This window comes from Rhineura floridana, chromosome 11 (assembly GCF_030035675.1).
Source record: "Rhineura floridana isolate rRhiFlo1 chromosome 11, rRhiFlo1.hap2, whole genome shotgun sequence".
Lineage (NCBI taxonomy): Eukaryota > Metazoa > Chordata > Lepidosauria > Squamata > Rhineuridae > Rhineura > Rhineura floridana.
This window is the reverse complement of record NC_084490.1, coordinates 14,803,657-14,866,151: the sequence shown is the minus strand read 5'-3', so window position 1 is coordinate 14,866,151 and position 62,495 is coordinate 14,803,657. Positions and strand designations below refer to the sequence as shown.

The window sequence follows — 62,495 nt, the reverse complement described above, 5'->3', positions numbered from 1 at the left end:
TAAACTGAAAATATATGATGTTTAGCCACCTTTTTTCTTTTACAGGCTTTGGGAGATGGTTCATCTGTGTGTTGTGGCTTCCTGTTGCCTTGGACTACAAATACTTCATGATAGTGATTATGATAATTAAGGGCGCAAAAATTGCCCTTTCCAAGATACTTGATTATCAGCAGAGTTAGAAAACATGTTTAGCATTTTCAGTGGGTCAGTGTTGATTTGTGGTGTATATTGGGTACTGAATGTCACTCTCTGAATGGGTGTTGCCTGACATCCTTGGGTAAGAATAAGGAGGGGAAAAGAGCCCAGAGTCGGACTGCTCAGATTCCCATCTATGTGTCTTCAGGAACTAAAATTTCAAATTGAATAGCACTTTACTTTTGCCCCCTTTGGTATATATAATATAACTGGACTTGGGAGGGGTAAAATAATCAGGATCATAATAGTGATATCCTATGTTCTTTTGATATTTTGCAACTGGTCAATAGCATACTATATTAAAAGATTCTGGCATCTTGAATGATAGATTATACAGCCACAAGAGTGGCTGTATACTATAGTCAGCATGGATTATTCGCATTCTGCAATGTTAAATTGAAAAATGGCGTTCCCGCTTTAAGGGGGCCTGTTTGCTGCCACCCATATTGAATAGAAGGCTCGGGAAGGTTCCCGAGGAAAGCAAAGGAGGTCAGGTGGTATCTTTAGGGTCAATTAGGAGACAGGGATCAGTCGGTATATAAGACCGCTCCTCCCTGGAAGACCTGCCTTTTTTGCCTTGCTGCACCCGCCCTCCCTCCCTTGTCAATATGGGCCTTGCTAGTCGCTAATGGGGCTGAGTAGGAATTTTTTTGGGGGGGATCCTGATTTCAGAATCCCTTTGGTTTTGCCTACTCCATACTGCTTGGTTTGATTTGATTGGCTTTCTGGGAGTGGTTTGGGTTGTTCTGCTTGGGCTGGCGTGGAATTCGGGCAGGTGAGGTATTTGGGAAAAAAGTAAGGAGGCTGAGGCATTTTGGTAAAGGGCACTCCCTAGGGAACCATCAGTGTTTAATGTCTGGTGCGGATCTGGGGAGTGTCCCAGTGGGACCAGCTTGCGCATCATGGTGAATGCCTGTATGGTGGAGCCAGGATGTGGAAGTTGGAACCACATACCTGACTCCAATAGCAAGGAGGGATGACTTTTCCCACATCCGTGGTGGGAGAGTTACAGCCCAAGGTGACTGACCTATTTTAAGATTGAGGGAGTATTGCCTACTAGTTAGTCTGCACCTCACCTGCCCGAAGGAGTTAAATTGGATTAATACAATTGAATTGGATTTTGACTTAATATTTGTTATATTTTAATAAATATAACATTATACCATATCTGTGTCTCGAGTCTTCTTTGTTGTTGTGGCAAAAAAACATGCTATTCTGATCCTTCCCATAAGCTCATTTCAAAACAAAACCTTACAAAACCTATAGTCCTGAACTCAGAAATGCTTGTTTAACAACCCTCTGTATTTTCATGGTGATACATAGAACAGTCAGAGCCAATCAGAAGTTCAAAGTGTAAAAAGAGAGAGAAAAACCAGACCCCTTTTGGACATTTTTCTGTCACAGTTCTCATAATCTGTTGAAATTAATTGAAAATCAGCCATGTTCACAGAGTACCTGCAAACCTATAACTGACCTTGCCCCATACTCTGACCTTCATCTTCTGTAGTTTAAAAGTTTTTTTAAAAAAACTGCCTTGCTGATTTTTAATTAATTTAAGAAATTTTGGCTTGAACTCAATGATAATGTCAGGCATGCTCAGTAAGAACCATCTGTCAGTGTTCTAAAAGCCAGATTCCCAGCTGCTGGGCTTGCCTAATCAGGGGGCCACACCCACACTAGACTTTGATTTCATGTGAGACAGTCATGGCTTCCCTCTGAGAATCCTGGGAAGTGTAGTTTATGAAGGGGACTGAGAGGAGACTCCTTTTCCCCTGACAGAGCTCCAGTGGCAGAGTGGTTTAGCAGTCATCCGCTCTGATTGAAGCTCTGTGAGTGGAACAGGGCATCTCCTAGCAACTCTCAGCACCCTTCACTAACTACACTTCCCAGGATTTTTTGGGAGAAGCCATGACTGCCTAAATTGAAATAACAGTGTGGTGTGGATGTGTCCTCCTCCCCCGCCTCTTCCCAGATCAGTTTCACCTATCCTAAGCATGATTGCACAGCAGTAAATTCCACTGAACTCAAAAAGCATGCAAATGATCAAACCTGCCCTCCCTCCTACTCCCTCCTATCCCCTCCCTTTTCCCTCTTCCCTCTCTCTTCTTTCACCTCTCCCTTCCCTTCCCAATCCCCTTCTAATCCCCTCCTTCCCCCTCCTCCTCCCCCTCCTCTGCCCTTCCCCTCCTTCTCTCCCATGGTCAATTCTACCTATTCTAGGACTACAACCTGGGAGACCAGGGTTCAAATCCCCACACAGCCATGAAGTTCACTGGGTGACCTTGGACCAGTCACTGCCTCTCAGCCTCAGAGGAAGGCAACGGTAAACCACCTCTGAATACCGCTTACCATGAAAACCCTATTCACAGGGTCCCCATAAGTCGGAATCGACTTGAAGACAGTCCATTTAATTTTCAAGCATGATTGCATGGGAGTAAGTCCCATTCAACTCAATAAGTATGCAAATGATCAAACCGGCCCTCCCATCCTCCTCCCTCCCATCCCCTCCTTTTTGCCCCTTCCCTCCCCCTCCCAATCCCCTCCTTCCCCATCCCCTCCTTCCCCATCCCACTCCTTCTGCTCCCCTTGCCCCCTTCTTCCTTTCCTATATTCTCCCCTCCCCTTCCTGCTGTCCCACGGTCAGTTTTACCTATCCTAGTCATGATTGCACAGGAGTAAATCCCATTGAACTCGATAAGCATGCAAATGATCAAATCTGCCTTTCCCCTCCTTCCCCTCTCCTTTCTGTTTCTCCTCCCTTTTTCCTCTCCTCCCTTCTTCCCTGCCCACTCCAGGCTTCACATGGTCAGTTTTACCTATCCTAACCATGAATGCATGGGAATAAATCCCACTGAACTCAGTAAACATGCAAATGATCAAACATACCCTCCTCCTCTAGCCTGCTCCCCTCCCCCTCCTCTCCTCCCCATCCCCTGTGGTCAGTTTCACCTGTCCTAAGCATGATAGCAGGGGAGTAGATCCCATTGAACTCAATAAGCATGCAAATGATCAATCCATTCTCAGCAAACTTGGACAGGATCCAATTTCTTACCTCCCGTACTAAAAAGCAGGGAAATTCACTAATAGGCAAAAACCCTTGTGGTTTAAGAATGTATCTATAGCCACAGATATTTCTAGCAATCTTTAAAAAACAAGGAAACTGGGTAGCTATAGTGAATACACCAGGAGACCAGGAGACCTGACCTCCTCTCTGAGATATTGTACTGCCCTACAAATTTGTCAAAATGCAAACACAATTTGGGTTGGTGTTTCACAGTCCAATCCATTTCCTGTGTAGCTTGGAAGAATTTGGTAACATGTGTCTCTGAGCATATGGTGAGTGGTGGCAATACCTGCCATCTCCAAAGATGGAGAATTACATTTTTTTATGGCTGATGATGTTCTTTGTACTTTGCTTCATTCCTGTGTTACCATTGTTTCTACAGAGAATCTAATCTAGAAAATTTTATTGGTCTCCTTATTCATCCTAGAAATCTGTGTCAAATTTATTTTTATTAATTTCAAAGCCTTTTTATTCGTCAGTGTCATATGATGATGAAGGTAGCCTTTTGGTGCATTCACTATAGCTGCCCAATTTCCCACCTTTTTAACGTTTGATAAAAATATCCGTGGACTATAGATATGTTCTTAAACCACAAGGTTTTTTGCCTATTAGTAAATATAAGTAAAAAATAATACACATTTTATATGCATTTTTGAGAAATTTATTATTTAATATATATATTGTTTGAATGTAAAAACCTTTAAGCACTTTACAAAACATTAAAATTATCAATAAAACAGTTAAACAAATAATTAAATACATATTTGAAGCAATTAAAACCGCTACTAAAAAGATTTATACCTATCAGCATCTATGTGTCTAGATAGGCTTGCCTAAACAAAAAAGTTTGAAGCAGAAATGCATCATAAAATTCAAAGAAGGGTACATTATGAAGAATGGGTGTATTTTGGTTTGGAATTGATTTGGAATGCTTGAATAAAATAGGTCCACATTAATATGAAAACCAAATGAATTTCTCCACCATCCCTACAGATGTGGCCACACAACTGGATGGTTATAACAAATAAATGAAAGCAGCCAACTAGTGCAATCAACTGATGCCACCCCTGACTTGTGGCTAGCTAAAGAACCCAACAAACACAATTCACACATAGCCCTGAAGAGGGTAACTATCCAACAGGGCAGATGAGCAGGTTGTCATGCCAGAGCTGGTTGGGGGTGGGGCCATCTTGAACAGGTGTCCTTAGCTCCTCCCCCTTACAGTTGCATGTTTTATGTTGTTGATGTGGGCAGAACTTGGAAAAGTTACTTTTTTGAACTACAACTCCCATCAGTCCAATCCAGTGGCCATGCTGGCTGGGGCTCATGGTAGTTGTAGTTGAAAAAAGTAACTTTTCCAAGCTCTGGATATGGGGATACATCCCATGTGTTTTCAGTTCCATGTTAAAGGGAGGACACAATGAACTGTGGTTATATGGGCAGAGACAATTATTAATTTTACCTTTATTTTCATTGCCTTAGATTTTAACTGATTGTCCTGGTTTAAATTGCTCTCCTTATCTTTTTATCTTGTTTTTTTGTCTTTCCACTGTTTTTAATGGAAGAGGCAAGGACTACTCTACATACAACTTGGTTCTGTTCCATTAAAAACTTTGCAGACATTCTATTATTACAACTACTGGGTATCAGATTGGATATAGGGTCCCTGCTTCAGAAGGAACTGAAAGAAAACAAAGATCATTTTTCACCTTCATTTTGTTTTCATCTGTATTTTAAGCTACTAACAATATATAATGAAGGACAGTGGAAGTTGGTCCATTAGGATGAATAGGGTGCTGCCCCAGCATCCTAATTCTGCTTTCAGCCAGCCCCCACCTGCCTGCTTTCTTACTTACATCCAGGGGGTGGGACTGCCTGTCAGCTGCATCCTCCTTAGTCTCAACTTTGCCCCTTGTAGAACTCAGCAGGGAGGAGGACAGAGACAAACCTAGAATGAGTTAGTTCCACCTGTCATTGGCTCTGGCTCCACCTACTGTTAGCCTCTGTGTCTTCCAGCTCACCCATCCCAATGGGCAGCAGCCACCACTGCTGAAGGAAATTACGTTTAGGGATGCTTATGGAATCAGTTCCATATTTCCAGTCTTTTTTTAAAAATCAGACATTGGCAGTCTAGAACCGGGGGGGGAGGGGACTTATGCAACATCTAACTCCAGTTCAGAGAGCTTCTGTGGGTACCAATCTGGGCCAAAGTTAAGCCAAGCAAAAGGTCTAGGGAAGTAATTATAATGGAAGTCAATGAGGAGGACATATTCGCTGATAGGGATATTGATGAGAGCTGGCTTTTTTTTCTGTTCATGCACACAGCTCCAGGCTGAGTTGATGTTCTGCCACCCCAGTGGCTCCCAAATGGCAAAGGGATGCTGCAGAGCTTTCTGCTGGCTCCTCCTCTGCCAGCACCCCTGAGTTGGATTGCTCTGCCCGATGCAGAATATCTCAGACATCACCATGCATTTACGCAAGATGCTCAAGGAGCTTGGACAAATAACACCCAAATGCTGCTGAATATCAACAAGTTGTAGGAATTGACACAGTTCCATTAAATCTGGCATCTTTCTAACACAGAAAAAGCTAGTGAGGCTGAAGTTGGTCACATGCCCCATGAAGCTCAGGACACTGTAAAACATAATTTCTGACCCAAACTTCATTTCACTATGACCTGACTCATCTCTTGAGTGCATATTAAATACAAGGAGTGGTGAGGACAGGTTGACAGCCACGCAACATAGGTGCCAGTTTGAAATAAAAAAAAATATTGTGTGATAAGCAATGCTATCAGCTTCTGTCACAGTCATTTGATCATCCTTTCTTCTGGTGTTGGTGAACCTTGAAAAAGACACAAGGCACAGTGATGGCTTTGGCTAACAGACACTAAGCTTTTGGCTAACAGACATGAAGCATATTAAGTGATGTTTCCCAGACAAGAGTATAAACAGCTCATTTTGAGCTCCCAATTGTTCCTTTGAAACTGTGAAAGTATTCCCACCAGGTCTGATGTCACATTGACACCAGGTGTGGGGTGAGTAGGAGTGGTTTGGGGAAAATGGCCTGGTGGGACAATTTGGATGTCAGGTGAGCCAAGTTTGGCCTGCAGACTGAAAGTTCCCAAGACCTCATTTAAATCCTTGAAATAGACTAGGCAACAGTGGGAATAAAAGAGGAAATAATTTACAAGGAGGAAGTCACTTAAATGCCAAATTTTTTTTCCTTATGAGCTGATCCCTGGTGTTTAGCTCAGGCCTCAGTATAATAATGTAGAATTTAGGGAGGAAGATGCAACCCAGCAATCCAGCACTAGAGGCCAAGATGGAGAAGATCTCCACAGCCACCATGTATTTCCCTTTGGTGCTCAGGTAGGTTGGGACAAAGGATAACCAAACACTGCAAAACATCAACATGCTGAAGGTGATCAGTTTTGCTTCATTAAAAGTATCAGGCAGCTTCCTGGCAAAAAAGGCCACAATGAAGCTGATAATGGCCAGAAGCCCCATGTACCCCAGGACAGTATAAAACATCAGGGCTGATCCCTCATTGCATTGCATAACAATCTGGTCAGTCTGGGAGTGCATGTCAAACTCTGGGAAGGGTGGCGATGTTGCCAGCCATACTACACAGATGCCAGTTTGAATAAGAGTACAGAGGATGATGACTGACACTGTCAATGTCTTCCCTACCCATTTCCTTATCCTGTTTCCTGGCTTGGTGGCCATGAAGGCCAGAACCACAGTGATAGTTTTAGCCAACACACAAGAAACAGCAAGGGAGAAGATGATGCCAAACACTGCTTGACGGAGAAGGCAGGTCACCTTTCCAGGCCGTCCAGTGAATAAGAAGGAGCAAAGAAAACAAAGCAAGAGGGAAGTGAGGAGGGTGCATGTGATGTTCCAGTTGTTGGCCTTGACAATAGGAGTATTCTGATGTTGAATGAAGATCCACATTACCACCAGGGTGATCAGAGAAAGCAAAAGAGCAAATGAAACCAAAATCATTCCTAAGGGATCGCCATATGATAGATAGACAATAAGTTTGGGGATGCAGTGATTCTGGTTCTTATTTGGATGCTGATCTTCAGGGCACTTGTTGCAGTTGACTGCATCTAAAAATTATAATCTCAATAATTAAAAAAATACATTTACCCTCTTAGCATATATGGCATCAACCATTCCTTGGAATGAAATACAGCTGAAAGCATAACTTTCTTGGGGAAGAAGAATTCCATCTCCTTCTTTCACTTGGGAAGAATTGTTATGATAATCATAATGTGGAACTTTGTGGTAAGATAAAGAGATGACAATGACATGGGATAATTTGGTTAATTTGTTTTTCATATCTAGGAGCATCAACACGTTGGTCTTGAAAACTCCTTTAATATATTCATAAAAATAAGAAGTTGAAAAGAGAATCCTTTAAGATTAAGAACTGATATAATTATTAAAAGATTTAAAAGTGAATGGAAAGGTGTTCAACCAATACCAAAAAGGCCACAGTGATGGCACCAGGGGAGCCTGCCTGGGAAGGCTAATAGAAGGCTAATACATAACCCGGGGGCTACTACTGCATAGGCCCTCTCTCTGGTGGATGCCCACCTCCATTCATTCAGCAGAGCAGGGTCACTGAACAAGATCTTAAGTATCACAGAGGTACATATGGGAAGAGGTGGTCTTCCACATAGGCTGGCCTCATGCCCATGAGTTCCCCCACACATACACTTTGAATTGGGCTTGTAAGTGAACAAAGCACAGGTTTAAATTGGTCAAATCTCCTGTCCAATATAATAAGCTTGCACCCCTGTCATCATTATTCATTTTAGTTATGAATTGCTTCCTTTGAGGCATCTTGATGTGATTTACAGCTGCATTTCTGCAGTTTCTGTATAATTTTAAATGCACGTGCAGTGCTGCAAGGTTACCAGAGTTTGGGTAATTATAGCCAAGCCATTTTCAAGTAGGAATGAACTCAGCTGGCTTATCAGCCAAATCTAGTAAAAAGCATTTTGAAGCACACAGCTCACTTGAGACTCTAATGACAATGTTTTGTTAATAAGCACTTCCCAACTGCAAAAGATCATTTTAGGGGAATGCAACCCCACCTAGAATTGGCTGTGCATCACAGCCTTGGGTAGATGAACGATCAATCCACAGTATCTCCATCACGTCTGGATTCATTCTCAATTTGTTTGCCTTAATCCAGTCCTATTATTGTTGTTGTTGTTGTTGTTGTTGTTATCATCATCATCATCATTATTTATTATTATTATTATTATTATTATTATTATTTATACCCTGCCCTTTTTCTAAAACTGGAACTCAGGGCAGCTTACAACTAAAAATGGGTACATATAATTTGGACATATAAAAATCTACATTTAAAATAGAATTAAACTCATTACAGCATTAAAACAATTAAACATCACCTAAAAATACCTAAAACTGATTTAAAAATAATGTAATCAAACAGTAAAACAATACGGGATACCTCTAGAAGTCCTGTCTTAAACAACTTCTACTCCAAAAGCCTGCTGGAATAAATAAGTCTTCACCTGTCGATGAAAGGCCAGTAAAGCGGGGGCCATTCTTGCCTCCCTCGGAAGGGAGTTCCAAACCCTAGGGGCAGCTGCTGAAAAGGCCCTATCTCGCATCCCCACCAATCACACTTGTGATGGTGGTGGGACTGGGAGGAGGGCCTCTCCCGAAGATCTCAGGGCCCGAGTAAGCTCATATAGGGAGATACGGTCTGACAACTAGCCTGGCCCTAAGCCGTGTAGGGCTTTATAGGTCAAAACCAGCATTTTGAATTGTGCCCGGAAACAAACTGGCAGCCAGTGGAGCTTTTGCAACAAGGGAGTTGTATGATCCCTGTAGCCAGCCCCAGTTAGTATCCTAGCTGTCGCTAGTTGTACTAATTGAAGTTTCCGAACAGTCTTCAAAGGCAGCCCCACATAGAGCACTAATCTAAACGGGATGTAACTAAGGCATGTATCACCGTAGCCAGATCAGGCGTCTCCAGGAACGTCTCCAATGCCATGCCCAAGAACTGGTTCAGGGCTCATGCAGCCTCACCTACTTCTGATGAAAAATAGCTAAATCTGGGTATCATTCTCATGCTGGCAATACTTCACACCAAATCTCTGAATGACCACTCTCAGCCATTTCATTAAGATGCACAACAACATTGCAGAGAGAACAGAACCTGTTGGAGCCCCAAAACAAGACTGTCAAGGGGTCCAGCAGTAAATGGTCATCCAAGCAGGGGAGGAAAAAATACCAAGCACTGTCTCTCACAACCAACCAGAACAGCATATCCAGAAGGATACCATGGCTGATTGTTTATCAAAGACTGCTGAGAGGTCCAGAAAAATCAACCGTTCTTTTCTTAATGAAAGTAATCTCAGGGTGCAAATCCTCCTATCTCATGAGCCACAGGTTGCTCTGTTTTTATCCATTACAAGGGAGGTCCACACCCAAAGGAGGATGCCCATCCTCACAAGCCATCCTGTTGCAGGTATGGAAACTTCCCTTGCTTTTGTTGCTCTGCCATCAGTGCTTTGACAGCAGTAACAGTTAAAAAATTGTTTGCCAGGGGCACTGTTTAGGACCAGCATAGCTTAAAGATTTCATATCAATCATACTTTCTGGAAAAAAATCTCATCATAGGATCCATTCCATATGACGTAGGAATCAGGCCTTTTGCATGGTAACACCTTTGAGACTCCATTCAGTTATAAGTAATACTGGCATTGTAGTACCTACTGAAGACAGGCCTTTTAAGTGAACATTTTTCTCCATGCGTAATGGATTTTACATTGTTTTTATATATGTTTTTTTCTTCCAGTTGCTTTGACATGCTTTAAGAGAAGCAATTCACAAATGAAACGTGTTAGAAATTATATTAGGGGAAAATTCTCTACACCTTGCAGTTTAATATAAATGTGTGAACAGATTCCATGAAAATAATTATTTTGAAAGTACTATGAAAGCTCTTTCTAACATCTACACATCAAAGTCTCAGTGCAATGCTGTGGGCAGTAAGTGATGAATATGCATGTGTAAAACAATCCTTTCAGAAAATTTAGTTTACAAACATCTGGACTACCATTCCCATGTAACTGTGCAATCTCTATGTACCTGTCAGGTTTGAAATCATTCCTTCGGAGCATTGAGGACAATCATAACAACAAATCTGTTCCCCCTCACGCACAATCTTGCTATGTCCAGGGTTGCAACTCTCAACGCATGTGGATTGGGGTAGAATCTATTAACACCCAGAAAGAAACGATGTAAGCAGCAGAATGTTGGAAGGGAACCTTTGGCCGGGAGCTTAATTATGCTCCTCCTTCAGCCTGCTATACCCTTTTCCACAAGCAGTGTCCACACCTCCCACTTATATGTCCATGAATGACATCAGATGTGTCTAATAAAGATTTTCTGCAAAGGAACAATCAAGAGCCTTAAAAAGGGCTCCCATTTGTTCCTTAGTAAATTGGGCTTTTATGCAAAGCCTTTCAAATTTGGCACCAAATACAAGCCCTACCTAGATTGGTTCCAATGAGAGCTCCCAAGTGGAGCTATGGGGCTTGAAGTAATCATCAGTAAGTGGATAAACAGTAACTTCAAAGAAAACAAAGAAATGCCACAAACAAGTATAAACAAATAAGGAAACATACAATGACTGGATGTCATTTTCTTAATCTTTTCATAGAAAATATGAAATGTCTAAACATCCAGGAACTTACAGTTCTGGAAATTATATTCATCCCCACCTGTTTAAACTTTTGATTCCATACAATAGCACTTTCATTGATGGTGAACTGCTTTTCTTCAGGAGCCCATTGGCCCATCCTTCCAACACGGACTCTACAGATGGACTTATTGGGGAACATGATTGTGTTGATGATATCATATCCAGTTGCTAGCTCTCCATTTTTATCAAAAAATATCTCTTCACCTGCACTATTGTTGAAGTAGATGTGTTTCAGAAAGAAGTGAAGCTAGATGGAAGAAAGAAAGAACACGAACTGAGGCCAGTGCTAGAAAAGGGCTGTGATTTTCCTGGAATTTGCTATATTGTCCTGTTGACATGCAACCCATTTTTGCCAGTCTAATAGAATACTCCAATTGGTGTTTCTTACTCATGTATGATAGATGTAATTTTGAATGAAATATTTACCATCTTGCAGATATGTTAGGAAGACAAAATTCAACATAGTTATGATTTCCAGTGACAAACTAGAATTTTTAATTGGACTCCTAACTTCAGAAATTTGAAACATAGGTATTAAACAGCAGTTTTTCCCCTTCAAAATTCATATTAAGATCAAAGTTAATATAAATCTAGAATGATGTTGCAGTGTCTAAACGTCTGTCATGAGATCATAAGAAAAAAGCACTGATGTATTATGCCAAAAGTCCATCTAGTCCAGAATTCTGTTCTCACAGTGGCCAACCAGATGCCTATCAGAAGCCCACAAGCAAAACCTGAGTGCAACAGCAACTCTCCCCTCTTCTGATTCCCAGCAAATGGTATCCAGAAACATGCTCCCTCAGACACAGGATATAGAATGGGTGTGCATTGGCTCTATGTGTATCCCAAATGATGAGGTGAATCGGGTTAAACTGGGGAAGGTGCCCCAGTCAGGTAACTCTGTAGGGTTGGCTGTCCAAAAAACACACACAAGGTATGACCTTCATTTTCCCCTAAGAAACAAAACCAAGCTAACTGAGGAAATGTCCAGAGCTCAAGTGGGGAACAGATGGAGAAGGGGATATATTTCTCTTTCATTTTGTGGGATAGGTCTAGCTTTTAATCTTAATGAATTATTTTCCCAGGGTACACCAATCACAGAACTGTAGGCTGGAGATTAAAAACTTATTTTATCCAAGCCTTCCCCTATATAAGTCAAAGGAAAGGCTGTATATCCCCAAATCCATGGTGCTAAGAAGTCCATTCTGATGGCAATGACTTTTGGGTTAACATGCTTGTTACAGAGAGAGGTTTGGACTGCATGAAAACAGTGGCAGAAATGCTGGATTGGATCCATTAGCCCTGCCCACCCCCACCATCAAGGTAAACTCCAGCAATGCCAGTGTTGGGGGGGGGCTTTTCATTTCTTTGTTTCACCATTCTAGCAACTACTTCTTATGGGCTGGCCCCATGTCTAATGTATGTAAATTTTCCATCTAAGAGTCTTTATAATGCATTTATCAATCCTAATATATAGAATATTACGCATCCAGGTATGCAGGCCCCCTCATATGATATGCAGGAAAGCCACAGAACGTTTAAACTTGTGAAACTTTTTCATTCTCTCTCCATCTACTTCTGGGCAGTCAGCCAACTTACTTTTGCTTGTATACATAAAGGTGATAACAGCTTCTATGAGCTCCTTATATGGTATGGACTACACCTGACTATAACTGACTATTTTATCAGCTACTTGAGATTATCTTATCAGTATCTACCATCAGTGATGGATTGTAAATGATGCAACTCAGGACATACCACTATTCAGCAATATCATAGCCTTGATGAACTCCAATATAAGGAGAGGGTTGTGCCCAGTCAGGGTCTAGTCTCCCTGGAGACTTGGCTGAAAACAAAGTAAAGCCTGATATGTAATCCTGAACTATAACAAATGAGAGACATATTGGCTAAGGCCACTGTAAGCATTATGTATGCACTTATGTATTTGTAACCCATCAGGACTTTGATCCTGACTTATATGATTCTGATGTACTGGTTGAGACCAGCTACTGTATATGTATAACTTGTATAACTAAGAAATGAATGCATAAAGAATAAATATTTTAAGAAATATTATGAAGACAATGTGCTGTTGAACTCCCATTTATTTTGTGATGTCTGCTAAGTCCTAAGGATGTATTGGGCGGGAACTCCAACCTTAGCCTGCTTGTTCAGATGAACTGCTGTCAGAGACTGTGCAAGCTTAGGCAAGCATGATGTCTGACATATAATGACTCTGAATAGCCAGTGGGCAACAGGAAGAATGTAGGAACCCTCTGTCTTGTTCATTCACATGAGAGAGGCCATTCTGACAGTTTCATACTGATAGCATTCCATGTGTCTAACCTAGCTGTATTTGAGTAAGCCTGTGGGAGAAAATCTGGGCATCAGCTTTTAAACATCAACTGTTTTCAGGAGAGTTATGCTTTATTGCCCCCTTTCATAATTTTCTCCCATGTTTTCTGAACGAGATGCTCTCCACCTGCCCCTGGCATGTCATTACCAGGCACCTTAAGCTTCTCCCGTATCCAGAAAAGAAAAAGATTACTTCTACCATACTATCTGTGAATGATAGTTTCTGATTCACAAGAAATGCGCCTTTCGTTGGTCTTCTCCCTTCTCCTGCACTCCAGAACAAAAGACTGTATTCTAAATGTGAAAACCTTCCTTGGGTTGATATGCATGTGGATTCAGGTAACTGAACCAGGTAATAGATCAAAGAGACAAGGAAAGATGGAAATAAAAATCTAAAGAGTTGTTTTTTGCTACAGCCCTTCAGCCCAAAATGACTGGTGTTCAGGAAGACACTGATTATTTGAGTGCAACCAATCTGGGTTCAGGCCTCATTTCATGACATTTATCAAGATAGGACCCTATTAGTCTTACTCAATCTTTCAACAGTTTTTGATACCACTGATAAGAATTTTAGCCAAAAGCATGTGGAAAACACCAGATTGGGGATTACTGGTGTAGAACATTTCAAATTTCTTTAAGAAACAGCCAATTTTAAGCCACTGGGGTGATTAAAAACATGCTAAATATTATTATTTTAAACCAATTTCAAAAACCTGCTGTACTCCACTTTTAAAAGTCCCATAAATCCAGACAGTGAGAAACATTTAGGTGCATACATTACAATAATGACAGATAGGATAATCTTACCTGCCACGGGTGAACATCAAGATATTTCCGTGTGGTTATATCTCCCATTGCCCTATGCTTAGATCTTGATGACAGCATGGCATGGAGAGCATGTGCAACAGCATAAACAGCATTGTAGATACTATAACTCTGACCAGACATCCCCATTTCAAACACAGTTGTAGGGAGGCTCCTCAACTTCTCTTCCCCAGTACAATTTCCTGTTCCTGGCATATGAAGATAATATTTGGGGAAAGAGCACATAAATGCACTGGACCAGAAATTATGAATGAAGTAAAGCGGAGATTGATTTGGATTTAAAGTCTCAAGGAACTCTTTGTATTCTGCCACATCATTAGTGTGGAGTATGAAAGACAAAGTGCCATTGAAGGATTTTGGTGTGAACACAGTATTATGAAATACAGATGCAAAATCCCAGTGAGCTGTTATGACCCAAACCCTCTCTGCTGGATTCATTTCAACATTTTCATGTATTGACAGAACCATTCGTAAGCCCTCCATTGACCGTGAATTCCCATGAACAAGAATCATGTTGGCTTTTATTGATGTGAGAACTGAACTTATTCTTTCCAATTTCTTATTCATGTGCAATGCTTCATCCCAGGTCTTCTTCAGTGTTGGAATAATTTCCTTAAAAGCAATACAAATATTGCTCTGCAGCAGCCAAGAAATGAGAGTCCTCAATAACATTTCTCCATTGTCATCATCCGAAACTATAAGACCAATCCAGGTCCATCCAAAATGCTGAAGCAGCTGGACAATTCCAGCATATTGAAGCCTTTCATTTGGGATCATCCGATAGACAGAAGGGAACTGTTTTTTATCACTCAGTGCAAGGTCAAAGGAGCCATAACTGAGCTAAGAACAATGATAATGATCTGTTTTAGACCTAACACCAATCTTTGATTGTCCCCCCCCCCTTATAATTACTTCCTTCAAAAGTCTGGAAGGATTGAAGGTTGAGTTCATTGTATATTTAATCCTCAAATCAATACTGCACTCACTGTAAACCAGGAGTGGGCAACCTCCAGCCCAAGAGCCTGCTGGATCAGGCCAAGGGCCCATCTAGTCCAGCATCCTGTTCTCACAATGGCCAACCAGATCCCTATGGGAAACCTGCAAACAGTATCTGACCACAGCAGCACTCTCCCCTCCTGTGGTTTCCAGCAACTGGTATTTGGAATCATATTCTCTCCAACTATGGAGGGACAGCATAGCCATCATGGCATGTATCCATTAATAACCTTATCCTCCATGCATTTGTCTAATCCTATTTAAAGCCATCCAGACTGATGGCTATCACTGCCTCTTGTGAAAGTCCATATTTTAACTATGCACCATGTAGGTGTGAATTCCATAGTTTAACCATACACTGTTTTTCTGTCCTGAAAGTTCAGCTTCAGTGGATGTCCACGAATTCTAGTGTTATGTGAAATGGAGAAAATCTTTTCTCTATCCACTTTTTCCATGCCATGCATAATTTTACACAATTCTATCATGTTGCCTCTTATTCACCTTTTCTCTAAACTGAAAAGCCCCAAATGCTACAACCTTTCCTTATAGGGGAGTTGCTCCACTCGCTTGATCATTTTTGGTTCCTCTTTTCTGAACCGTTTGCTTTTGCATTTTCCCCACACCTCACCACCCACCCATCAGCTCATATCACTGTCTGAACCTCTGGTTTTTGGATGCTTGAAGGTGAGGGTGGGAAGGTGTGCTTTCAATATGGCTGGTAAAATGGGGTTTCCTCCATCATTTTAGCAGGGGATTCCATGCAAACCTTCATGGTGTCCTCTGTTAAAGTGATGGGGGGAAATCCTCCTTTTGAGCAGGGGATTTTGTTACACACCCCTTCTTGAATCTGCATAAGGTACATTTTCCCCATCATTTTAGGAGGGGATTCCATGCAAAGCTCCCCTTTCAGGAGAGGTTTCTGATGCAGACACACCCTGCATCATGGGGGAACAGGAATAAACTGGTGAGGGAGTGGTGACATGTCCAATTACACTTGATGTTATGTCACACCACATCCAATTGTGTGAATGGAATTAATGTGACATGGTGGTATATCACTCAAAAAGCCACATTTCCATAAAACAGCAGGTGAAACTGAGATGATCATACTTTGGACACATAATGAGAAGACATGATTCACTACAACAACAACAACAACAATTTATTTGCATTTAGCCATAGGCCATAGCACAACAAATTTCCAGAAAATAGAATAAAATAATAAAAATAGACAATATAATATAATATACAATTATATTAACAAGCCTAAACTGTAGAACAGTGTAAGGTTCATTGATGATGGGTCTTACCATGAAGAGCTCTAATATGTTTAGCCGCGAGAGCAAAGTTGGCTACCGCCATGGTAACTGTACTATAATTATCTGCCAACAAGTTGGCTATTATGATATCAGGAGGAAGGTCAGCTCGAGGATTAATAAAGGGAGATAAGAATTTTTGTCTGGGAACATTATATAAAGAACATTTTAGAATATAATGGCCAAGATCCTCAATCTCCTTGTTTCCACAAATGCAATAGCGTTCAGTTCTCGGCACCCCATTGTATCTGCCCTCCAAGAGAGCTGTTTTCATAGTTTGAAATCTGATTTCAGTGTAAACTTTCCGTATCTTCGGGTTAGTAAGAATGGTAAAATAGGAAGCGATTACATGATTTGGTTTAAAGGAAGGGAACCATCTCGAAAAAGGAGATGTTACTATGTAAAGCCTATCTTGTACCTCGTGAAAATTAAAAATCCAATTGCTCAAATCCTTTGGGGAACATAAGAACATAAGAACATAAGAAGAGCCTGCTGGATCAGGCCAGTGGCCCATCTAGTCCAGCATCCTGTTCTCACAGTGGCCAACCAGGTGCCTGGGGGAAGCCCGCAAGCAAGGAAAGTGTTAGAAGATTACTGGGAGACAGGTTATATGTATATATGCATACACACCTGTGCCATCTTGTAGATATTTAAGATGTGGGGCATCTGCTTGGAGTTATGAGGTGTGAGCCCACCAATGATGGCCATTAGCTTGAATGTCTTGTCACAGATGTAGTTAAGGGAATTCGTCTTCCTTTGGAAAAGAACACGCATAGTGGCAAAACAGTTTCCTATTTCATTTTGAACATTGAAAGCGAAGGTGGAAGACAGAGTGCTATTGGGTAAGAGGTGGGTGTTCTTGTTGATCTCATTCATTGCAAATGTAAGAACAAGCACTTGGTGGTAGTAATTTGGCAGAAGGCTGCAATGATATTTCAATGTAGGTTTAGGACAGTTGCATATCAATGGAAAAACAATGGACTTATTAGCTATTAGAAGCTACTCATAATACCAGACACAAATTATGTAGTAGAGAATATCTTTATAACTCTTAACTTTTAAAATGTTGACACTTCATTATGCTCCTTTGTCATCTTTCACTTTTGAAAGCTCTTTCAAAAAGCTATGTGTATTTTGAAGACTGTTCTTTTTTAACTGCATCTGAAACTGATGCAATCTTCTTTGATGTGTTACTATGTCTCTATATGTCTGCCTATTTAATTTATAAATTTCTGGCCCTCGGGATATTATAGATTCATCTGTAGCCCACTGTGATGAGTTCGCCGAGCACTTCCAAGATAAGATCGCATGCATTCGCCGGGACTTAGACTCCAATATTATAGCAGTTGGACCTAATGAAGTATCCAGATCACGGTCTTGTCCTCATTTATTGGATGAGTTTCAGTCTGTGCAGCTTGAGGATGTTGACAGGATCCTTGGACTGGTGCGGGCGACAACGTCTTTACTGGATCCTTGCCCCTCTTGGCTGGTGAAAGCTGGCAGGACCGGAACCGCCGGCTGGGCCAAGGAGGTAATAAATGCCTCTTTAAGAGAGGGAGTGGTCCCTGACTGCCTAAAAGCGGCGGTAGTGAGACTGCTCCTGAAGAAACCCTCCTTGGACCCATACAACTTGAACAACTATAGACCTGTGGCGAATGTTCCGTTCCTGGGCAAGATCCTGGAGCGGGTGGTTGCCGGCCAGCTCCAGGGGCTCTTGGATGACACTGATTATCTTGATCCATTTCAATCCAGTTTTAGGCCCGGTTTTGGCACTGAAACAGCCTTGGTCGCCCTGTATGATGACCTCTGTCGGGAGAGGGACAGGGGGAGTGTGACTGTTGATTCTCCTTGACCTCTCAGCTGCTTTTGATACCATCGACCATGGTATCCTTCTGGGAAGACTCACGGAGTTGGGAGTTGGGGATACTGCTTGGCAGTGGCTCCGCTCCTACTTGGTGGGTCGTCACCAGAAAGTAGTGCTTGGGGAACACTGCTCGACACCCTGGACTCTCCATTGTGGAGTCCCACAGGGATCGGTACTGTCCCCCATGCTTTTTAACTATATGAAGCCGCTGGGTGCTGTCATCAGGAGTTTTGGAGTGCATTGTCACCAGTACGCTGATGACACGCAACTTTATTTCTCCTTTTCATCCTCTTCAGGTGAGGCTGTTAACATGCTAAACTGTTGCCTGGCCGCGATAATGGACTGGATGGGGGCTAACAAACTGAAGCTCAATCCTGACAAGACCGAGACGCTGTTGGTGAGTGCCTTCACTGCCCAGATGGAGGATGTTCATCCTGTTCTTGATGGGGTTACACTCCCCTTGAAGGAACAGGTTCGTAGCTTGGGAGTTCTTTTCGATCCTTCCTTGTCTCTCGAGACCCAGGTGGCCTCGGTGGCACGGAATGCTTTCTACCATCTTCGACTGGTAGCCCAGCTACGTCCCTATCTGGACAGTGACGACCTCGCCACAGTTGTTCACACTCTGGTAACTTCTAGGCTGGACTACTGCAATGCGCTCTACGTTGGGCTGCCCTTGAAGATAGTTCAGAAACTACAGATAGTCCAGAATGCAGCAGCCAGATTACTGACGCGGGCCAGAAGGTCTGCTCATATAACACCTGTTCTGGCTCATCTGCACTGGCTTCCTATTTGTTTCCGGGCTAAATTCAAAGTGCTGGTTTTGACCTATAAAGCCCTACACGGCATGGGACCGCAATACCTGGTGGAACACCTCTCCCAATATGAACCTACCCGTACACTGCGCTCAACATCTAAGGCCCTCCTCCAGGTGCCATCCCATCGAGAAGCCCGGAGGGTTGTGACTAGAACTAGGGCCTTTTTGGTAGTGGCCCCCAAACTGTGGAATAGTCTCCCTGATGAGGTACGCCTGGCGCTGACGCTGCTATCCTTTCGGCACCAGGTGAAAATGTTTTTATACTCCCAGGCATTTGAAAGTGTATTTTAAATTGTATTTTATAGTGTATTTTATTAGTATTTTCATTATTGTTGTATTTTGACGTTGTTGGTTCTTTGTTATTGTTTGTTTTGATCTTTGATTTTGTTATACTTATTGTATTTATATATTGTGCTTGTTTTATCTCTTATGTACACCGCCCAGAGAGCCTTTTTGGCTTAGGGCAGTATATAAATAAAATAAATAAATAAATAAATAAATAAATAAGTGGGTGAATACTTTCCTCCACTTTCTCTCACCAGTTTTATCCATTTTAAGCTCTTTCTTCATGCCTCATGCTAAGTGAGATAGAAAACCAGTGACTGGGCTATGATTTTCTCTACAATGAAAATATTTCAACCAACATGGCAAGCAGAATATGTTCTAGCCATATCCTCAATATGTGTTGTTGTTGTTATTGTTTACATTAAGGCATTTTCTGTCATCTGGGTCTCTCCTTCCTGGCTGAACTTTTTGAAATGGGACATAATGAATACTAAACCTAAATTTCAAGAAGATTGGTAGGAATTTATCTATGGAAAGCCCTGTGATACAGGGGCTAGGTTGTTTTAATTTATGTTTGGAAGGCTCAGACTTTGGTACTAGCCAGATGGACATAAAACTGTTACAATAAGCAAACTTGCATGTTCCCTTGTAAAAAGGGAGATGTTCCCTCTAAGGGATATTTGGGGAATATCCCTATGTACCTGTATACCATGACGTAATTTCCTAATGGGTGGGGTTGGTTACCTGGCTTCCTCCTCCTTTGTCTGGTTGTATTGTAGATTCTTGCATATTCTCCATTAACTTGAGGAGAGAAAAGCATCCACATGCTTCTCTTCCAAGATGACCATTACCATGGACTAAGACTTCTACTTTTTTATCTAAGCTAGAGCCTATGTTTCCTGAACATATGAAAGGTCTTGAGTAAACATTCTTTATCCCTTTTTACCTAAGAAGATTGTCTCTGTTGTTATTTGTGTCTGAGGGAAGGGTGGGCTGGTTTATTTTCATTCTGCTGCTTGCATTTATACCTCAGCTAAGAAATAGGACTATGAAACTGTGCCTATTTCATTTTTTAATACCAAACAAAAACTATGTTTATTTTCAAGAGAAATAAGTTTGTCAGGGCTTCATCTCATCCAGGAAGAAGGGTGGGCTTCAAATTGTCTGTTATGCTGCTCAGTATCAAGAAAAAACTGGGAAACATATGTCTCAGCACTATCTGGAGAAAGAATCTTATGAAGGTTTTCATGTATCCAAACACAATAAGAATCACTTTAATCAATGGAGAATAGCAGTCATCTTACTATGAGAATATTGGTTGGTTCTCTTGTGACTCCTACTTCTTCACATTGTTCTACCAGGCACAATAATATACAGTATATATAGAGAATAATGAATATTGAATAATGGATAATAAGGCATATTCAAACTAAGCTATTCAAAAGGAATTTTAATTCAAGAGTATATTGACTTTTGTCATATTTTTAAAAAAGCCATTTACTTACTAGACACTCATTTTCGGATCTGGAGATGTATCATATGGGATCTCATTAAAATCATGGGTTAGAAGGGAGAGAAATTCACCAATGGCAATGTTCTGTGGAATGCCAAAGTCATTTTGAACCTTTGGCTGTATACCAAATCCAGTGTTCACATTCCTGCTGACAATCTGAGGCAGCTGCAGCAGCAAAAGGAGAAGCAGCAATGATGTCCATCTGGCTACCAGCAAATCTCGTGCCCAGCTGGATACATTCATTGTGGCAGATACATTGAACAGGAACAGCTTCAACATCACCCTGGAAACCACACAGAGGTTCAGCAAAACTTGTAGTTTCACTGATTTCAGAAAGAGCTATTCCAAAAAAAAAAATGTATGTAAAAAAATGTTTTGAAACTTGCCTTTATAGGTGAAGATGACTATTTCACTCACTCATTTTAGTTTTTTCTGTCTTTCTGATAGCCATGGGATCCCACAACAATTACATGAGAACAGTGATTATGATAATTACAAGGAATATCATTACATTTTCTAAGAGCCTCAACTTGCAGCAAAGTTTAGAAAAAACTTACTTCGCTTCTTCATATCCAGTGCCTGTTAATTAAATTCTCAGTGCTGGGAATCAGGGCGTGTTGGGTATTACAGAAGGATAGGAGTGCTTCTGTAAGTAAAGTGAATACCAAAAACAAGGTTCTGTCATTATAAGCCTCTAAATTCTATAGCTTATAGTTTCTGTTGCACTAGAAACATGAAGCTTGGCACATGTGACCTGATGAGATGGTCGGAAGTTGATCTGAAAAGTTGATCTAAATTTAATTTAGGCTCTTCCATGCTATTCCCCAAAAAGAGTTTCCATTCTGAGCAGATGCTTAGCCAATCAATGGCTTGATAAAGCTTTGGATTGGCCAGGCCTAGAGAAATGGGGGAAGAGAGAGAGATTTCAAGTTTCTTGAAGTCCAGAATGTGTAGTTGATGCTGGATATGTTTAACTCACAAAGAGTATAAGCCACTCCTAACCTGATGTCTCCAGATGTTTTGATTTCAAAAAATCCTTTGAAAGTAGCATAAATATCTTTTAAATATTTTTTAAAATAAATATTTTTAACCTGGCTCCCATTAGATTGCTCTACTAAAATAAAGATCCTGAATCGAGTCAGTTGAAAGAAGGCGGGCCCCTATGTCACAATAGAGGTGTACATGAGAAGCCTACCTGCCATGGGTAAATATTCGAATGGTTCCATGTGGATCCATATCCTAATACCTTTTGCTTAGATCTTGATGAGAACATGGCATGGAGAGCATGTGCTACAGCATAAACAACATTGTAGATGCTGTAGCTCTGACCCGACATTCCCATTTTAAAAACAGTTCCAGGGAGGCTCCTCAACTTCTCTTCCCCAGTGCATTTTCCTGTATCTGGTACATAAATGTTATATGTTGGGAATCAGCACCCAAAAACACTGACCCAGAAATAGCGGATGAAGTAAAGCATCAGTTGATTAGGATTTAAAGTCTCAAGGAACTCTTCATATTTTGGCACATTATTAGTATGCAGTGCAAAAGACAAGGTACCATTGAAAGATTTTGGTGTGAATATATCGCTATGGTTTACAGATGTAAAATCCCACTGAGCTGTTATAATCCAAACTCTCTCTAATGGTTTCATTTCAACCTTCTCAGATCTTGACAGAACCATTAGTAAGACCTCCATAGACCCTGAATTCCCATGAACAAGGATCACATTGATTTTGGCTGAAGAAAGAATATAACAGATACTGTTCAACATCATATGGATTTGCACTGTCATTCTTCAGTACTCCAGTATTGGGATTATTTCCTTAAAATCAGTACAAATATTGTTCTGGAGCAGGCAAGGAAGGAAAGTCCTCAGCAACATTTCTCCACTGTTGTCATCTGAAAGAATAAGGCCAATCCAGGTCCATCCAAAACGCTGAAGCAGCTGAACAATCCCAGCATACTGAGAACGTTCATTTGGGATCATCCGACAGACAGAACTGTGTTTTATCACTCAGTGCAGGGTCAAAGGAGCCATAACTGAACTAAGAACAATGACAATGGCTTTTTAAAACCTAACAACGATATCTGATTGTTCCTCATTTTTTTTTTAAAAAAAACACCTTCCTACAAAGGTGCGGCTGGATAGGAGATTGAGCTCATTGTACATTTGATCTTCCAACTAGGTAGGGGATGTACTGCTTGTTCTCATTTCAACTGCATTCCATCAAACTGACAGACAGTTCCTTTCTATAATCACTTGTTTATCACTATCTAGTGCTGCTCCCAGTTCATTTTGTTTCTCCCAAATGATAACAATGTTTTATCATGGTGTCTAACAAAAGGAAGGAAAGCAGCAGCCTGTCCACTCACCCAATCACCACTTCCTTCGAGAGAGGTCTTATACGGGGGGGGGGGGGAGAGAGAGAGAGGCTATGTCCTCAGCAAAACCTTTTCTGTCTTTGCCTAAGCAGCATCACTCCCACCCTGCAAAATAACACACAGAGAGAACCCAAAAACCCTCTCCCCCCAAAAAAAGAAACTTTGGGAAAGGAAGAGAGAGTCTAACCTAGCTGCAACAATGCACATTTGCATGGAACTTAGTCCGACTGAACTCAGATGGGCTTACTTCTGATTAGGCATGTGTAGGATTGCACTGTTGAAAACACTGGTTCTGGATGTCAGTCTCTCTCTCTACCTCCTTTGACACACACACACAAAGAGAGGGAATAAGTGAGGGAGAGAGAAGGGAGGAGAGAATTCTGAGGAATCAGCACTTAAAAGTGGAATGAGATTGAGTCCCAATGTTTCCCCAGCTTCTCTTTTGTTTGCCATTCTCTCTCTCTCTCTCTCTCCCATTTCTCCCCGCTAGCCTCCATATGTGATTCTCTGGTGGGAGAAAGCAAAGATCAAGTCAGTTTCACAGGCTGTTAGCAAACACCAAAGCAAAGACAGCCTGAAAGACAGGCTCATCAGTTTCACTTAACCTTATATTCAATGCATTTTTAAAAAGCCAGTTTTGGGAACAGCTGCAGGTTCTTGCAGCATTCAAGACTGGTCTGCCAGAGATAGTGACCCTATGAACTATTGGGGATCAAATGTCAGCTTCAAGTTTAGTGGGATCCTTGCCCATCCCTACTTCCAACAAATATTGCACTCTCCAATACAGTAATCTGGAAAGTATTACTAAAGGGCTAGGAATGTGGTAGATAAAAAAACACAAAGCCACATAAATTTGATCTGAGAATTGGTGGAGAAAAATGTGTTCCATCCTTTTTGTGCCCATGTTAACATTCGTCTCCAAATTTCTTGCTCTAAGCAGTTTTTCCACTCCTGTAAGAACTTGAACATGGCTTCATGCGCTATGAACTATGCAAAAGAATTATTTGGAGTGGAGAAGTAGGAAGCAATGAAAGAATTAAATGTGTTAGTGAGTGTGTGTGCTCACACACACTTTCATACAGGGCATATTTCAAGTACCAATTTCCATCCTGCAGCGGCAGGGGTTCCCAATATTGAATAAGTGAGAGCAGCATCAAGAACCTGACTTCTTTCAAACATTTGACTATTTCTCACACACCCAGAATAGAGATTCTTGAAACAGTAATTTGTTATAAGGGAGACCTCCTGCCTACCATTTTGGGCAAAACCACCCCAGCAGAGCACCATAACCTTAAAGTGTGTGATGGAAGTCAAATCATTCTATATTTCCATATAGGGAGGCAGTGGGGTTTAGTGAACATGTTTTGCACACCCCAACCATGCTGATCAGCATTTAGCAGGAAATACACCCCAGGTAACAAGAACACAAGGCCAAAGATCCTAGCAAACCTGTCAGCAACAGAAGATAGTTGGAGAAATTCCCTCCATCCAAAAGTTCCCTTGGGTGTTTACCACTCCAATTAATCCTAATTTAATTGCATGCTCTAGAAACATTTTCCTCTAATAAGGGGGGGGGTAAATCCACCCCATCACAAAGCACACATTTCCCCATAAAGTGTAGTTCACCCATCAATTGAACAAGATCTGTGCAGAGCTAAGGGCAGAGGAGGGACATGGGTTCCTAAACATTTGGGTCTGGTCCCCTTAATTCCCTTCCAGCTTGCACCCGTGTAGTCACACCTATGGCATCTTGTAGATATTTAAGATGTGGGGCATCTGCTTGGAATTATGAGTGGCCAGCCCACCAATGATGGCCATTAGCTTGAATGACTTGTCACAGATGTAGTTGAGGGGGGGAACGTCTTAAGAAAAGGACATCCACAGTCCCAGAACAGGTTCCCATTTCACTGGAAGCATTTTGAGTGAAGATGTAAGACAGTGTGCTCTTGGGTAAGAGCTTGGCATTCTTGTTGATCTCACTTATTGCAAACAGAAAGATAAGCGCTTGGTGGTAGTAATTTGGCAATAGGCTGCAATGATATGTCAATGTAGACTTAGTACTGTTGCATATTGATTGGTTTAATGTGCACACAGTGATCTTATTGATCATTGGAAGCTATTATTGAAGTATCAGGTGTGGAGTACCTGATATATCTTAAAGCCTTTAATATTACTGTCATCTCATAAGGTTTCTTTGTCATATGTCATTTTCCACGGCTGTTTCATTTTCTAAGCCAAGTGCTCTTTGATGACTATGATTCATTAACTATGTTGCTGTGAAACTGATGCAGTACTATCTCTCTACGCATCTGTTTATTGAATTCACCAACAAGGGAATGAATAAAGGCATAAAGTATTTTTCTTACATGTACTGTCCCACACTTTCTGCCACCACAAAAGGCCTGGTTATCCATTTTTATCTCTCTAATTCGTGCCTCTTATATTACATGGGATAGTAAACCAGAGACTGGACTGGGCTGCTTCAGAATGCAGGTGGAGTGTCGCCTGGCTGATTCTCCCTGCAAAGAAGATCCCTCAAGGACCATGTCAAGCAGATGAGTTATGGCCTAGCTATCTTCCTAAGCTATCATTCTTCTCCTCTCCCCACTCTTTTTTTTTTAAAAAAAATGAGGAAGTTTCCATCATCTGGGCCTTTTCTCCAGGCTTAAGCTTGTGAACTTTTTTTTTTTTTTTGGTGACAAACAAAATCACTAAAATCAAACAAGTGATTTTAAGTTGTTTTTAATGATGTATTTTAAAACTGCCCCGGGACTTGCATTCACATGCAGGAGGTGAGGTTCAATTCCTGACATTGCCAGGTACGGTTAGGAATGTTCCCTGATGGAAACCTTGGAGAGCTGCTTCCAGACACTATTGAGGCAGATGGTCCAATGGCCTGACTTGGTATAAAGCCTCCAGTCTTACCATAACTTAACTGAAAAGCCAGTTATATTTGGAAGCAAAGTAGGAGGAAATATGAGCAAATAAATCATGCAGACATCATCCTTTCTGGAGGAAGTATTTTATAAATGGGTTTGAGCTCACCAATCAAAGGAGAACTCTCATCTCATCACAAGCTGGTCCTCTTGTGACTCCGATTTCCTCAAATTGTGCTTCCATGCACAGTAGTATCAAAAAGGAAGACTAATGATGCCCCCACTGCCCCCATATTCACCCTAAGCTGTTTGGCTGGAATTTTAATTCAACTTTATGGAGTTATTTTATGTTACAAAATATTTACTTACTGAACCCTAATTTTCAGGTCTGGAATTGTATTATATGGGATTGCATTAAAATCATGAATTTAAAAAGTGAGAAATCCACCAATTTTAATATTCTCTGGAAAGCCAAAGTCATTTTGAATGCCTGACTGCTGACTGCTTCTGTCATCTGCATTCATGCTGACAACCTGGGGCAGCTGTAACAGCAAAAGGAGGAGCATTGATGATGCCTATCTGGCTACTATCAAATTTCTCCCAAAACTGGGCATCTTCATAGTGACCAATAAACTGAACAGGAGTAGCTCCAAAACCACCCAGTAAACCCTGGCAGGGTTTAACAAACTTGGTTGTTTCACTTATTCCTATCTGAATTTTCAAACATTTGTTTGGCAGAGCCTTTCGAAAGTGCTGTTTGCAAAAGGTTGTTGTGAAATGAGAGGATAATCCCACCATCACCTGAAGGAGATTCACCTGTGCCATTGTCTTTCCGGTAGTAGTGGCATTCCATTACAATTACATGAGGACAATGATTACAATAATGACAGGGTAGACAATTATGTTTTCCATAAATGTCAGCTTTGAGTAATGTTAAGGGAAACTTGTTTAGCTCCTTCATAGCCAATTTAGTGCCAGAATTCAGGGCATGCTCCTATAGTTAGGATGAATAAGAAAAACAAGATTCAATCATTATATGCCTAAAAATTCTAGAACTTACAAATTCTAGAGCATTTCTTGGGGCTAATGATTCGAGACATGGCATATACAATACACTTGATGAGAAATTTCAAACCAATCTAATAATAATTTCCACAGATGCAGCAATTTAACCTGCATTAAACATGGTGACTTCCTTTTCCCCACAAAAATACAATGTTTCTTTCTACTTTGAGAGAAAACTAAGAATGTACTTTATTGACGCTTGTTGCAGAGTGCACATTTTCTTTAGTTTGCTGATGTTGTAATAAATAGTTCAAAAGTAATTAAGGTTTTCCTGCCCTATTAAAGTCTATAGAAAACAAGTTCCATCATAATATTGTTGAGCATGAGTGACAGCAAAATGGACACTAAAATATTGCAGGGAGTGCAATGTCTGTAATGGGTGCCATCTTCTGAGGCTTTCAATGTTTATCCCTTCAGTGTTAGTGTGTGGTTAAACTGGTTAATTGTTTAGGGCACATGAGCACATCTAGAAACCTGAGAAAATAAGAGGGGACCACACATGTCACAGCTATGCATGCACCCACTACATTGCAGCCCCTCACACCCCAACTCACACTGTAACCCCATACAATGTCCCACCCACACTGCCCAACACTGAAACCCCTCTTCACAAATACACCCTCCCACACTGAAACACACATCCTATACTGGAGATATGCCACGAAGACAGTGGTGTTTATCGTCCAGTATTTAATATTGCAGTGACCTAGTGAGGCAGGTCATGTGGAGAGGTAATGACTGTGGCAATGTATTCCTGTGAGCTACATGTCATGTGTTTAATTCATCCACTAGTTAAACCACTAGACCTCAGTGCTTGCCAACTTTTAATTGTAACATCACAGTACAGAGGCCGTATGATATAGTGGTTTGGCTATGGGAGTGGTTAAACACCTGGGATTCACAGTAATATGTTGCCACAGCCACTGCCTCTGGCAGAGAAAAGTTCCTGGGCATGGGCACTATTCACATAGGGCAGAATATGTACTGCCCTCCTGATATTCTTTCTGAACCCCTACCCCCCAAAAAAGCTATAGACCAGTCTAGCCTTCATTTCCCACACTCATAGTCATATATTTCTTCATTTAGAAACTCTCTGGAACAGGGTTGCCAGGTTCAATTCCTGAGACTGGTCCTGTATCTTTAGGAGAAGAGAAAGTCAGCCAAGTGCAGGTGTTCTTGCAACACTGTAATGGGAAAAACCACAAGATGGAATTCTCCCTCCCCCTGCACAACTTTTAAAGATACAAAAGACCTCTTGGTTGCCAGGCACCCCACCTCTTGTATTGGCCAATCAGCTCTGGATCAACTATTTAATTTGGGCTTGGGAAGCATGGTGGCTCCAATTCTTCCTTTCATCACTTTAAGATCCATATCAGCAGAGCTTGGAAAAGTTACTTTTTTGAACTACAACTCCCATCAGCCCAATCCAGTTGCCATGCTGGCTGGGGCTGATGGGTGTTGTAGTTCAAAAAAGTAACTTTTCCAAGCTCTGCATATCAGATAGTATGGTTAGGTACCTACCAGTGAAATAAATCAGGTTGATGAGCACCCATAATGGGCCTTCTCAGCAGTGGCTCTGCAACTATTAAAAATTACATGTTTCTGAAAACAAAAATGCTCCATCCCTTATGTCCATTAATTAGACCTTTCAGAAACACTTTTGGTTATATCAACAACAACAACAATAAAATATTTGTTAGCTGACTGATACCAAAGGTAGCATACTAATAACAAACATCATCTCAGTCTATCAAATGCCTGGAATAAAGTCTTTACCTGGTGCAGAAAAGATGTCATTGAGGGCTCCAGCTGGACCTGACTGGGAAGCAAATTTCACAGATGTGGAGCCACAACTGAGAAAGGCCCTCATTCTTCTCAGCACCCTCTGAGCCTCCGTCAGAGGAGGGACCTGGAGAAGGGACTCAGAAGAAGATCTATGGGTCTGGGTAGGTTCATATTACACATCTTAATGGCTAATACGAACTGGGGATGTATACTGGGGATGTCTGTAACACTGGGGGCTGCCTGACTTTTAAGGTTGATTTTTCCCTTGCTTTCTTGGTTTTAATATTATTTTAGTATTATTATGAAATTGTTACTTTTTAAAGGTTTTTTCTTATTATTTGTACTCTTATAGATGTTGTGAGCTGCTTTATGAAATAACTGCTCAAAAAGTAATTATCTACAAAGAGTTATATCCGATACTAGTGCTACTCAGAGTAGACCCACTGAAGACAATACACACAACTAATGCCAGTGGGTCTACTCTGAATTTAGTTGCATATAACCCAAACTGCTGGCTAATGGAAGAAACTAGAAAGCCAAACTGGCTGGAATATTATATCTTGCTAAGTACCTCACAAACCTAGAAGTAAACACAACACTATCTGTGGTTTTAAATCAGGGGTAGCCAATGTGTTGCTTTCTAGATATTAGTTGGTTTGTGACTATCACTATTCCTGTCAACTGGACATGCATTTAAGAGGGATGCGTTAGAGGCGTTGGGCTTCAGTGACATCTAGGGGGCACCACACTAGCTACCTGTAACTTGGGAACATAGGGAGGGAGGGAGGAAAGTAGTCACAAGAAGAAACTAGGAAGTCTCTCAGATACGACAATTCTTTTTCCTTACAAGCTGATCTCTGGTGTTCATCTCAGGCTTCAGTACAATAATGTAGAATTTGGGGAGGAAGATGCAACCCAGCAATCCAGCACTAGAGGCCAAGATCGAAAAAACTTCAACAGCCACCATATATTTCCCCTTGGTGCTCAGGTAGGTTGGGAGAAAGGATAACCAAACACTACAGAAAATCAACATGCTGAAAGTTATGAGTTTTGCTTCATTAAAGGTATCAGGCAATTTCCTAGCAAAGAAAGCCACCATGAGGCTGATGATGGCCAAAAGCCCCATGTAGCCCAGGATGGTATAAAACATGAGGCCTGATCCTTCATTGCATTGCACAATGATTAGGCCAGTCTTGGAGTGCATGTCAAACTCTGGGAAGGGAGGAGAGGATGCCAACCATATAACACAGATGCTAGTTTGAATAAGAGTACAGAGGATGATAACTGACACTGCCAACCTCTTCCCTACCCATTTCCTCATCCTATTTCCTGGCTTGGTGGTCATGAAGGCCAGAACCACAGTGATGGTTTTAGCCAACACACAAGAAATTGAGAGGGAGAAGATTATTCCAAACACAGTTTGCCGAAGAAGGCAGGTCACCTTCCCAGGCTGTCCAATGAATAAGAAGGAGCACAGAAAGCAAAGCAATAGGGAAGTGAGGAGGGTGCATGTAATGTTCCAGTTGTTGGCCTTGACAATGGGAGTATTCTGATGCTGAATGAAGATCCATATCACCACAACAGTAATCAGAGAAATAAAAAGAGCAAACAAAGCTAGAATAATTCCCAAGGGGTCTCCATATGATAGATAGACCATGAGTTTAGGGATGCAGCTGTCTTGGTTCTTGTTTGGATGATGATCCTCAGGACACTTTTTGCAGCGATCTGCATCTGAAAGTGATCAATAGTTAAAAATCTGTACATACCCTCTTAACCTAGATGGAATCAATTGTTGAATATGCTGGCATAAAATGTGATTTTGAACATGTCACATGAAGAGGCAGAATGGAATATCATTTCAGAGGAACTGATATGATAATGATGGTTTATTACTTCCTGGTGAAACCAGAGCTTGGAAGTAACTAGTTACAAGTAACAAATTACTTGTAATTCATTACTTTTTTGAGTAACGAGTGGGTAATTCCTTTACATTTTGATTGTAATAGAACTAGGAGTAATTTTACTACTTTTGTGGAGTAATTGTAACGTTTCCAGAATTACTTTTGGGCATTACTTGGGGGGAGCAGGGGAAGTCTTCTGCTCCTCTGATTTGTGGATTAAAATCATGTTCCTCAAACTGGGCTTCTGTGCAGTGTCGCTCTTTCCTCATGCTCTGTGGATGGGTAGGAGGTGACGAGGGAGGAGGCAGAGAGTGAGACGGGGTGGAGTGGAGAAACAATTATTTTAAAAAACAGATAGTAGTGGTGAAGAATAGAGTGGAGGGAAAAAGGATCCAGAGGTCAAGAACATGGATAAAGGAGGAGAAGGAGGCAGCAGCAGAATGGAGATAAAGAACCATGGAGGTGAAAGATGACAACACTTGTGTTTGTTTGTGTGTGTGTGTGTGTGTGAATACTGTGTTTGCACTTGGCACACAAAGTGGCCTCCACCACCCTCTCTGGCTACTGTGCTGTACTTGCAGTATTTTAACTTTTTTGCATCTCAGGGGATCCCTCCCCACCACCGTTGCTATCTTATGAATTAAAAGAATTACTCTACTACCTCTGTATGTGTTTGTTTATTTTTAATGTTGTTTTAGGCTACTTAGATGTGCAGCAGCCAAGGCCAGCACCTTGTAGGTGTTTTTTTTTAAAGTAACTGAAATGTAATTGTAGTGATTACTTTGGAGGAAAAGTAAAGTAATCAGTTACTTTCAGAGCAATTGTAATTGTAACGGTAATTACTACTTTTTTGGGCCATGTAACTGTAACTGTAATTTATTACTTCTTAAAAGTAATCTTCCAAGCTCTGGGTGAAACAGAGGAATGATAATCAGACTAGATGATTTTGTTAATTTGGTGTTACTATTTAGGAACAACCGATATTCCCCTTGAATACTGAATACTAATTTAATACATTGCAACATTCATCCATCATACAAAGTTGAAAAGAGAATCCCAATTTTCAATTGAATCTTTTAAAATGCAGGATTTATGCCCCCCCATCCCCCAGTCTCACGAACTAACAGTACTCTTTGTTAATGTTTTGCCAGATTATTCCATAAAGGTACATTTAAATTAAACATTCCAGAGCAGAAAATATTTCATAATCAGGAAATTCTGTTATTTTTTGGGGGGGGGGAAAGGGAAGCAACATGAGGCCACATGAAGGATCTGACCTTCCAAAGTTTAATTACAGTCCAGTAAGCCAGAAGGTGCTATTCTAAAAGCTCTTACTCTTAGAATTTTTATGTATTTGTGACATTTGTACCCTGCTCAGGTAAAAAGAAAAGAAAAGAAAATTTATAACGATCAATCAATTAATCATTTATTATCATCAAAGAACTATAAAATATTTTAAAAACTATAAAACATATCATTATACAAAGAAAAAACCATACAGCTGCAACATGAAATGATATGATTCTAATGGTGTTGAATAAACACCCCAGTGGGCAAAGAAGCCCCAAAAGGTTAGCTATTATTATTAATAATTTTCATCATCCCTCTTCTACATGTAACAGTTGATGCACAAAATCCTGCCACACTAAAAAGGAATGAAAATGTATAAAAATCAATCACAAAAACATTTTAATGACCCCAATGTTAAAAACATTTTTTTTTAAAAAAAGTGGTCCAGACTGCAAAGTTATATAAAAGACCCTAGTGAATGGTCTTCACCTATTACCAAAAAGACCACAAAGATGGCACCAGGGAAGCTTCTGAGAAGCATAGGAATATCAATAGGGATGTTTTCTCAACAAAGGTTCTCTGGGAATGCAACCCCCTGGCCCATGGAACGGTGTCCCAGGGACCATATAATACTATGGTTACTAAGAATGAATCCTCTCACAAGCCTTCCTGTTACAGGTGTTGAACCCTCCTCTGCCCTTCTTGCTCTGTCACTGATGGTTGCATAAAGAAGGTGTGTGCTGCTAGGGGCACTATTTCGGTCTATGTGATTTGGTGAAACATTGTACTTAAAGGAAGGAAGGGAAAGAAAAAAGGATGTATAAGATCCCTGTTAGCAAATTCTGAGTGTGGGGGTGTTCCTGGGTGCATCTCTGTCACCAGAGGCTCAGGTGACCTCAGTGGCTAGGAGGGGTTTTTTTATCACCTTTTACTAATAAGACAATCACAGCTGTTCCTGAAGTGAGATAGCCTGACCATTGTCATCCAGCTGCTGCTAACTGAAACTGGATTACAGCAGTGTGCTCCATGTGAGGCTGTCCCTGAGGCTGGCCTCGAAGCTGCAACTAGTGCAAAATGGAGTTGCTTTACTGTTCCTTGGGGCCAACTATTGCCATCATGTTACACCACTTCTGAAAGAACTGTCAGCTTCGACAGGGTGAAAGCTGGGCCGTAAACTCATTAGCTGGCGGCTGGCTGGGTTGTAAATCTGCCAAGGCCAGGAAGATAATGGGGAGGAGACAAAGGAAGATCAGAGGAGTCTTTCCAAGCACACGTACGGAGTCAGTGTCTAAGAAGTAAAGTCAAAGGGGAATTCCAGGTCCAGTTAGCCAAGAGATCAGTCCAAGGGTCTGGGTTCTGGAATCTGAGTCTAGCATGGAGGTCACAACTGATGTTGTAGTCAGGAGCCCACTGAAGTCAGGAACTGCCTTTTAAATCCCACTCCCTAAGACAGGTGCAGTATCAGCCCTCCGGCTCCCAAGAGCTTGCTGTCTTAAACGGTCAGACCGGCAGCGTTGTTGCATTACTCACTGGCGTCTTCACTCTGCAAGGGGGAGGGGCCCCTCCTGTTCACTCTTTGAATCTGACTGAGGGGCTTCAGCTGTGTCCTGGACCCTCTCCAGCTGAGGGAGAGCTGGAGCTGCATCCTCAGAGATTCTGCTTGTTCCTCCTCCTGGGTCTGCTGCTGCTGCCCTCCAGTCTTCCTCCTCTTCCTCCTCTGAGGACTCATCCAAAGAGGGCAAGGCAAGAACTTGCTGCCAATTAGCTACTGGGCTAAGTTCAATGTGCTGGTACTAGCCTAGTTCTATAGAGCTTGGGACCAGAATCCTTAAAAAATTGTCTCATCCCTTATATATGCAACCAGCCACTCTGCTCTGTAGATGCAATTTCATCTGGAGGTCTGTTCTATATGATGCAGGAATCGAGCCTTTAGTGTGGCAGCACCTACCCTTTGGAACTCCTGCCCATTTTATATTAGGCACTGTCTCTATTCACTTTTGGGGGTCTCTCAAAGACCTTTTCCAACAAGCCCTTTAAGTGGTGATTTTAAAAAAATTCAATATGGTATCTGTATTGGATTTGAGATTTTTTTTTTAATATGTATTATTGTTAGATCACTTTTTGGATGTTTTATGAGAAACAGGAAACATGAATGAAAATTAATAACTTCATTTATATGATTGTCAGATAAAAAATCTATACCCCTGATCACTGAACAGTTGAGTACAAATAGTTAAACGTGTGAACAGACTGTGAGAAAAGTATTACCTCTGAAATGATATGAAAGCTCTTTCTAAGGTCTTATAACTACAATGGCCCATTCACACATCAAAGTCATAATGCAATTAATATGTATGCGTAAACCAGCCCTTTGAGAACATTTATTTACTGACATCTGGAGCATCATCCCTATGTAACCCTTCCATTTCTACTTACCTGTCAGGTCTGAAATTAGTCCTTCAGAGCACCGAAAACAATCATAACAACAAATTTGTTCTCCCTGTCTCACAATCCTGCTGTGTCCAGGATAGCAACTCTCAACACATGTGGATTTGGGCAGGATCTGTTGAAACTCAGAAAGAAAGAATTTAGGGTGTAGACCAGCAATGGGGAACCTCAAGCCCAAAAGCCTAATTAGTCCTGGAAGGGGTTCTAATTTGGCCTTCGAGGCCATTTTCCACAAGACCTGCCCACCAGCTCCATTCCTGATATCTGGTATGACATCAGTTGTGGCACAAGTAAATATGTAGTTACAAACAAAGGAACAATCAGGAGCCTTGAAATGCATTCCTCACTGTTACTTGGAAAGTGGTACTTGTATTCAGAACCTTTTAAATTTGGTGCCAAATGGGAGCCCTGCTGGGCATGGTTCAACTCAGGAGCTCCCAATGGCCACTGACTGGCAGTGACTTCAGGCTCCAGTGTGATCAGCTACACTCTGGAGTTCCCAATTGGAAATGCCTGTGTAGTTGATCCCTGCCAACAGCAGGGCTTGAAGACAGATCACACCAGCTTGGAATGTTTTGGATGTTCCTTTCTAGTGCAGCTTGAAGTCAAGCTACACTACAAAGGGAATATGGCTCACCTGATTGACAGATACCTGGCTTGGTTCACCTGCCATTGTTGTCTCCTGGCTTGTCACTCATTCTTGGTGTAGACCAGCCTTTCCCAACTAGTGGGCCACCAGATGTTGTTGGACCACAATTCCCATCTTTCCTGACCATTGGCAATGCTGGCTGAGGCTGATGGGAGTTGTGGTCCAACAACATCTGGTGGCCCACTAGTTGGGAAAGGCTGGTGTAGACCAACTGCTTTTTCCTTAAGTCTATAATATTGAATTTCCATTTTTCATAGTTATACAGTAACAACCAATCCCTGATTCATTTCCCTGAATCCTTTAGTAGTCCCAAATATGTTTTGTCATATTCCTTTCCTCCCTGCTTTATTTCCCTTACTTCCTTCTCTCATCGCCATGTTTTTTTCAGCCTCATAACTCTTATGAAATAGGCACATACAACACAGTCAAACCCTTGGCGGACCAATGATGAAGTGTAAACAAACAAGGAATGATGAAATGGCTGGAAGATATTTTCTTTCGTTCATATAAAATATGAATAATCTAGACCTACTTTTCAAACCAAAACATGTATGACCCCATTGTATATGTTTACACATTATAGCAGAGAGCTATATGAGCTGGCATTATCTAACTTCTAATTGATGAAGAAAGGATTTCAAAAATTGAATAATCTCATAACTGAGTTGAGCTTTAAATTCAGGATGCTACAGCCACTCTGGGTTGACTATTGTAAATTTTGAGCTCAGTAGTATGAAAGGAATATGAACTGGTTTGGAATATTTCCATTATGGAGTCTTTCTTTCTTTCTTTTTTAAATAGACTTATTATTTATATCCCACTGCAACTGCAGAGAGTGGCTTACAACAACAACAAAACATTAGTAAAATACAATAAAAAAGTTTAGTTCTAATTAAAAACAATTCAAATACATCTTAAAAGCATCTAAAAAGAACCAGATTCTCAGGAACTAGATCTGATCAAGATGCAGCATCTCCTCCCTCTGCCCCCTTGGGGCCAGATCCTGGTCAGGTGTACCCTGGGTTGGCCTGACTTGGGTTGTATTGTGAGCCCTGTTGGAGGGGCGTGGACTGATGAGTATGAAGTGGAAGAGGAGGAGGACTTAGAGTGGGATGGTCGAGCTGGTGAGGGGCCGAGCAGGAAGTTGGACTCAGAAGGCACCCCAGCTCTGGACTTTGACAGTTCAACCCCAGTAGCTCTGGATAGCCCTGTGGAGAGACAACCTGACCAGCCAGTTGTTTCCTAGCCTGACGCTCCTCCTCTCCTGCACTTTCATTGCTTGGAGGCATCCCTCCTCCCTCAGAGGGGGAAGACGGGATGGTGATGGAAGCTCCACCTTCATCTCACTCCAGGAGGCGAATGCGGCAGGAGATTCAACAGACAGTTGAGGTGGAGTCTTCAGCTGCATGCGCTCCCAACAGTGACAGTTAGCACACGCAAGTAGGGTCCCCACCCAGCCTTACTTAAGCTGAGTGGGGTGGAGTAGTTGCTGAGTCAACGTCTTGGTGCAGCAAAGTTGTGCCTAGTTAGACCTAGAGTCTGAGTTCCTTGAGTTCGGGCAGGATAAGTTAGAGGCCTGTGTACGGGCCTACCTTCTTCAATGCTGTTTAAAATTAATTACAGCTACTTACGAGAAGTCCCACATGTCAACAACAAGGTATGCCCCTCTGAAAGGTCTTGATGATGTGCCATCATCCTTGGGGGTAGGAGAGGGGAAATAAAAACATATCTTCATACATATTCTACATAGTTTTAAAATGTACAATCCCCCAGAGAATGACAGCATATCAGCAAGACCCATCACTTAAAGGGGGACTTGCCCTAAACTGAAGAATCCTATTGTCATGCCCGCCCGACCCTCAGGGTCCCGGGAACATGCATCAGGCTCAGACCCCCACCCTTAGGGAAATGAGACTGGAACCGAAAAGCTCTTACTTCACCCTTGCCAAGGCTGTGTACGCTCACAACAACCCTGCAAGGTAGAAGGTAGGCTGCCACCACCCCTGTATACTGGTCCACTCAGAGCCAGGGGATCTCTGAGCCCAGAAGATATATAAAACCAAGGTCCTAAAAGGCAAGAGTCACAGTTACACTCCTTGCCAGGCACCTCTGGTTTAACACTTAAAATCCAAGCTTTTAACTTCTTAACCCTCTTTGGTAGTGAGTGACTGAGGTTGGGTCAAAACACTGAATTTAGAACCACCCCCTCTCTCAAATGAACACACCAGGTTAAATAGAAGTAGCTTTATTAAAATATATAAGTGCACATATCATATAGCAGCAAGTAATCCTTTAAGACCATTCACCCAACAGGGGTTTAGGTTCTTACAAGAGAATTCATACACACAACAAGAAAATAATAAACTAGCTCACCTAACTACTTACATACGAGGTAATTGGTTGCGTGGCACCTCTCCTAAGAGAGATGGATGTTCAACATAAAGCAATGGAACCAAACATAGGTTGCCTTCCCATAAGCAACCCCAGGAACCATAAGGCAGAAAAGGTTTGGAACTCTGGTGCCAGTCAGCATAGGCAGAGAACAGAGAACAAAGGCTGTGGGTCCCTAGCCCTATACTTAAGGGAAAAAGATCCTAACGGTCCAACATTAATTGACCAATCAGGAATTGACTGATGTAACTTTCTTCTCGATGTTTCTCACATTTTCGCGCCTTCAGGCCCCCCTCCCAACGGTGTTTTCCAACTGCATAGGCCAAGGATGACCTTGGGTGCCAGGCACTGGCTAATCAACAAAGATAAACAGGTGCAGCTTGTTAAGGCTTCTTCTAACCGTCTCCAGCTGGGAAAATGAAACTTAACTTTGCAAATTGGCAAGGCCTGTCCTTTCTGACTATAACCATCTCCCAGAGTCCCTTACTGGAACCAAAGTGTTGTCATCAGATTTCTAATAACTCATGACCATTACAGGTTCATGACACGCCCCTTTTTGGGAAGATGATGTCAGAACTCTGAATAGTTCTGCGTCATCGCCACAGCAACCAGGAATAAGGGAACAATCAAAAAAAAAAAAAAAAATTCCATCAACATTACAATACAGCATATAAAAAGAGAAGAAAAAACACTTTAATACATTTTAAGCAAGTGAGCTACTTCTTGTCTTATGCCTTCTAATTAAGTTCAAAGTTACAACATAACAAACAATAAAGGAGAAAAAAAAAAGAAAAAAAAAAAAGAAATAAGGGACCCCTAAAACACCCAAAAAGAAAAGAAAACTTTATTATCAAAAAAAAAAAATAATAAAAAAAAAATAGAATGAAAAATGGGGTGATCCAAAACTGGTCCAAGTTCAAAAAAGGTCATAAGCCGTAAAATCTTTAAAAAGTCCATAAAACATGTTAAAAGCATAAAAGAGTAAAACAAGGTCTAAAAACGGTCCAGAGGTCATCAGAGCCGGGAAATCAGTCAATGGAATAGGCATGAATCAAATATCAATCAACTGGAACAGATAGGCGAGATAGAGCATCAGCTACTATATTATCACGCCCCTTTATGAACTGAATTGTAAAATCAAAATCTTGGAGGGCCAGACTCCAACGTAACAATTTTTGGTTGGAGTTTTTCATCCTGTTCAACCAACACAAAGGAGAATGGTCTGTCTGCAATTGAAAATGACGTCCCCATAGGTACGGGCGTAACTTATCAAGAGCCCAAACCAAAGCAAGACACTCCTTTTCAATGGTAGCCAAATTGCGCTCTCTTGGAAGCAATTTCTTACTAATGTATGCAATAGGGTGCAATTCTCCAGCAGCATCTTCCTGGAGCAAAGCAGCTCCAAGCCCAAAATTAGAGGCATCCGTCTGAACTACAAAAGGGCTTGAAAAATCAGGAGCTTTCAAAACAGGATAGTTTATCAACATCGTCTTTAAAGCATCAAAAGCACTTTGACATTTATCAGTCCAAATGACACGCATTGGCATAGTCTTTTTGCACAGTTCAGTTAAAGGGGTAGCAACACTACTAAAATGTGGAGCAAATTTTCTGTAATAGCCGGCTAACCCCAAGAAAGATTGAACCTGTTTCTTGGTCTTAGGGACAGGCCAATTTTGAATAGCTTCGATCTTAGCCTCTAGGGGTTTGACACAATCCTGCCCCACCCTGTGTCCCAAATACACAACTTCTCCCAGACCAAATTGACATTTCTGCGCTTTGATGGTTAGTCCAGCGGCCTGCAGTCGCTGTAAAACAATTCTCAAATGGTTCAAATGCGACTTCCAGTCAGGGCTAAAGATGGCCAGATCGTCCAGATACGCACAAGAAAATTCACCTAGGCCATTAATCACAGAATTAATAAGCCTCATGAACGTGGCTGGGGCATTTCGAAGTCCGAATGGGAGAACCTTGAACTGGAACAAGCCCATATGCGTGACAAAAGCAGATTTCACAGCAGCGTCCCCATCTAGAGGCACTTGCCAATATCCCTTAGTTAAATCCAGTGTAGTGATGTATTTTGCTGCTCCCAGTCTTTCTATTAAATGGTCCATCCTAGGCAAAGGATACGGATCCACTTGGGAAATCTGGTTCAGCTTCCTGTAATCCACACAGAAACGCACTTCATTAGCTTCCCGTTTAGCCACTAGCACAATAGGGGAGGACCAGGGACTAGTAGAGGGTTCAATAACTCCCATTTCCAGCATAGCTTGGATTTCCCTCTCTACCACTTCTGCATTTCGTCCTATAACTCTGTACGGAGAAGCTTGCATAGGGGGATGATCCCCGGTGTTAATGGAATGAATAGCCAAGTCAGTTCTTCCAGGCTTACTGGAAAACATAGGTTTAAAGTCCATCAGGATTTGAACTAATTGCCTTCGTTGCTCCTGAGTCAAACCTTCGGGCAGGGTAATTTCAGTTATCCCCCCTGCTTGTTGACTCTCTGTAACCAAATCCAAAGAATCCTCTGCAAATTCACACGCCTTGGTACAGGCCATAATTAAATGTCTATTAGGAGGCTCAGATTCCTCCGCTGGTAATAAACCAGCCGAGTTAACTTCTGTTTTGCTTTTACAACCTTGAAGGCTTTCCTTCCTTTTTAGAACGGTCTTAGTTCCTTGAGAGCCAACAGGCGGCACTTTACATTCCAGCAGCCCCCCTCCCCTGGGCTGCAAAAGCGAACTTTCTTTCTGTGGCTTAGGCAAGCACACAGCCCGTTCCTTTAAAGCCTTAGCTTCTCTCCCACTACCTTTCCAGGTGTCTAACAAAACTTGAGACTTAGCAAGAGCATCCCTCTCCGCCCTACGTTCAGTCTCTTTATGGTGCAGGAAGAGCAGGTCTGTTCCTATCAAAACGTCCCACAAACTGTTGGTTGAATGAACTAGAACTCTATGGCGCCCAGTCCAATTCTTGTATGAAAGCACTAGCTCGGCCACACGAGCTTGCACAGCCCTGGGTCCATAAGCCGTGACAGTCACTTGTAAGTCAGGGACATATTGCTCTGGTTTCACCAAGTGTTCAGCGACACTGGAGAGCTCTGCGCCCGAATCTACCCGTCCCATGACCTGAATACAGTTAACATATATGGGTTCTGAAAACTGCGTTTGAACCCATTCCTTGCATTCCGATGAAAGAGGTTCTGGACAGTCCCTCCCTTGCAGCAAACCATCCTTTTCTTCTCCCTCTTGGCCCCCGGATATATTTTGTACAACACTCACCGACAGGGCTTTAACAACTGGTCCACGAGGGGTCTCAGGACGGTCTTGTGAATTTGGGGCAGAAAATACAAAATCCGATTCTGCTCCTTCATTCTCCTCGGCTGACGACCATGAAGAAAGTTCAGGAGGTTCCGCTCCAGGGGACGTTAAGTCTCTCACGCGTGCAACTGGAGCAACCTTTGGGTTCTTCCTTCCAGCAGGATTGAGCTTAGACAAGGTTTTAGAACAGGAATTAGCCTTATGACCAATTTGCCCACATTTAAAGCAGATTATTTCTCCACGGGGCTTCTCTTGCAATGCAGCCTCGGGCCGGGCGGAAGGTACTTTGAAGTAGCCAGCAGGCCCCCCTTTCTCTTCCTTCGCCGGTTGCCCTGGTTTCTGCATACCTGCGGTCTCTCGCCTCAGCGGTTTCACAGGAACGTACTCCGGTCTCCGAAACAAAGTATACTTTTCTTCAGCTCTGTTTTTAAACATACGATCGGCTAGCATGCCTGCTTCAGTCAGAGAACGGGGCTGCTGGTCTCTGACCAGAGCCATCAAATCTCGAGGGAGGCGTCTGTAAAACAGTTCTTTTGCAAACAGATCTAAAACCTCCTCTCGGGTTACAGCCTCGGCTGTGTCAGCCCAACGTTCCACATTTCTGCCCATCCGTGCAGCAAAGGCTGAGAAGCTTTCCCGAGACTTCTTCTGGTCTGTTTCTAAATGCCGAAAACAATCCTCTGAAGTTAGCGCAAAGTGAGACTTGGCTACAGCATAAAAGTAGTCAAAATCATCGGCATACTCCAGTGGCAAGGAGTTCAACAGTTCTCTCAACTCGCCTTCAGCATTAATGCGTAAAGCACTCATCCAGTACTTTTTAGGCACACCTTGATCCCTACAAGAGTGAGCAAAAACTTGGAAGAAGGTAAAAATGTCATCTGTCTCACGAAAAGTCGGAAAGGATTTTTTATGGAGGTCTGGTCTTCCTCCTCGCGGTTGTTGCATCTCACGAGCAAAGCTTTCCCTACTCCGGCGATCTTCCTCCATAGCCTTGAACTGCAGGGACAACAGCTTCATTTGCTTAGCCAGGTAGCGCTGCATGCTCCTAGGCAGCTCTTCCTCATCCAAATCTGATTCCTCCTCATCTTCGCTATCCTCAGTTTGCTTAGACACGAACTCCTTTTCATCCACAGAAGGCTGAGGTATAAACGACAGAGCAGCAGCGCCTTCTTCCAGCTGAACAAGCTGACTAGGCAACACAGTGTCTGCCAGGAGCACATCCTCGGCTCCATTCTTTTGAGATCTGGTTTTTATCTTTTGCGACATTCTGCACTAACCTTACTACCCAAAGTAACAAACAATTGTATCAGAAGTCTCTTTAAAATTTACAACTTGCTGCAATGCACTTATCTCACACAGCGTGTTCACTTAAGAGCAGGAATGGCTTCGATCCTCACCGCTGCCAGCCATGTCATGCCCGCCCGACCCTCAGGGTCCCGGGAACATGCATCAGGCTCAGACCCCCACCCTTAGGGAAATGAGACTGGAACCGAAAAGCTCTTACTTCACCCTTGCCAAGGCTGTGTACGCTCACAACAACCCTGCAAGGTAGAAGGTAGGCTGCCACCACCCCTGTATACTGGTCCACTCAGAGCCAGGGGATCTCTGAGCCCAGAAGATATATAAAACCAAGGTCCTAAAAGGCAAGAGTCACAGTTACACTCCTTGCCAGGCACCTCTGGTTTAACACTTAAAATCCAAGCTTTTAACTTCTTAACCCTCTTTGGTAGTGAGTGACTGAGGTTGGGTCAAAACACTGAATTTAGAACCACCCCCTCTCTCAAATGAACACACCAGGTTAAATAGAAGTAGCTTTATTAAAATATATAAGTGCACATATCATATAGCAGCAAGTAATCCTTTAAGACCATTCACCCAACAGGGGTTTAGGTTCTTACAAGAGAATTCATACACACAACAAGAAAATAATAAACTAGCTCACCTAACTACTTACATACGAGGTAATTGGTTGCGTGGCACCTCTCCTAAGAGAGATGGATGTTCAACATAAAGCAATGGAACCAAACATAGGTTGCCTTCCCATAAGCAACCCCAGGAACCATAAGGCAGAAAAGGTTTGGAACTCTGGTGCCAGTCAGCATAGGCAGAGAACAGAGAACAAAGGCTGTGGGTCCCTAGCCCTATACTTAAGGGAAAAAGATCCTAACGGTCCAACATTAATTGACCAATCAGGAATTGACTGATGTAACTTTCTTCTCGATGTTTCTCACATTTTCGCGCCTTCAGGCCCCCCTCCCAACGGTGTTTTCCAACTGCATAGGCCAAGGATGACCTTGGGTGCCAGGCACTGGCTAATCAACAAAGATAAACAGGTGCAGCTTGTTAAGGCTTCTTCTAACCGTCTCCAGCTGGGAAAATGAAACTTAACTTTGCAAATTGGCAAGGCCTGTCCTTTCTGACTATAACCATCTCCCAGAGTCCCTTACTGGAACCAAAGTGTTGTCATCAGATTTCTAATAACTCATGACCATTACAGGTTCATGACACCTATAAGGTAGCTCTTTGTAGGCATCTGTAGTTACTTTGCAAAAGCAAGAGAAAACAGAGTGCAATACTTAGAACATCTTGTGTTATTTTTATATATTTTAAAAAAATATGTGCAGGGTTTTTTTAGGATTTATGCAGATTCCTCTTAAAATATGTTCAGGGAGCCAGAACGGGGGAGGGGCTTTGCTCCACTTCTGTGTGGAACCATTACAATGCAGAGTTTGGTTTGGAGGCCATCCATAAGTGTGAAAAATAATCATCCTTCCTACCTGGTTAAACCTCTGATTCCACACAATAGTGCTCTCATTGATGGTGAACTCTTTTCCTTCAGGAGCCTGAGGGTGCATCCTTCCAACACGGACTCTACAGATGGATAGGTTGGGGAATGTGATTGTGTTGATGATATCATATCCAGTTGGCAACTGTCCATTTTTATCAAAATATATTTCTTCCCCAGCAGTATTGTTGAAGTGGATGTGTTTCAAAAAGTAGTGAAGCTATATTGGAGAAGTAAGAACATGATCTGAGATTAGTGCTGGGAGAGCTACTGTGATTTCCCTGGAATTTGCTGTCTTGTTCTGTTGACATGAAACTCCTTTTCCCCAATCGAATATCACAATTGCTGTTTCTTAGTCATGTATCATGGATACATGATAAACAGTAATTATTTCTAGATATACAGTATTCCTAGGTAAACTAGAAATCCTCACTCCATAAAATTGAAACATAGCTATTAAACAGCAGTTTTCTTCATTTTGTATTTCATATTAAGACAAAAGTTACTTCTTACTCATGTATTAGGGATATAGGGTAGATGGAATAAAATGCTTACCACTTTCCATATATGCTAGGAAGGTAAATTTCAAGTGTTATGGTTTTATTATTATTGACTGACTGATTTATGTGCCAAACTGGTGATAAACTAAACTTTTAAAATTTGTATCTTCACTCCACTTATTTGAATCATACCCATTAATTAAACAGTAGGTTGTCCACATTTCAAAATGTATATTAAGATGAAAGTCAATATAAATCTAAAAAGATGCCACAGTGCCTAACGTTCTGTGATAAGACCACAAGGAGAGTCCCGATGGATCAGGCCAAAGGCCTATCTAGTCCAGCATGCTGTTCTCCCAGTGAACAACCAGATGGCATATGTTGAAGCCCACAAGCAGAACATGAGTGCAACAGCACTCTGCCCTCTTCTGATTCCCAATAACTGATATTCAGAGGCATTCTGGCTCCCACACTGAAGGTAGTAGCTGAGATGAACAACAACAATCAGATATTTAATGGCTTATTACTGGAGACATAGTGTGGAAGAAGAACAGCAAATACTGTTGAGTATGGGCATGCATTGGCTCTATGTGTACACCAAATTACAAGGTGAACTGGGGTGATTTGGGGAAAGTTCCCATGTTGCCAAGTCATATTGTGCTTTTAAAAAAGCATTTAGAGTTGTAAGGACTCCCTAAGCTTCCAAGAACGTGTACACATTACGAATTTAAAGCACTGTAAGCTCGATTTCCAGCTCCTGCTGCATTTCAGATTGCACCTGCACATCATTGTATACATCTGTATGGTTGGATGTGTTCCTAAGCTGCCCACTAACTGTACAGCATTGGGTGGAGAGGGGGCGTGGATGTATTTACATGGCTTATATTTTCCAATGAAAAATAAGCTTTTTTTGGGGGGGGGAAACACATCAAAATACAGTATCTCTCAAGAAACTAATAGATAGATATGTATTATGGCTAGCATCTTGGGTATACAGCTCCACAAACCAGCAGCAGGACTGCACTGGATGCAGAGTAAGCTGGAGGGTGTACACAGACCACGATGCTCCGTAGCCTTAGCTGTCCAAAAAGGCAGGACTCCCCCCGCTGAGAAACAAAGCCAGTTAGCTAAGGAGGGGAGGAGTGGAGAGGGGAGGAGAACTTTCATTTTGACTTACAGGTTTAGCTTTTAATCATAGAGAATTATTTTCCCAGGGCACTCCAATCACATTGATTTGGGGGAAGGATTAAATCTGGGTTTGTTGTTTTTTTCACATGGATCTACTCAAGGGAAATAAAAATCCCTAACAATCCATAGGAAAGCCAGAAGACCAACCCCACTGGGGTAAAATTGTCCTTGTTGGAGATATGGCATTTCTCCCATCCCAGATTTTCCTGAAGGTCAATTCTATTTTCTCAGTCCTTTCTCACATGCAAGCCAATGGAGAGATCTCTCTCTCTCCCAACAAGAAGTGATGGTATTGTAAAAAAAAAAAAAAAAAAGATAAACAGATGACATGTGGTATAACAAGCTCCTTTCTAGGGCATGACATGTTCCCCATACCAGTATTTTAAGGGGACTGATGATCCTTTCCTCAATGTCTAGGAAGATAACTTCTGAGGCTGACTTCTGTGCAGGATTGCATTATACTTTATTCTTTTTTTTAGCTCCCTTATGCCTTCTGATGCAGCTGTCTGCATGTCTGGGGCAATGGTGGCAGTGGCACCTCACTGAGATCCTCCTCCTGTAGGGAAGGTATGCATGGTGGCCATAGCTGGGATGAAGAGGGGGTGCAGGAGTGGAGAAGGGGCTGCCTCTTGATCAGCCAGCATTCCCTCTGTTGTAACAAGTTAAGCTGTCACTGTCAAAAGTGCTGAAGCTTTCTGCTTCAACACTTTCTTGTTGCAAACTATGAGGACCTTCCCTTAGGTCCCATTCTGTATCTTCTTCATCATCATCACTCCAGGAACGTTCTGCGGGCTCATGACACCTAATTTCTCTTGATCAGCAATCTCTATGTCCTCCAGACTGACTCACTTAGGCCTCAAAAACAAACTCGCTCTTGCTTCAGTTGCTATTTTGCTTCTAGTCCTATCCCAGTATGAGAACAGCACTAAGCACACTTGATTTATGTCATAAGCAGATTCCATTCACCTAAGCCAGCTTTTCCCAACTAGTGGCCCACCAGATGTTGTTGGACCACAACTCCCATCAGCCTCAGCCAGCATTGCCAATGGTCAGGAAAGATGGGAATTGTAGTCCAACAACATCTGGTGGCCCACTAGTTGGGAAAGGCTGACCTAAGCAGACTGGGACACTGCCCCCCCCAAGAGTTAATCTCAATGACATTTAGACTATTCACATAAAAAAAATTCTGATTAGTGTGTGTGTGTATTTGGTATGAGATCTGTTGACAGGTGCTGCCTCAAAAGCATTCCATTAACCTAACAGGCAACATCAATTCAAGTTCATTCTTTGTTCACTATCCCCTGCTTTTACTGGTCTGATTTTTCCCTCCTCAAAAATATTGATATTAATATTAAAATATCAACATTTCAAAAGGAAATGTTGATAAAAAGAAAACAGCAATATTTGTGACAGAAAATATCAAAATTCTGAAAGAAAATATTGATAATATGAAATAAAATGCTGATGAAGAAAAGTAAAGTAGCTTTGTTGCCACCACCTCCTCTGCTCTGACTGAGGCTGGTCAGTTTTCATGTTAGTAGAGACAGGGTGTTTTCCTTTTGGAAATAAAAGGAGAAAAATAGCATTCAGGGTCCCCCACCACCACATCCTCCTCAGTAAGCCCTGAGACCCTAACGTAGGAGAGCCTTGGCTTGCTTCCTTTTGCTTTGGAGCTTGGAATATTTGAGTGGATGGGGTGTCAGAGAGAGAGAACTACCCTGCTGTGCTGTGCTGTGAGTAAAATCAATAAATGGACGACATATACAAGATAATATCTGAGGGCGGGGGAGAAATCCAGTGTCAGGATAAAGCTGCTGAAGATCGGAGCAAACAGGATCTCTCCACAAAGAGGGAAAATATGCATATCATTAAGAAATTTGATGCTACACCCAAATTCAGCAGAATTCTTGCCCAACCCGTCGCGCGCGTGCACGTGTGTGTGTGTGTGTGTGTGTGTGTGTGTGTGTGTGAGAGAGAGTGATCCTGTCTTTGCTGCTGTTCTTAACTATAGGGACACTCCTTTGTTCCTATACACAGTATTTGCAAAGTTTCACCCTTAGTCAAGAGCAGCCTCAAAGATTATCTTCCTTATGTTTTACAACAGTGTAACATGTTGCATTTTTAAAAGAGTGGAATTACTAGATGTAGCGGTATCTAGGGGACAATGGTGAGGCATATGCTTTTTTTATAGCATCTGTGTTTATTGCCTCCCACACTTATTTTCCATGTTTTCTGAGAGAGATGCTCTTCAGCTGACCCTAGTTTGCCACAACCAGCTCTCCTCAGCTTTCCTCATATCCACATAAGAAAAAGACAAATCCTAACATGCTAATCATTGTTTCTGATTCATAAGAAACTCAGCATTTCTCCTTCTTTCTCCAGCACTCCAGAACATAATACAATTCATAATGTGGAAAACTTCTTGGGCTTGATTTACAGGTGGATTTAGCTAACTGAGCCATTCAATAAATCACAGTGACTAGTAAAAAAAAATAAAAATCTAAGGAGTTTCTTTTTGCTACAGCCCATCAGCCAATAATGGCTGCCAATCAGAAGCTTATTAAATATTCCCATTGGCTGGGCCTAAAGAAACAGCAGATGAAAAGAAAGATTTCCAGAGTCTTGGTGGCCTGATATGAGACTGATACAGGGTGTATTTAGCTTGCAGGTTGTACAGGCTTTGGCTAGAACACCCTTCCCCAATCTAGTAGTCTCCATACATCTTAGACTACAACACCCACAAAACCTAGCCATTAGCCATATTGGCAGGTGATGATGGAGGTGGTAGTCAAAAACATCTGGAGGACACCGAGCCCTGGAAAACTATTCTAGAGCATTTCAAATATCTTTAAAGAAACAGGCCAACATAAATCAAGGGGTTGATACAAGACAAGCTAAATATTTTTGAATGCCTCCTATCATTCCTGCAATGAACAGGGGATGGGACTCAGTGGCCTTATAAGCCCCTTCCAACTCTATGATTCTATGAAATTCAATAAATGTCTCCATTAAAATAAAGAAACTGAATCCAGCCCAGTGAAACACATTTATGCTCATACATTACAATAGAGAGGGACATGAGAATCCTACCTGCCATGGGTAACTATTTGAAATGTTCCAAATGGCTCCATCTCCCATTGCTTTCCGCTTAGATCTTGATGAGAACATGGCATGGAGAGCATGTGCAACAGCATAAACAGCATTGTAGATACTGTAGCTCTGATCAGACATTCCCATTTCAAACACAATTTGAGGAAGGTTCCGCAACTTCTCCTCCCCAGTACAGATTCTTGTGGGTGATGCATAGATATTATATGTGGGGAAGGAGCACATAAATGCAGTGGACCAGAAATGATGGATGTAATAAAGTGTAGATTGTGTAGGATTTACAGTCTCAAGAAACTCTTCATATCCTGCCACATCATTAGTGTGGCGCACAAAGGACAAGGTGCCATTAAAGGATTTTGGTGTGAATGCACTACTATGGAATACCGAGGCAAAATCCCACTGGGCTGTAATGATCCAAACCTTCTCTATTTGTTCCATTTTTCTTTCATGTAATGTCAGAATAATTTGCAAACCCTCCATAGAACGTGAATCCCCATGAACAAGAATTACATTGGTTTTGATGGAATAGAGAATAACACTTATTCTTTCCAGCATCTTCCAAGTTTGCATTGCTCCTTCCCAGTGCGTCTTCGTTGTTGGAATAATTTCCTTAAAAGCCAAGCAAATACTGCTGTGGTGTAGCCAAGGAATGAGAGTCCTCAATAGTGCTTCTCCACTGTCATTGTCTGAAAAAATAAGGCCAATCCAGGTCCACCCAAAATGCTGAAGTAGCCTAACAATCCCAACATATTGAAGACTTTCATTGGGGATCATCTGATAGACAGAAGGGAACTGTGTTTTGTCACAGTCGAAGGAGCCATAACTGAACTAAGGACAATAACAACAATCTCTTTAGATATAACAGTAACCTCCTATTCTTCTTCACTCTTACTTCCTTCAAAGTTCTGATAGTCTGACCCTCGAGCAAAAACTGCAGAGGCTATAAACTCTCCAGTACAACAATCTGAAATGCAGGGCTGGCTCCAAGAATGCTGGGGCCCTTGGGAATCAGTTTGTCCTGGCCCCCGGTGTGTGCATATGTGTGTGCGCGCACACACACATGTATGCGCAGCACCACTCAACCCCCACCTACCTGTCTCCTGTCTTTTACCATTGCCCTTAACAAAGATGGTGGCCTCGGTTTCCCTAAGGGGATGATGCTTCCACCGCCATCTTTGTTGATGGCACGTGTGTGTGCTATGTGTGCACATCTCTGCCATCAACTAAGATGGCGTCAGGGGCTTCAATACCTTAGGGAAACTGCGGCCGCCACCTTCATTAAGGGCAATGGTAAATGACAGCAGACAGGTAGGTGGAGGGATGGGGGGCATGGGGGGCCCACAGATCACGGAAGGGGAGTGGAGGGGTGGCTTAGGGCCCCCCTGTAGCTCCGGGGCCATCAGGCCAGTGCCCAACCTGGCCACCCTTTAGAACCGGCCCTGCTAAAATGGATTTCCAAGAACACTTTTTAAAAAGAGAACTTTTGGGAAGAGGGTACTTTGGATCTGAGAGTGAAGAAAAGGGATGACCTTAACCCTGTTTATACCCATGTTAATATTCTTCTCCAGATTTCCCATTCCCAGCTGCTCTTTCTCCCCACTCCTGTAAGAACTCAGACATGCACACATCTGCTATATCCCCTGTCAGAGGATGATTTGGACTGCAGAGGTAGGAAATAGGAAAAGAGCTAAAGGTGGGAGTGAGAGCACACCCACACTTTTACACCCACAAATTTATATAGGGTGCACCTGAAGAGCAAACCCTGCCCTGCTTTGAGGGGAAAACAGGCTTTCAATATTTAATAAGTAAGAACAGCATCATGAAACTGACTTCTCCCCCCCCCAAAAAATGATATTTATTACCTGCACACCCCAAGTGAAGACTCAAAAGACAGTAATTTTGTATAAGGTTATATGAATTCCATGTAACTTGAGGATCTGTAGCAAACTGAGCAAAACTCTTATAGTGCAGGCAGGGAATCCTACGTAGGCAGAAAGGGAAAAACTTCCTTTCCACCATCCTGGGCATAAACACCCCAGGTCAGTTCCATCACCATAAAGTGTATGATGGGAGGGAACTCTTTGTATATCCCCATATAGGAAAGCAGTGGGTGTACAGGACCTGATTTGTACACTCCACCCCGGCTGTCCAATATTCAGCAGGGAACAGAATATATCCCTGAAGATCATCGAACCAAGGCCTTTTTTTCAAGACAGTCAGCAATGGAAGGTCATTGGGAAACTGTCCTTCATTCAAGAGTGTCCTGTTGTGCTTACCACTACACAACCCCCTGGGCTCCAATGCAGGGATCTCCCCATGCAGTGTAGTTAGCCCCTGGGTTGAACAAGAACTGTGAAAATCTAATAACTGAACCTTTTAGCCATCTCACTTTTGAGAAGGGGAAAGAAATGGGTAGGAACTAGGAGTGAGGAAGGAATTTGATTCAGTTTGCATTTATATAGGCAAACCTACCTAACTGGCACTTTCCAAAACAATATGTGAAGTGAAACAAGGCTAACCTTCAAAACTCACACTTCTCCGAATTTAGCAGTGAAGTTCTCCAGCCAAGTAACATGTACAAAAATGCAAATGTTAGGGTGAGTGTGCCTGAAAGTGAATATATTAGTGAAAAATAGCACATAAAATGCATAAGGGGAAATGGCTTTGCAAAAATGTGTATAAAATGCATAGAAATATAGAAATTTGAACTAAAATCCTGCTGAATTGTAATGAGGACTTTTTAAAAAAAGTCAAACTGATGTGGAAAAGTGGAGAACTGAACTTAAGACTGGAGAAACTGAAAGAAATGGAAATTGTAAGATTTGCCCATACCTAGAAGCAACACAGTTGGATCTGGTCCCCAACTAGGATGCGTTCAAGTACAAAGGTAGAGAGACACACCTGTGGCATCTTGTAGATATTTAAGATGGGGGTCATCTGCTTGGAGTTTTGAGAGGTGAGCCCACCAATGATGGCCATTAACTTGTTTATCTTGCCACACATGTAGTTCAGGGGGTTCCCCTGTCTTGTGAAAAGGAGATTCATAGTTCCAGAACATTTTCCCATTTCATTGTCAGCATTTTGAGCAAAGACGTAAGACAGTGTTTTGTTGGGTAACAAGTGGGCGTTCTTGTTGATCTCATTCATGGCAAATGCAAAGACAAGGACTTGGTGGTAGTAATTTGGCACTGGGCTACAATGATATTTCAATGTACACTTAGGACTGTTGCATATTGCATATGATTGATTTAATGTGCATACAGTGGACTTATTGACCATTAGAAGCTATTATTGATATACCAGGCATCGAGTTGTTCAAAAGGAAATGTATTTCATATACGTATCATTGTTACCTCATATTTCTTCTTTTTCATATTTAATTTCCCATGCTCCTTTCATTTTCTAACTAAAGCCAGGTATTCTTTGAGGTGGGTGCTGCATTAATTGTGTTTGTCTGAAGCTAAGCAATCTTCTTTGAGAAGGTATCTCTCTCTCTCTCTCTCTCTCTCTCTCTCTCTCTCTCTCTCTCTGTCTATCTATCTATCTGTCTGTCTGTCTGTCTGTCTGTCTGTCTGTCTGTCTTTTTTAAATAAGTGAATGAATGAAGATGCACATACTCCCCTTACTTTCTGCCACTATAAAAGGCCTGGCTATACATTTTTAGCTCTCTTCACTAGCTCTTACACTAAATGGGATGGGAAAACAGTGACAGGGCTGTACTGCTTCAGAGTACAGGTGGAATCTCACAAGACTGAGGGATCCTCCCTATGATTCATCCCCTCAATCAGCACGCCAAGCAGAAAATTATGGTTTAGCTATCTCCTTAACATTTTTTTCACATTGAGACATTTCCCATCGCTTGGGCAGAATGTTTTGAACAGGGACACTCTGAAAGCTTATGCTTTATTTTCAGTAACATTAAATAGGTAGGAATCTCTCTCATGCAGGAACTTCATTTATTTATGAGAAAGAAAATTAATGGGAAACCTTATGATGAATTGACTTGGCTGTTTAAATTTAGATGTGGAAGGTTCTGCTTGTACCTCAAGGCAGAATCTATGATACTGGCCACACAGACTTTAAAATGTGCCTTATTTTCAAGAAATAAGATTTTCATTTTTTATCTCATACAAAAAATTCATTAATTGCTGAATGGGAAATATCATGGAAATCCCCACGATGTAGTGGCTAGGCTGTTGGATTTTGGTGTGGAGAGAATCTCAGAGAAGGTTCGGCTTCAAGATGTCTCCAAACTGGGAAACTGCATAGTCCATAACTTATTTTACAAGACTCCATGGAGGCAAAGCATGAGGAAGATTGAGCAGATAACACATATCCACCACATGCTTTCTAGAGTACTGGTGTGGATATCCCCAAACACATTTAGAAACATTTTTATGAAACATAGAATAGCATTAATCTGACTACAGGGACTTACATTCATTGGTTCTCTTTTGACTCCCATTTCCAGACACAACAATATTTGAAAATAAGACCTAGAATAATTAATTTTGCCATATTCACAACTGGAATTTTAATTCAGCCATAGGTACTAATATCATATAATATTTACTTACTAGACACTGACTATTTGATTATATGGATTTCTATTATATGTGATGTCATTTAAATGATTATGTAAATAAGAGACAAATTCACCAATGACAATATTCTCTGGAATGCCAGAATCACTTTGAAGCTTTGGCCGCCAACCACATCCATAATCCCCATTCTCACTGACAATTTGAGGCAGCTGAAGCAGGAAAACAAGGATCAGCAACAATGTCCACCTGGCTACCAGCAAAACATGCCCCCAGCTGTATATATTCATTGCCACAGATACAGTGAACAAGGGTACCTCCAAAACCACTCTGAAAATCCCATAAAAGTTTTAAACCTTTGTTCTTTCACTGATTGCAATCTGAATTCTCAAACATCTGTTTGATATAGGCCTTTCAAGGAGTTTTCGTTGTTGTTGTTATTTTGAACTTCTTATTTATACGCGGAGATGAGCATTTCAGCAACTCCTGAGGTGGATTCATCTGTGTTTCCATCTTTCTGACAGCAGTGGGATCCCACTACAATTACATGAAGACATTAATTATGATAATTACAGTGTAGATAATTATTATTTCTAAGATTCTCAACTCTCTGAAAAGTTAAGGAAAACTTATTTAGCCTCTTTGTATCCAATGCCTGCTGATGCAATGGAATAAAGTGCATATTGGATATTATAGGAGAACAGGAATATTCCTATTGTTAAGATGCCTAGCAAAAATATGATTCCGTCATTGTATGTCTCAAATTTCTATGGCATATAAAATTGTATCTGTGGGGCTAGTAACTTGAAACCTGGCACATGTGATCTACCTGTTGAGGTCTATCAAAGTGCAATATTTCAAACCAATCTGATAGAAATTGCCACAGACACAGCAATTTGAAAAGTGCTGAAAATTGGTACTGTTTTTACAAAGCATATTTTGTTCCAATTTTGGTGAAGCCTACGGAGGCACTTTATTGAGTATTTTTGTGGAGCACACATTTTCATGGGCTTTGTGATGTGATAAACAGTTCAAAAGTAATTAAGGTTTTCCTTCCCATTAAATTATATGGAAAACAAGTTTTGGCAAAATAGTGTCTTGCATGACTGAAAGCAAAAGTAAAGCTTAGAAATTTATCAGGAATCCAGTATTTGCAGAGGGAGCCACCCACTGGATACTGTGTGCAATTCTTATTCCTTTAGCTATCTAATATCACAGTGTAGCATGGTAATTATATAGAGGGTATTCCACTGTTTGGGGTCCATGGTCTCATTTGGAAAGCTCATAGCAATGCATGCACCCCTTAATGCAGCCCCCATCCCATATGTGAGTGTGGGCGGTGGTTAGATGAGGAATTAGCAATCTTTTTTGGTCAGCACGTGGAAATCTTACACATGGACAGATTTGCAAACTATAGAGAATAGACATCCCACAACCATGTATGCATCCACCTACTGCAACCTCATTCATGTCACTTGAACCTATGCCCTCCATACCCACTCCTCTCCACTCTCACACTGCACAAAACTGGAACTCCCCTCATAAACAGCCCATCCCCTCTGTAAACCCCCAACACATACACACAGGAACACGTTGGTAGTTTGCCAAGAGGAGAGTGGTTATTCTCTTCCACTGTAGCCTCACAACAACCCTATAAGGTAGGCCATGTGAAGGTATAGCAACCTCAGATATATATTTATGTGAGATATATGCCATGTGTTTTAAAAGTCAAATAATCAAAACACAAGAGGTGACTACACTCCACAGCCATGAATGTACCCTGCACTGCAAATTCAACCCACCCCATACTTCAGTCTCCCAAACAACCAGCCACACATTGAAACACCCACACATCCTGCCCGACACTGATACTATGGATCTGGCCTGCTCCTCTATCCACAGCTAAGAGCTAAACATGTAGCATGGTATGTGTGACAATGTCCATTACTCTTCTTCTTCTGCATCTAGGGTAGCTCCTCCTGAATATCTCCTTCATTCTTCAGTTGTTATTTTCATGTAGTGCTTATTGCAAAGTAAGGGTTTCTGTTTATGTTTTTAAAGTGCTTGCTAAAACTAACTCAGATCTTGGCTTTGGAGAGACAGAGAGAGAGAGAGAGAGAAAGCCAGGCTCCTTTTTAAAAGCTAAGGCATTATTTCAATTCAAACACATCTTTTGCAATGTTAATGTCTACTCCTTGGACCAGCTCCTTGAGATGGGTACTGGGGACCCTTTTTTTACAGTGGTTTTGCTCAGACAATGTACAGAATTCAGCCAAGATACACACATTCCCAAGGCCTGTTGGGGATTATACCTAATGAGCAAAGAATGTACAAAATTCACTTGATACATGCACATTTCCAAGGCCTGTTGGAGATTATATATATTAACTGGAAAATGCACATTTCCATCTTCATGGAAGGATTATGTGCACATTCTCCATGACACTTAGGTAATATGTGCAATGGCCAATTGTTATGCACATTAAATACTCAACCTACATTCTGTTAATATCATAAACACGTTTTGAGCAAATACTTAAAATGCGGGCCACATTTATTTGTTTGTTTATATCCCACCCTTCCTCCCAGTAGGAGCCCAGGACAGCAAACAAAAACACTAAAAACACTCTAAAATATCTTTAAAAACAGATTTTAAAGTATATTAAAACATCTTTAAAAACACATTTCAAAAAATATTTTGGAAAAAAACGTTTAAAACTTCTTAAAAAGCAATTCTAACACAGATTCAGAGTGAGATTAGATTTTCACTTAAAAGGTTTGTTGAAAGAGGAAGGTTTGCAGTAGGCACCAAAAAGATAGCAGAGATGGTGCCTGTCTATTATATAAGGGGAGGAATTCCAAAGGGTTGATGCAACAACACTAAAGGTCCACTTCAATGTTGTGTAGAACAGATCTCCTGATAAGATGGTATCTGCAGGAGGACCCCACCAACACAGCACAATGATTGACTGGGTAAATAAGAAGTAAGACAATCTTTCAGGTATCAGGGTCCCCAACTGTATAGGGCTTTGTACACCAAAACCAGTACCTTGAACCTATAAACAAGCTACAGAGGAAATGAAGAGTCTAAAAAGACAAACTAGATGAAAATTATACATCCCACTAATTACTATACAAACAAAACAGTAGATATAAAATTGTATATGGGTTTAGGTTAAGAACATAAGAACATAAGAAGAGCCTGCTGGATCAGGCCAGTGGCCCATCTAGTCCAGCATCCTGTTCTCACAGTGGCCAACCAGGTGCCTGGGGGCCAACCAGGTTCTTAAAAATAACAAGACAACAAGGAAAGTTGAACAGGAAAGAAGCTGAAAGAACAAAGGAAGTCACGCAGTATTATGGTTAATTTTTCCTTACAAGCTTTTCCCTGGTATTCATCTCAGGCGTCAGTACAATAATATACAATTTGGGGAAGAAGATGAAACCCAGCAATCCAGCACTAGAGGCCAAAATGGAGAAGATCTCCACAACCACCATATATTTCCCTTTGGTGCTCAGGTAGGTTGGGACAAAGGATAACCAAACACTGCAGAACACCAACATGCTGAAGGTGATGAGTTTGGCTTCATTAAAAGTATCAGGCAACTTTCTGGCAAAGAAAGCCACTGTGAAGCTAATGATGGCTAGAAGCCCCATGTAGCCCAGGACAATGTAGAACATTATATTAGAGCCTTCATTACAATGCACAACAATCTGATCAGTCTGGGAATGCATGTCAAACTCTGGGAAGGGAGGAGAGGTTGCCAACCATATAACACAGATGCCAGTTTGAATAAGAGTACAGAGGATGATGACTGACACTGCCAGCCTCTTCCCTACCCATTTCCTCATCCTATTTCCTGGCTTGGTGGTCATGAAGGCCAGAACCACAGTGATGGTTTTAGCCAACACACAAGAAATTGAGAGGGAGAAGATTATTCCAAACACAGTTTGCCGAAGAAGGCAGGTCACCTTCCCAGGCTGTCCAATGAATAAGAAGGAGCACAGAAAGCAAAGCAATAGGGAAGTGAGGAGGGTGCATGTAATGTTCCAGTTGTTGGCCTTGACAATGGGAGTATTCTGATGCTGAATGAAGATCCATATCACCACAACAGTAATCAGAGAAATAAAAAGAGCAAACAAAGCTAGAATAATTCCCAAGGGGTCTCCATATGATAGATAGACCATGAGTTTAGGGATGCAGCTGTCTTGGTTCATGTGTGGATGCTGATCCTCAGGGCACTTTTTGCAATTGTCTGCATCTGAAAAATATAATAACTGACAATGTACACATACCATCTTAACCTAGATGACATCAGCCAGGCATGAAATATGGCTGTGAACATGTTTCTCTTGGAAGAGCTAATAAAATAATAATGTAGAACCTTACGGTAAAATTAACATTATGCCACTGCTAAAAGATTTGCACTTCCTATCAGTTAGCTGTTGTGCTAACTTCAAGTTATTGATGCTGGTGCACAAAGCCTTATGGAGGTTGGGACCATAACTTAATATCATCTCACGCCTTACATACCCAACTAGTCTTCAAGAGAATGCCTCCTGCATCTACCATTTCATTAGGCGGTCCATTCTTATGTGGTGTAGGAATCAGGCCTTGAGTGTAATGGCACCTACCGTTTGGAACTCCCTCCAGTTATATATCAGAAAGATACCATCTCTCTTTTTATCTCCTATTGAAAATGTTACTTTTCCAACTAACAATTTAAGTGGAGAGTTATTCCAATCTGTATCAGTAATGGGTTTGGAATTGTTTTTATATATGTTTTTATTGCCATTTGTTTTGTTAAATTGCTTTGAGATTATTTATCGTTATTGGAAATAACTATATGAATAATTTGTAATATCTTTAATGGAAATATTTTCTGGGTCACTGTGCAATTGAATACAATTGAACAGATGATGTCATAACAATTCAATCTGAAGTGCTATGAAAGCTCTTCCTATGTTCTTATATCTTCAGTGGCCCATTTACACATCAAAGTCATAGTTGTGTAATGAGAGACAGGGCCATCATGGCACCGGTGGCTGGAGGTGTTTAAAGTATTCTCTGGCTTTTGCTGAGATTTGCCTGCAACTGGTAAGACTCACTTTTGCCCCAGCTAACAAATTCAGTTCATAACATTCTTCTGAGGTCATACATACCTCTGGAAGATTAGCGGAGGAAGTTTCCTGCCAGTGAGTGCATGGAAAACATCCAGATACCAGCAAAACGCCAGAGCCCTATCTCCCCCCTCTTTGTTATGGAGAAGGAGCAAATTACAAAGACAAGAAGAGAGTGTAACTGACATTCTCTCCCTAACTGAACAGTGGGGGGCCTTCTCAACTGACGGTTAAATCGACTGGCTTTGTAAGCCCCACAGATTTATGAGGGGAGATCTCATCTCATGAAAGCAAAAAGTAGTGAACTTTAAATCCAAACTCCTTTTAGTGCTCCACTCTCCTGATATCAGGCCAGTCCCTTTAAATCCACGGTGCTTACCTGGAAAAAATACAGGGACCTGGGAATTGCTCTCTGTACTGAAGTCCCTCCAAATGCGGAGGAGCATCAAACTAAAATGACTCAGTTCTTTCCACTCCCTAATGGTGACCAGGAGTCGAGAGAGACGCCGCCATATTTACCACCTCCCTCATCCACCAGTTTGGATTGGACTTTGGATCTTAAATATAACCTTGTTGACTTAAAGGAAGACCCTGCCCTGACGGACTTAGCCACGGAGTTGGCAGCGGTAGACTCCGCCGCCCCTCTGCAACAAGGACATGAACTCAATTGAAAGGACCATCTGGGCAATCGATCTAATGAATCAACAATTCGCAATGGGTCCCAGCAACTAATTACAGACCCCTCCGATCCTTCATCAGAACCCCTAAGTACTAAAGTACTTCTTGAGGGATGGCTTCTTTTGATATCAAAGGAAATTGACTGTGTTAAATCATTTCTCACTCAGTCCAACAGTCTCCTAACCACTCTGGTAGAACTTTTCCAAACTCTCATTGGGGACAAGGCCGCTAGCCACAAACAGAGCAATGCAGGCTCCCAAATAGTGCTCAATTCATGCCACATAATGTCGCCCATCAAATCACCATCCAGCTGTATGCCAACCAACAAGAGGGCGTGTAATCGACGTGGAAACACCATCAAGAAAAGTAAAAGCATTAAAAATTCCAAGCTGCCTCGTTACAAGAAGATGAGGTTCAATCGGCTATTTCAGCTACTAGATGGGCCACAGACACAGAGTTCAGTACCAAAAGCCAGTAAAAGAACCAGGCAAATGGAAGCTGAATACGCTCCCCCGTCATTCCAACAGCGTACTCGCACCCCTTCCTTACCTTTTTCTTCACTGCACCCAGCCCAAGAGCTGCCTCGAGTGGTGACAGCACAATCCACGGGATCACTAACTCCTGGCAAGAAGTTGCTTTCACGGGGCTACAGTGTAGCCATAAAGGGACAGGAAAACAGCAGCTCTGCCCATTGGAATCTAGTCTTGAACCGGCACAAGCTGGTTATGATGAATTATCCCAAACCTGCAGGACCTCTGTCACAATTAAAGCGCAAACTCCACCTTTTAGACATTGTGAATTCAGTCCTTCCGAACCAGTTAGGTGTGCTGGACCTCGACAGTGTCAAATACCTGTTTTATGATGACAGGAACGCGCGGGCAGTAGTCACTTTTGGGGATCCGAGACTCACTAGCCTGGTTTACCATCACAGAGATCTTTTCACAATGAGTGGGATCATGGTCAACAGACTATTTGAGAACAGGGTGCACCCTCGGCCCCTGTGGCTTTTACATCTCCAGGAAAGGGACCAGGGTCCTGCGCCCCCAAGACTTTCCACTCCTGGGCCATGATCCTCCCCACAACTTCAAGCGGGCTCCTCAACATCTCTAACATCTCCAAAGGCAGGGCACTCAATGCCTGTGACGATCCCGCCCTTTGACAACGATGAAAAGCAACTGGTGGAATCCTTTTCAGCGTTACCCGCTAAAGATCAAACTGAAATTGTCACGAGACTGGATTTCTTAAAAAGGCACCTGGAAAATCTGCAGCTTGGGCAATTCAGCCACACGCCGCCAAGACAATTGCGTGTGGGCTTATCGCCAGCGGCTGACGCCTACCGAGCTGATGAGATGAGCTCGAGTCACCAGGGAATGCTTTCTTCCGTTTATCCCTCTGTTGCGGAACCTAACCCAGATAGTCAACAAAGCTGACCGAGAGTTGACAACTCCCTCCCAGATGCTCCTGAATCTATCATGAAACTCAAACCATCGGCCTGCCCCTCGTGGACCAGTATGCGCTATCTAGAGAGTGAGGGACTGGTTGCCCTCCAAGGTACTATGCGATACGCCCTCAGTAACGCCTTCGCCCTCTCCACGGGAGGCCCCCCCGGAAACTCAGCCCAGCCGGACAAATTTCATAAATCTTTTATCGTGGAACATTGCAGGATAACACGCTGGAGTCTCCCTCGGCATGAGAGTTTGCCCTCTCTTCCTACCTATGCAGCAAACTACTGTCCCACGATTCTTGCTTCAAAGAAGAGAAATCCTTCTGGAAGGATGGATGTCACTGTGGGTACCCCGCAGAGTCACAGTGAAGGAAGGTGCCAACCTTCGTGGTTTGTTTTCAAGGGCTCTTATGCACATCTAACTCCCTGCAGGTCAAGCCTTTATAGCCTGTGCTGGTCCCTCACTTGCTTGTACTTGCAGAGATGGCCTGTAGTGGTAACACGGTGCACCATGCTGTTGCACAATCCTCCAGAGTTTGTTTGCCCCCTGAGAAATGGTTGGCTGTTATGCATCCACCTGGTGTCAGCACAGCAGCACTTTATTTTCCCACAACTTCCACTCCTGCTGGCATGTTATGACCTTCAGAACAGGAGGTCAGAGTACTTTTCAAAGATGCTGAAGTTTTAGAAGTAATTCCAAAAGTTAATCCTGTGTAGAAATGCCTGAACATTCTCTCTCTCTCTCTCTTTGTATATGTGTGTGAAAATCCCTGATTTATTTATGAGTCTGTATTACTTATTTTCTGTGTTCTCTGATACCCAGAGGTCTTGTAATTATAATTGCTGGTCTTGGACCGTAATAAAGATTTTACTTACTATAGTTGTGTAATGCTTTGTGCCATAAACGAAGAACATGCCTGTGTAAACCAGCCCTTGGAGCTAATTTGTTTTACAAACATCTGGACTACCATCCCCATGTAACTGCAATTTCTACTTACCTGTCAGGTTTGAAATCATCCCTTCAGAGCACGGAGGGCAATCATAACAGCAAATCTGTTCCCCATGACGCACAACCCTGCTGTGTCCAGGATGACAACTCTCAACACATGTGGATTGCGGTAGGGTCTAAGGATACCCAAAAAGAAAAATTTTAGGGTGAAAACCAGTGGTGGGTAAACTCTGGCCTTGGGCCTAATTAATTCCATGAGGGTTCCTACTTTGGACTATAAGGCCACTTTCCACAAGCCATTCCCACCTGCCCCTCTTTTGAAGTCATGTAAGATGCCAGGTGCAAGACAGGTTAAGATGCAGCTGCAAAGGCACACTCAGGAGCCTTAAAATGTGTTCCTGATTGTTCCCTGACAAGGGGGAGGACTAGTAGCCAATATGAAGAAGAGTTATTGTGTTGGACTATAACCTGGGAGACCACAGTTCCAACCATGCTCAACTATGAAGCTCACTGGGTGACCTGGGGACAGTGACTGCCACTCAGCATAACCTACCTCACAGGGTTGTAAGGATAAAATGGAGAGGGAAAGAGACAGGTACTACCACCTTGAGCCCCTGGGATGAAAGTTGGCAAGTAAGTAAGTAAGTAAAATTCAGCGCCTTTTAAATATAGCGCAAGGTTTGCTAGGTTTGGTTCCTTTCTGGAGCTCCCAATCAGAATTCCTGAGTGTGGCTGATCCCTGTCAAAAATGAGGCTTGAAGTCAGCATCAATCAGGTGACTCATTATGACTTCAAGAGCCCCACTGGGATCTGTTGCACTCTGGAGTATCAAAAACTCCAGAAAGCTGTGGATCCAAAAGGGCTTCTCTTTAAGAGGTTCTGCAGAGCAAAAATGTGTCACCCAACATAATAGTGATGCTGAGTGATTGAGAGGTGGGTGACCCCACACTCTGGTCAAAGTGGCCCACTGGAGGTAGGGGAGTTCAAAATCCAGCCCACCAGACAGTTCCTGTTCCTCACCCCTGGTGTAGACCAACTGATTTCTCCTTTTGTCTATAATACTGAATTTCAGGCCATTTAATATCAGTGCATTGT

At 42.0% G+C, this 62,495-nt stretch overlaps 2 protein-coding genes across 2 annotated transcripts; both read right to left on the bottom strand.

Moving 5' to 3' along the window:
• Positions 1–6,459: 6,459 nt before the first annotated feature.
• Positions 6,460–22,321, bottom strand: LOC133367465 (vomeronasal type-2 receptor 26-like). Its single transcript, XM_061591568.1, has 7 exons — positions 22,232–22,321; positions 21,111–21,268; positions 17,140–17,263; positions 14,180–15,037; positions 11,037–11,264; positions 10,402–10,528; positions 6,460–7,373 (listed from the first exon to the last, which is right to left on the bottom strand). Exons 1-7 carry the CDS (start codon positions 22,319–22,321, stop codon positions 6,460–6,462), a joined length of 2,499 nt encoding a protein of 832 aa, XP_061447552.1.
• Positions 22,322–29,913: 7,592 nt separating this feature from the next.
• On the bottom strand, positions 29,914–41,187 carry LOC133367464 (vomeronasal type-2 receptor 26-like). The gene is made up of 4 exons (XM_061591567.1): positions 41,048–41,187; positions 39,356–39,929; positions 34,721–34,847; positions 29,914–30,824 (listed from the first exon to the last, which is right to left on the bottom strand). Exons 1-4 carry the CDS (start codon positions 41,137–41,139, stop codon positions 29,914–29,916), a joined length of 1,704 nt encoding a protein of 567 aa, XP_061447551.1. The 5' UTR covers positions 41,140–41,187.
• Positions 41,188–62,495: the final 21,308 nt, after the last annotated feature.

Bases quoted from the DNA above. Each gene is read 5' to 3' on its own strand.
- LOC133367464 (XM_061591567.1), bottom strand. From the start codon at position 41,139: ATGAAGGAGCAGAATCGGATTTTGTATTTTCTGCCCCAAATTCACAAG. The intron at 34,848-39,355 runs GTTGCTACCCCT...GAGTTTCAACAG, and splicing joins TTGCTCCACATTTTAGTAGT to ATCCTGCCCAAATCCACATG. The intron at 30,825-34,720 runs GTAAGTAGAAAT...GATCACTTTCAG, and splicing joins ACTAATTTCAGACCTGACAG to ATGCAGATCGCTGCAAAAAG.
- LOC133367465 (XM_061591568.1), bottom strand. From the start codon at position 22,321: ATGTCGGGTCAGAGCTACAGCATCTACAATGTTGTTTATGCTGTAGCA. The intron at 21,269-22,231 runs GTATTAGGATAT...TGTGGTTTCCAG, and splicing joins CATCAAGATCTAAGCAAAAG to GGTGATGTTGAAGCTGTTCC. The intron at 11,265-14,179 runs GTAAGATTATCC...TCTTCCATCTAG, and splicing joins TTGATGTTCACCCGTGGCAG to CTTCACTTCTTTCTGAAACA.